This window comes from Lathamus discolor, chromosome 6, assembly GCF_037157495.1.
Source record: "Lathamus discolor isolate bLatDis1 chromosome 6, bLatDis1.hap1, whole genome shotgun sequence".
NCBI lineage: Eukaryota > Metazoa > Chordata > Aves > Psittaciformes > Psittacidae > Lathamus > Lathamus discolor.
The window spans coordinates 82118905-82190993 of record NC_088889.1 but is presented as its reverse complement, the minus strand read 5'-3'; positions in this window follow the sequence as shown (position 1 = coordinate 82190993).

The following is a 72089-nucleotide window of genomic DNA, read 5'->3' as shown; positions in this document are numbered from 1 at the left end:
TGAGCTATCATTACTGAACACATTTCTAACACAATAGCAGTACCTCTGTAACACAACATTTCAGGATTCCAAATAAGAGTAGAATAACTTTTTTTCAGTGCCTCTCGCAAACATACAAACTGGAAAAGGTGATATTTCCTCTATGGAGGGAGCAAAGTTCCTGCTGCCAATGGGTTTCTAAACCCTCCTACCCTGGGGTGAAGCATTCAGGTGAGAGAAAAGTTAATTTTAACCTGACAGGTAGGTAAACAACTATTTTTCAATGTGGGAATGTATGACATTGTTTTTATTTTGATGCCAACACTTTCTCTATGATTATGTCTGCATAAGGGATATAGGACGTAGGAGACAGAGCTGCTGTTAAGTGGGGATTAAAAGCAGTCTGTGGTTAAGGAACTCAAGTCAAGAAGTATAATGAAAAAGATAAACTCTGACTCAGGTCTGATTTTCAGTTGATCACGTAGGTACAAGGTAACGGTGAAGGGTCCCCTTAAACACACAGTCATCAGAAGTTAGTGAGTCATAATGAACGGAACTTGTTGAGGAAAATTAGGTTCCCAAAATAGAAAGAGTTCATTAAAAAAACCCAACACATTTCACGCCCAGTGACACTAAAGTAAAGGTAACTCATTCTGCACATTCGGCAGTATCGTTTCAACAGGCTGGGAGGGAGGGAGTATTTTAACAAACTAATAAAGAGATACAGACGATACAATTAGGTCAATAAAACCAGAAAGATGGAGTTTCATTATCTTATCCAATACTGCGTGCTGTGCAACCAAGTGTGTTAAATGAAAACTTTCAGCTTTCATGGTTTCAGGATGTTAAAAACAACATAATAACAACATGAACTTGGATGCTAATCATGGCACTGTAAACAGACATAAATTTTAGCAATCAAGGGCACTAGAGCACAGTTGTCATTAAATGCATAATAAAAAAAATCCAACTCAACAGAGAGGGAGTAAAAAGCAAATCAGAACTGCCTGGCTTCTTGTGCTGACACCTTGCAGAGCATTAGCACATAAAATTAGGTGCAGACTTGTAGCACTCTCAGTGCATTTTCAGCTCTGTAAAAGTTTGTCAGTGCCTTTTGGAGATGACATAGATTCACATTTCATGTTCAGGCTGATCACCGAAAACATTCGTTTTTACCAACATAGAAGCATTAATCTGAGGACCACGAAGGGACTGAGAAGGGATACATTTAGAAAGTGTATTACTTTGCTGTGTGAGACAACGTCAACTAGTGCCATAACTAGTGATAGCCCAAGAAGTCTCAATAGCAGCATCAAAGTTCTCAGTGCTAAAAATACATGTTTACATTCTGCTTTCTGCTAATGTTCTACAATATTTGCATTATCTGTAGCACAGCACAACATACTAACTACACACTCATTATTAGCAAGAAACCCATCACCTGCACAGATGAAAGGCAGGACACCTGTGATAAAAGCAGCTGTTCATAATGACAACTCCATTCCCTCTTCCAGTTGGTCACATTTTTTCATAAGCAAAGCTAATTTTCCTTGACATTAAATAGTGGACATACTTCCAATAAGAATAGAGATATCTTTTGGTAGGTCCTTCAGGTTGACTACTTGACAAGTACCACAAATTGCTGTGTCAGAGACAAGATAGGAGATCAGGTCAGCATCTGTCTGAAGAGGTTTTGCAGCGTATTGGAGAAACCTGCTGCTTGTGTAGAAGAGAAACACAAACTCATTGCTCAGAGTATTCCAGTCTCGTATGGTTGGAGCAGGAGAAGGGACTTGATGGTGACTGAAGGCCCTTTGCTTCTCTATTTTCTGAGTCAGTTCTCCAAAACAGTAAATGATGGCACATGGGTCCTGTGATGACTCCCTGCACACAGCTGAATTCCACCTCCATTCCATTGAACTCAATGAGGTGAACACTTTCAGGGTGACATTTATATATCTTAACTGATAGTATCCTCACTATTTAAGCTATTTAAAATGATAAATAATTCTGATGTTTTTAATAATGTTCAATTTTTCCCCAAGACGACTTAGATTTTGACGCATGACATGAGCCTGCACCACTCTGCCACATTACACAGCATGATGAAACACAGACAGAGAAATCGCAGCACAACTAATGAGCCATAGAAACCAACATCAGAACAAAAGCAAGCTCAGAGAAAGATCACTCTGTTTGGCTTTGACAACTCTCTAAATCTCCCCCCCCGCCTTCAAAACAAAGGAGAACTCTGCAGGTACTCACTGGCTGGAAATAATGCTGTAATGATGAAGCAGAGTTGCACCACGCAACTTCGGTGAGTCTTTCAGCAGACCCACTATGGGTGCACAGTAGCCATGTGCAAGTGCAATAAGGTATGAGCACACATTAAGGTCATCCACACATCTAGCATCCCTGGGCAGAAGCGGGCAGGGGGCTGTGACCTCCCATGGGGTCCCTCAAGCCAAAGTCCCTGGTATCTGGGGATTTGCTGATGCTGGAGCTGAAGAGTAGGCCAAGGAATCTGTCCTTCTGCATCATCAGGAACTAGCTGGGTTCAGCAGTGTGCAACCTCCCTCTCCTAAGCCTGGCACTGCCAAGGATGCCCATTCCTGCAGGTGATCAGCACCCATTATGTTCATTTGGGTTAAGAACCTGACTTAAAGCCTCAGAACCTGGCTATCTCTGAAGCAGGTAGGAGATGTCACACAAGAGCAAGAGAAAGTAAAGCTGCTGCAATGAGGAAATGAACACCAGCTTCTGTCCATCTCTTTTCCCAGAGATGGGAAAAGGCAGGTAAAAGCAATTTACCTCTCTCTATGGCACCAGTTAGGCAGCTGCAGAGAACTACCCAAAGGACTGGGTTTTTGCCCTCCTCACTCACTAGGAGAAACTACCAATCAGGAAATGTCTTCCTACCATTTTTTTTTTTTTTTGCTTCATATTACCAAGTACAGCAAAAATAAACAAGGATAGAATTATTCAAAACACTCGGCAGATTAGTCTCTTTTCAACATGCTTTGATGAGGCAAGTCACCATCAAGACGTTTCAAAACTAATTTGTATGTTAAGTACAAATCAACTAATATCATCCTAAAAGCCACAGAGAAGTCCTTGCTTATGAAGAAACTGCTGCTGTGGCTGTTACAACTCTGTGAGTGCAAATCCTCGTGTCCAGAAGTTTAAAATGAAATTCCCATGGGACTAAAAGTAAACCTCACCCCTTATAACACTGCCTAAACCAGGATTAGCAAAAGGTTCAGACTGAGCAGAAAACTGACAAAATTATAATGATCTTTTGCACTCACTGTGGATGTCATATTTCTCAATGCCTTTCAAAACTGAAGGCTATTCACTGCAGAATGTATCTGAATCTGATTCTACGAGAGTTTGACCAAATTATGCAAACTGCTAATCACCATAAATCCCTTTCATTATACTCTCTGCCACACATTGCCCAGGGAGGTTGTGAGTGCTCCATCCCTGGCAGTGTTCAAGGCCAGGTTGGATGAAACCTTGTGTGGGATGGTTTAGTGTGAGGTGTCCCTGTCCATGGCAGGGGGGTTGGAACTAGATGATCTTGAGGTCCTTTCCAACCCTAACTATTCTATGATTCTATGATTTTTAGATGAGGTAAAAGGAAGCACCACTGCCAAAATATCATTAAAACCTGATCTGAGAGGAATTAAACAACGCTGTATACAAAATACCAGAAATCACTGTGGTCTGTGTTTCTAGTTTCTGTAGCACAGAAGTCATTTCTATTACTTCTTTCCATCCTAAACTTAGTCTTTGCAGTCCATCTCAAATGTTGACATTTTAAAAACGGTGATAAATCATCTTTTTCTCTACTAAATACACTCTGAAGCACCAGGAACCATTCACAGTCACTGCAAATTCTAAAGATCCATTTATCAAAGGTAAGATCTTTTCTCATAATGCAAATCTCAAAGAATATGTGTTAGACATGAATGGAAGACCAGTTTTATCATATAAAATATTAACTGGCTCATCACATAGTCTTCTTTAAAATACATCTGTCTGATATGAGATCTAGTAAATCTAAATGTTAGATCATACTTGCATAGGACATGGAAATAAAAGCTGACACATATCTTCCTAAATTACAAAGAAACTCAGATATCTTGTCATTCGAAATGAAATTCATTACTTACAGTGTGGTTTCAGCCACACCATGTTAAAACATACTATGATAGGGTCCTCTAACCCAAATGTAATTTCTGATACCAGAAAATTTTCACCACAAGAAAGAAATCTACAGAATTATCATGCTTGGGACTCTGTCCTCCTGTACGCAATTCTGACTAGATTTATAAGGCATCAGGGATGCTACTCAGAATTTAATACAAGAAAGCTTTGCTTCCCTCTGCAGAACACACCACTAATAGAAAAAGAGACTGTGAATACCACAAAGCCTCATAAAGGAAAATAGGGATACTTTGGTTTACTATAATCCTTTGCAAATGGTCTTTTGAATTTGCATCCAGCTATGTCATTTACTTTCTCATTTTATTCAAAGCCTGCCACAAAGTTATAAAGGCAAAGCAACACAACTGGTACGTAGATGGAGAGGCGTGCTGTCTTATACTGGCAGACCGGTAACTCCTGCTCCTAACACAACCACCTAAGTGTGATATCAAGTTAGGTGGTATGAACATCACATCCCTCCTGAGAAGTTAAGACATTTTTTTTTGTTTCTTTTCCCAGAATTACACATTTGTTGGATTCTTCAGAACATTCATTTTATTACCTACTACTACTTAAAGCTGTGCACTGACAGTGACTGGATGGATATGGGCATGATGGACAGTCTGTCAGAAGGCCAATGAAGCTCCCTACCGGGTACCTGTGTAACTTACATTTACCAGAAAGTGTATTCTACAGAGGATACACAGGTCTGGAAACATCAAAGTGTGGTGTTCAAAGTTACACATCATAATCTGAGCGTGTAACACTGGTGAGACCATAAGAAGAGCTAACACCAAAAGCATAAGGACCCCACAGACTGAGAACCTGGGCTGCTGCAGGGTTTGACTCCCATATGGCAAGGGCACTATCCTGTTAGTCATCTTCTCGGGGTAAAGCCTCTTATGGTAAATGTCTTAAGTGAGAGTCAGTGCTTCCAGCCATTCTCCAGACTGGCATTTAACAAGCTGTCAAGATGACTTAAAAATAGTACAAGGACTAAAGGAAAAACAACACTCTGATTTGCTTGTTCTGCTTTCCCTGCTGTGATTTTATCAGGAATTGGCCAGCTTAATTTAGCTTTACAAGTTGCCAGAAAATGGCATAATTCCATTTTAATTTTGTTTCTTGGCTGGATTTGCCAAACTAATCCACCACTGATGGTCCATCAATGACTGGCTCCAGCAGTTCGCACCAGACCCTGGAGCAGGAGTCCTGGGCCCTGCTCTCACTCCTGCTGTTGATGGCAGTGTGGCCACCATGCAATGCATTTGTCTCCTCGTGCTTCCTAGCACTCATTTATAAAAGCAAGTTACAGTTACTGCCCAGGTTGCAGTGAAGGAAAGCTGACACTTTTATAAATGTTTAGAACTAGAAATACTTCATGGCAGTATTATTTTGTGCAGCTGTAAGCTTTCATTTTTGGTTTGAAGGGAGTGTGAAATAGAGGAAAACAAAGCATCTGCAACACTGAAACTGAAGCTGAGATACCTTCAGACCGCCTCTGATCTTTGCACTGCTTTCAAGACTGAGCTCCTTCTCCAGCTGAACCAAGGGCTGTGTTGTCTGTCTGAAACTAATCTAAACAAGATAAAAATGAAGACTTAACTAGCCCAGACAAAATAAGAGTGATCATACAGCTCTCCAAAATGCAATGCCGTATTTTCTTTATTGCAAATGTCTGTCCTTCATTACCTCACTTAAGCTTTAATATTCAGACATAACTACAACATGGTGTTCAACAGGATTTAAGATTACTGGAAACAGAGAGGCCATTTGGAAAATGTCATGGCCTTGGTAAGATGATCCAGGGCTGGCTGAGAATACCCAAGGGCTTATTAAAAGATAAACCTTCCATATTTAGGATTCAGCCAAACAAATACAACTGCCATTTGCCATTAGCAAGCAAAAGGCAACTCTTACACCTTCTCCTGAAATACCAAATGATTGGGGTTTATTTACCTCAGGTTTCACTGAAGTCAGTAATTCATCATTCCCAAGCACTGAAACAGCTCCTGCAGTATTTGACAAAATCAGGCAGTGAAGTTATCAGAAACAACCTTCTCCAGAGGATGGGGTGGACATGCCTGCAGGACTTTGTTTTAGGATACCAACTTTCTTATTGGCTGGAGAACCACCAGAACTTTCAGGGTCACCAACTTTTCAGACTGCCCATATACTTTTCCTTACAAAACTAGCATTCCACACTAACTCCCAACTCACCTCCACAGATTTTGACAATAAAGGATTCTGCTTTGCATTTCAGTTCTCTTCTAATTCAATATCGAATTAAAATCATTCACATGCACCATGAAACAAAAACCAAACGAGAATCAACACCCTGGCCAAATACGCATGGCACCAAAGAGTTATAGGAACCTAAGAAACATGGCTTTCTCACCATCTTGGAGTGTTCAGTAGTGTTCAACAACATCTGGTTTTCCCTAAATTTAAAGGGAGGAGCATATTAATGAAAAATAGGACTTCCAAGACTGTTGATTCTTGCTAATTCACCTTACAGGAAAAGAAATTTCAGAAGATCAATTATTGACATGCAGGATTTTAGGCTGACTAGAAAAGCCAATAAATCAACCTCTCATAGACTGAAAAAATCTATCCTAAGGTATCTTCAGCACCTCTTCCTAGTTTTAGAGCAACAGACAGCACTTCAGTAGTTCAGATGAATACATATATGTATGCCAGCGCAGAGGTTAAGAGACACATGTATTTGGAAGAGAGCAAATCTTCATTCCGGTAAAGCAAAATATTTTGGATTTGACTGGGTCAGGCTGAGTATGTGGCAGTATGTGGTCAGGGAAATGTCAGGCTGATCAAGACAGGTATCTGCACAGAGAGTAAGACAGGAGCTGCACTTTCCCCTTCCCTCTTACCCTTTGAAGACTTCATTGTACTTAGATATATTCTTTCAAGATTTTTATAATTTCCTTGTGTCAAAGGGATATTAAAAAAGAAGGCTTAACATCTTTGTTATCTTTAATATTAGTGTAGGAATACTATTTCTATGAAATCAATACAGAAATGTTTTCCAAAATCATGCTGCCCCCTCCATGACAGCTGAATTGCAAATGAAGTGTAAGCACAGAGCATCCTTTTTCCCTTCCCTGTACCTGCAGTTACTGGACGTTGCTGCAATATAGGCATGGAATAAACCTATAAGAGGCCAATGGTCATCACCTAAGGAAAAAAAAAAAAAAAAGCCTGGAATAGAATACATGCTCACTCCTTAGGCTTAGACTGAAGAGGCAATTGAGGATCCCCTCCTGGCAGTGCCCCCTGAACCTCACTTGAGTTCTCAGGGAGCTGAAAAACCTTCTAGATGGCTAAAGCTATGTGAGAGGAATCCCATTCCAGTCACTGGGTTGGGAGCCTTATATAGATGGGCTCTACAATGTAAAATAGTCTAAAATACTTTTACCTAAACAAAAACCCCTAGTAAACTGATCAAACTTACCACCTTTGTCTGAAACAAGAAGGTAAAGAATGAGAGACCTGCTTCTGTGAGATAAAGTGCATGCATATAGATAAGCAGCATACAGTACAAAGATATATTGGATTTCTGCTTTATAGAGATTCTGTCTCTGGCTTTCAGTTTGCCTTTCTGTATTATACTATTTCAAATCAATATATTCTTCAATGTCTTGAACTTGGCTCCCCCCATAGGATACAGATTAAAATGATCCCCAAAGAATTTACAAAATACTTTTTAGTTAGAAAGTAGAATATAACTCTGCTTTACAATCAGTGTGCAGAAAAACCCTTAACAAAGCTAGCCCCTGGGTAGCTTCTCTCTTCACCTTCCTTTAGGTGCTCTGTGGTTAAAAAAAACATTTTCCAATATTTTCTGAGATCAAATTCTCTTGTTACAATCCTATTTTTACTTTGCTTTTATAAGACTCTGAAGAACATTGCTTGGTCATCATCCAGCACTGTATTTCTTTTCATATATCAAATTCCATCTGTGACTGTTATCCAACTGTGCTAAGACTACTCTTTGGCAAAACAACCTGGAAATACTGCTTTTCCCCCATTTTCCCTTTTCAGTCCTTCCAGTTTGGTAGCTGTCTAAATTTTTCTTGGTAAAACCTAAAACTACCCCTGTCCTGTCTTATTTCTTGTACCATCATACAGGTTAAGTTATTGGAAAGCTCCTTCACAACCAAAACACCAGTTCGTGAACTTGTGATGCCAAGTTGCTCTGTAACAAACAGAGCCTGACCTCACTTCCCAGTAAGCACTTCCTCCACCTCTCATGCTCACACCTGCCTGGCCGCCTATTCAGCTCTTCAGTGCTCCGTGGCTTCCCAGACTCTGACAGCAACTGCCTATATCCCACTTTCAAAGATGGGAACAAAGATATCTACATGAAAACCCCAAAGCTGACCTTGCTGCTCTGCCCGGTTCTTTGAAATATAACCTTGCTGGGATAACAGCAAGATCCATGGATCCTGCTCGTGTATGCTCCAGGTAAACTTCTGCTGTCCCTTCCACTCACAGTACTATACCTCAACAGCAAAATTTCATCCATTTTTGTATATTTGAATAAACCCTCCCCAGAACAATCCCAAAGCACATACCCTTCCTGGATTACTGACAGAACAAATTCATTTACTCATGAGAGAGGATGCTGCTGCTTTTAAAAAGAACCTCTTGTGTATGAGAAATAGGAAATTGGGAGAACAGTTTTCTCTCTTCTTGTTATTCTCATATAACTACCTCAAAACAAAGAATTAGAAACCAAAATTCTCCAAACCCAAAGTATGGACAGGAAATGTGGGCAAGGAAGTATTTTTTTTTTTCCAAGTTATAAGAAACTGAATTTGCATGTCATAAATCTGCACGCAGCTCTGCAAAGCACACTTCCTTCTCTTTTGAAAACAACTGCTCTATGCATTCACAACTCAGACTAATAAATTCCATAGCAACCCCATGAAGTGCACAAATAACAGACATCAGTAAGTCACAATGATAAATTTGAGAGCCGTGGATAGAAAGAGGTCCCAGAGCTGCTTTCAGATACCTGATTTCCCAGGATACTTATCACCCAACTTTCCTACTGCCTCTACAAATGAGCCAAATTCGGTCTGTGTCTCAGTCGCCTACAAACCCCATTCTCCTTTGCATCAATACCACTCACTACTCCACTGGAGTTCACAGTCCCCAAAGGGGAAAGGCTTGAGGTCATTTTTGGTTGTCACAGCATCATTAGAGGCAGCTGTGTGGACTGACAGGACCAACCAAGGGACAGGAAAGCACCCATCAAAAAACAATCCTGAGCATAACCAGAATCTTTCCTCTCAGTCTGTCCTTTAGCCCAGAAGGCCTAGGGGACTTCAGAACAAGTCCTCTGGGCCTTCTGCAGCAACTGATGTGGAAATCCCACTACTTCTACACAGCCAGAACAGTTGATTCTTTCTTGCCAGGATTAGCAGTAGATATATATATTTGTAAAATAAAAAATCAAAAAAATAATCAAACTCTGCTTATTGGCATTAGCAGCATTTAACATTTTCTTTTACATATGATGTATATAATTTATACAGTAACAGAAATTTGTGAATCTTGTCATAGTAACAGATACAAGAAAAGTATATTTTTGGTTTCAACAACGACTGAAGTTTTTAATTAAGGATTCCATTAATACTTATTCTCTCTCATCCTCTTGAAACTCCCCACTTAGCTGCAAGAAGGAAAAATTTACTTATATATGCACACTGCCTCGTCCAGCTAAGTCAAAGAAATAGAACATAAACAAAAAAAAAAAAAAACAACACATTTCAGTGCTAAAATTGTTTCTTTGGACACTAAAATAATGGATTGTTCCTCTAACAGCACTGAGCATTGCCAGGGATAAACCCTGCAGAAGATTGTTGGAGTTTCATGTAGAAAAGGCCAGGACCTACTGCCCACTTGGAAAATTGCAACTGCCCAGGCATGTCCATACATCCTCTTCTCATAATGCTAAGGGGCAGAGTGCAAGGGGCATGGCAAGGTTTAGCAGTGGCTTCCATGTGTCTCTGCTGCTGGAAAGATTAGGAACAAACTCCACTGCGGATGCAGGTGGTGAGCTGGGAAGACAGTGAGAGGGCACAGGCAGCCTGGCAGGTGCCTCAGAGCTGGCTAGGAGGGCAGTGCTGGCCAGGGCATTTGCCGGAGGGGAGAAGCTACAAGCATACAAAGGCTTTAATCTCCAGAGCTGTTTAAATAGAACACAAAATCCTGAACAAGAACAACATAACTCTTCAGACACAAAATACAAATCTTCTGATTTGAAAACAAATCCTGCCTCCCTTCCCACCCACTGTGTCCTTGCAAAATTGTCCTTCCTGCCAGCTTAGCTTTCCAACACACCCACTGTGGCTCCCCAGGCTGACGCATCTCTTTTGATCTCTACAGACCTTGTCTGTCTGGCAGCAATCTGTTTTCCCTTCTCCCATTGCCACATGCACCCCACGCTCACCCTCTGTGCTTCAGGAGGGTGAGCACTGTGGCCATCCATGGAGGTCGCTCCGGCCAGGCCACAGCTCTCGAGCTCAAACAGACTACTGATAAAGCAGCCCTTGACATCCCAAATGATTGTCCTGATCTGAATCAAATGATTCAAAGCAGAGGAACAAGAGCATCACTCATGCTGTACAGATCCAACAGCAACAAGAAGCCCACTGACCCCTTGTGTTTCCCCAGGTGTCAGCATCAGGTCAGGAAACTGAGCCAGAGCATTTAGGAAGCTGCAGTAATTAAACTGCAGTAGCAGTTCACAGGCAGAAAGACCAGCTCCGTGGCAGCACTGTGCATAGAGATCATCATCCCATCACAAAGTATCCCATCTGAAAAAAAAATCAGAGCTCTGTCCCTACAGAAGAAGGCTATCATGTGTCTGCTGGGGAGTTCCCTCTCTTTTCCTGCCGCTGCTCCCACTCCTGCCCTGGAAGAGTCCAGACCCATCACCTTCAAGGCAAATGTGATAGTTCCAATGCTCGAACCATTCCTGGTTTACATGACTTAAGTTTTCTTTTTCTCTGTTTCTCTGAAAACAGACAAGATCCTCCTTCATGTGACCAGCAAATGCTCAGGAATACATACGTCTAATATATGAATTATTTGAAACTGCTGCCTGATCTGCTGGAAACCACACTTCTTATTAGCACTGTTCTGAAAAGCAGTTCAGAATTTCGGCTCTAAACTCACTTTTTCCTACATCTCCTGGCATGACTATTTAAAGTATAGGACTAAGAATGGGAAAACACAAATATGCAAATGAATATACTTTCCAGGGAAAAAAAAAAAAAAAAAAAGAAAAAGCTCTTTGAATTTTTCTCTAGCAGCTAGCAGAAATCCAATCCCATTGTGCTTTTATCTGTCATTTTCACTGGAAGGTTTTATTAGCTCAATTAGCAGAGCTATTTGTACTGAAATGTCTCTGTCATTACTTCACAGCTCTTGAATGTAAAAATCAGTATGCAGAAAGACTGAGATGCAATTTATGGCAAGCTTGAGAAGCTTTCAGTCTTTTACCTTTTTACCATACACTAAGCAGTATATATAGCCTCAACTCCAGTTAATAGGCTGTGGTAACAAACTTCTGCAGGGCTTGACTGTACCAGGGTAGCTGTACTCAGTTCACCCTCAGATACTAAGCCCATGGGGGACAGTTAGGCCAAAGCAAAGTAATCTCATGGAATAAGGCAGTCTTGCAGTGCTTCTATCATTATTATTCTATTAACACACTCCACCTTTTATTCTGCCTGAAATAATATTGACTTATTCCTTTCCTTAAGGGCAGTTTTAAGATGTGAGTGAACTATTATCTCTGCATTATCTGAAATGGAGCAAATGTTTTCTATCAAGTCTTCACCTCTTGGAGAAAGAAGCACTTCCATTTGTGTATAAGCAGTGCTGTGTCTGGGGGGGATCATTGCCCCGGTCACAGCTGGAGACTCAAAGGGAAGCAGACTCCAGAGGCTGCCTGCCTGGATGACGCTCACATTTAGCAACAGCATCAGTCAGGAGCAAGTTCCTGACATCTAAAGCTACGTTTTGCCACTGCAGAAACTGAGCACTGAAGACCTTCCTCACATTATCCTGTAAACCCAACAGCAAAGTGAGAACTGCCACATAAGAAAGGACGTACATTTATACTCAGTCTCCCCTTCCTTCCAAATCCATTCTCTTATAACCTTGTACCCCATGCAGGACAGGACTGAACGACTCCCAGTTTTGATGCACCCCTAAAAACAGAACTCTGCAAGTACTACACCAAGAATGAGCTTCTAGGAGAATCCCAAATGCTGTTAACAGGATTGCTCGACATATTTGAAAGTGCCAAAATATTAATAGAGTCAAAAGAGATCAATCGGATGAGTCAAACTGGCCTTTGCTAAATACATACAATATTTTTGCAGAAAACAATGCAAGAGGGGAAGCATTTAACAGCCCAGTTTCATATCATCAGCAGTTACCAGCATTTTAGGATAGTGGTCACCAGGATCTATGAATCTGCCTATCTTTTAGAATAAAGAGGCAGTTCAAATATTGTTGGTAGACTGTATACGTAAATATTCATTTTCAATAGCAATGCCACAAGAAACAGGTGTTCATTCTGTATCTCTGTTTAAGAAACTGGTGCAAAATACAGTCAAAACCATCTCTATTTATCCAAGATCTAGAAATCTTCTGTTGGTGGACTGAAATCACTGCTGTTTCTGTAAAGTGTGAATCAACTTCCCACACCTTAAATCAGCAAATTACTGTATCATTTCCCTTGTGTTTGTTATTCAGAGCACTTCATCTCTGAGAGGAAAGAAAGCATTTGTTTCATTGACAGTAGCTGATAATTATACTTGTAAAAAAGCACTTTATAAGGGTCAGTAGCCTGTAACAGGGGGATTCTTACACAACTTTTCAGCACAGAGCAAATGGAGAACGTGCTTTTGCTACTACTGAATTATATTCATTTCTGCAAATGACTGCAGTTCCTTTATTTACGATGTAATTGAGACAAAGAGAGAAAAAGATCAGGTCAGTACTCAAGGCACGGATCAACAAAATCAGTATTACAACAATACAAAAACTATTCATATGATACAGCACTAAAAAGCATCATGTTACCATGTACTTCACATTGCCACCTGCTGAGTAACGGTAACGGAGAGAGGTTAACAGCTTCATTTCACTAAACAGTCCACAATGATGAGGCAATTTCTGTTGTATTATTTTAGCCATGTTATGTCTTCTGTAAGTTGGTCATGACTTTATTTGAAAAGCAGGTGTACATCTCTAACATGGTAAGCAGAAATACTAGTCTTCTATGCAGCAATTTCTTTTCTATTACACAACAATTGTTGCACGTCTCTCATTAAACCATAATTGTGCAAATTAGTAATTTTTCTGCCCTGAATCTACAGGTTTTCCTATCAGTGCCTCTACTTTCAGAACTGAATTCCTGCCTCTAAACCACATTTCTGAAGATGGTGAGTTTTGCTGGCAATTTATATCATGTTATCCTTGTTAAAAAATGGGCTTAAAAAGAGAACAGTATCAAAGACTTCTAGTTTTCAAAAGCAGAAGAGCTGAAGAGAACACAAAGAGCCCCATTTCTAACCCAGAAATGCATACTTAAATTGACACAGCGAGTATGTCACCAAAACAAAACAATTCAGAAGAACAGAGATTAGAGAACAAAACAGATAGAACTGATTAATTCTATTGATTCAGAGCAGCACTATGTGCATTTAACACTACTCCAGAAATAAGACTCTTCCTGGTTTAGAAGTCACATGTCTGATGGAAATATCATCACCTTAAGGACCAACATATACTGGGAAACAGAGAGCCATCATCCCCATATCCAAACAGTATGGAAAACTTTCCAACTCGAAGCCTTAGTCAGCTGAGACCAAGTATCTGAGCAGCTTTTTCTGATACAGAAGCGTATTAACCTCAGGTATCAGACCTGCTGAGAATAACAACCTGATTTACAGAGAACAGATCTTTCCATCACACAGTACTACTTTTTCATTTCAGCAAGTGTTAGTGGGAAAGGTGGCAAAATGCTTGCCCCAGAAAGAAATTAGCATTAAACTTGGCTTGCCAAGTTCTGCAAATCAAAATCAATCTGCAGGCACTAAATCCACACCCACAACGACCAGCTGATCTTTAGAGTCTTTTTTTCCCCTTGGCTGTCATCTTCATCCACCCCCTTCACAATGCTCTGAGATAGCCACATCTTCAAGGCAAGTTCCTAACTGCAGGCAGTAATCATTGTCACAGAATCACAGAATCACAGAATCCCAAGGGTTGGAAGGGACCTAAAAAGATCATCTAGTCCAACCCCCCTGCAAGAGCAGGGTAACCTACAGTACATCACACAGGAACTTGTCCAGGCGGGCCTTGAATATCTCCAGTGTAGGAGACTCCACAACCCCCCTGGGCAACCTGTTCCAGTGCTCTGTCACTCTTACAGTAAAGAAGTTCTTCCTGATGTTAACGTGGAACTTCCTATGCTCCAGTTTACACCCATTGCCCCTTGTCCTATCACTGGATATCACTGAAAAAAGCCTAGCTCCATCATCCTGACACCTACCCTTCACATATTTGTAAACATTGATGAGGTCACCCCTCAGTCTCCTCTTTTGCAAGCTAAAGAGACCCAGCTCCCTCAGCCTCTCCTCATAAGGGAGATGTTCCACTCCCTTAATCATCTTTGTGGCTCTGCGCTGGACTCCTTCAAGCAATTCCCTGTCCTTCTTGAACAGAGGGGCCCAGAACTGGACGCAATATTCCAGATGCGGCCTCACCAAGGCTGAGTAGAGGGGGAGGAGAACCTCTCTTGACCTACTAACCACTCCCTTTCTAATGCACCCTAAGATGCCATTTGCCTTCTTGGCCACAAGAGCACATTGCTGGCTCATGGTCATCCTCCTATCCACCAGGACCCCCAGGTCCCTTTCCCCTTCGCTACTTTCCAGCAGGTCAACCCCCAACCTGTACTGATACATGGGGTTGTTCTTCCCCAGATGCAAGACTCTACACTTGCCCTTGTTAAATTTCATCAAGTTTCTCCTCGCCCAACTCTCCAGCCTGTCCAGGTCTCGCTGAATGGCAGCACAGCCTTCTGGTGTGTCAGCCACTCCTCCCAGTTTTGTGTCATCAGCGAACTTGCTGATGGTGCACTCAGTTCCCTCATCCAGGTCATTGATGAAAATATTAAACAGCACCGGTCCCAGTACCGACCCCTGAGGAACTCCACTAGTCACAGACCTCCAGCTAGATTCTGCGCCATTGACCACAACTCTCTGCCTTCTTCCTTTCAACCAGTTCTCGATCCACCTCACTACTTGATCGTCAAGCCCACACTTCCTTAGCTTATCTATGAGGATGCTGTGGGAGACAGTATCAAATGCCTTACTGAAATCAAGAAAAACCACATCTACCGCTCTACCATCATCCCTCCACCTAGTCACTTCCTCATAGAAGGCTATAAGGTTGGTCATACATGACTTCCCCCTCATAAAACCATGTTGGCTGTTCTTAATGACCCCCTCATCCTTGATATGCCTAGTGATGGAGTCAAGAATAAGTTGTTCCATCATCTTTCCAGGGATGGAGGTAAGGCTGACCGGTCTATAATTACCCGGGTCCTCCTTCTTGCCCTTCTTATAGATTGGTGTGACCTTTGCCATCCGCCAATCCTCAGGCACCTCGCCCGTTTCCCACAACTTACCAAAGATGATGGAAAGTGGCCTAGCAATGACCTCCGCCAGCTCCCTCAGCACCCGTGGGTGCATTCCATCCGGACCCATCGATTTACAGATGTCCAGTTTGCATAGCTGATCCCTAACCCAATCCTCATCTACCAAAGCAAACTCCTCCTTTGTCCTGACTCCTTCTGGGGCTATAGAAATCCGGGGCCCTCGGGGAGAGTCTGCAGGAGTAAAGACAGAGGCAAAGAAGGCATTCAGCACCTCTGCCTTCTTTATATCCTCTGTCTCCAGGGTACCCACTTCGTTCAGCAGTGGGCCTATATTGCCTCTTGTTTTAGTTTTATTTGCTATGTATTTGAAGAAGCCCTTTCTATTGTCTTTAACCCGACTAGCAAGATTGAGTTCCAAGGAGGCCTTAGCTGTCCTAATTGCCTCCCTACATCCTCTAACAACTGTCCTATATTCCTCCCAAGCGGCCAGCCCCTCCTTCCATAATCCACAGATTCTCCTTTTCCACTTGAGTTTGCCCAGCAGCTCCTTGTTTAACCACGCCGGTCTCCTAGATCCCTTACTTGACTTCCTACTCATTGTCTATGTAGAAAGAGTGGACATTCAGTGCAGGTAAGGGCAGACGAGCTCAGTGTCTTGTCTGAAGCTGCCACAAAGAAAGGAAAACCAGATTCCATAAGGCTAAATTAATTTTAAGTTACTATCAATCATATTCAGATAACTTTCCTATAGGCCCATTCCTCAGTAACTCCAGTTCATGGCCTAGGATACTTAAACTGTTATTTACGTTCAAGTGTCAAGCTATGAATGGTAGGAGCAAAGCAGGATAACAGATTTGCCTCCAGCATTTCTGCACACAGGCGCTAACCTCCAGCATCAGGACAGAGCAGGCACCCAGGAGCAGCAACAGCTGAGTCACTGCAGCTCCTTGCTTCAGCACCCACATTTCATTGCCATAAGAGAATTTTAACTAGGTCAAAAAACATACCCAGAATCACGACTGGTGTCATGCAAGGGTCTTGTGGCTATAAACACCAAAATTTATGACAATAGATATTTAATGAAGGAGAACTGAAACTGCAGCATCAATTATCAACTAAATCTTTTGCTGTGAATAAAAATCGATGATAATCTTGTCTCTAACTTTTTAGGATGTGTTCAAGAGATATATTACAAAGACTCTGAAAGCTAATGGAGCTTGGAATACGAGCTTCATCCTTAAAATGATATGTAACATAATTATGCATAATGTTCTTCTACTGTGTCACAAATTTACAGGAGAAGTTTGATTTCTGTATAATTGCTTATTTGACATTAGTGTCTCTGTAACTGAAATCATATTGAGCTTTCAGCTTGTCAAATATTTTGTGGTTTTCCACCTGTGAAACATTAGAATTCACCTGACTTTTCACATTAATCTAGCCCAAGTAAAATGTCCCTTCTGATCTTTTTGGCTGCAGGTATTGCCTTCAGCCATTCACAGGGTGTAACAGAGCCTTCACAGTCGTCATGAGAAGTAAATGTCCTTTTCAAGGATATAAGGCATGATCAGTACACCTAATCCAGAACAGAAAGACACATGTTTCCCAGCATTTCCCATGCAGTAAGCTTCATTGCACATGAGCAGTATTTCAAGGTAAAATAAAGGGTAAGAAAGAAACCCAAGTCCCACCTCTAGGATATAACTTCATCACTTGCACATATGCGATCAGTATTGCATCACCCATGTACTGGATTTCCTCTCTTACATATTCTATTTTCATCACATTGGTGATCATTTGTATCCAGTCAGCACAAAGACCCCACAACAGAGTGGTGCTAGGTAGATGCCTGAAGCAAGCTAAAAGAGCATTTTCAGCCAGCCATTAGGTCTTTCTCCCCAAGGGATCTCTTTATAAATGCACTGCCCCCAAATAATCAAGCTGAAGATCAGACAGACTGGTATTTTTACCTGCAGTCAAAGATGAACACATTCTCAGCACCCACTGAAATTTTACAGGGCTTTTTTTCCCTGTCAGTAACAAATACTTCAGAGCCAAGAGGCTTTGAGCACTGGTATATGAGCACGTTATACCATCAAAACAATCAGGCTGTCAGTATTCTGAATTCTTACTTGAATGCACTCCTACATTGGTAAGAGATTTCTATTTTAAATTAAAACCAAGGACAATATGAATAAAGATGATTTTGAATTCATAAAGATGAACTCAGTTGGATTAGGGGAACAAGCATGCAAACATCTGACACAGCTAAGTTTCAGCTATCTTGCAGCAAAAACAAAGCCAGCACTACAAAATCACTAGAAAATAGGTTAAAAAAGACAGTGTGAAAAGAAGATTGAAAAAGATGAAAACCAATAGCAATGAAGGTTAAAACCCAGTCCACATACTCTGCCTTTTCATGCACATAACTCACTGCGCAGAAAAAAATATTATCTCCCACCACTGGAATGGCTCAGTGCCTCAAGGAAATGCAAAACAATTACTGATACAGAATAAAAAAGACCACAGGATATGAGGAGGAGTACTCCTCCCCAAATGAAAAATTAAAATTAAAAAGGAAAACAAACGGGAAAAGCCTTACTGCATACAAATGAAAACACAGCAAAAGGACATCACATCAATAGGGAGAAAGGCATAAACGTAGCCAAGCAGACCCTGGGTGAAGCAGGTAATACAAAGACTTACAGATCCAAGTTCTCCCAAGAACAAAGAAAGTATTCTACCGAGCTAAAATCTTGCCTGCTCAAGTGATCATCCCCTGCACAAAGCCAAGGAACATCTCATTAAGTTGTACCTGTGCCTCACACAAAAGAAATTAGTTTTATAATGCATGGCAACAAAGGAAAGGCTGATCCTGATTTTTCACTGTTATTATAAATTAGGAATTACTTCGCAGCAGCCACTGAAATCACTGTACAGAGACAAAAACTCTGCAGATGTAAAATGAAGTTCAGGCTCAAGAGGAAACACAGACTCTCTATTTTTAATCCTCCTGCAGCAGGCGGCCTTTTGTTATTGACATAAGGGAGGAAAATACAAACAGCAAATCAATTTTGCCAGTTTTTCAGGTTATGATCAACATAAAGCAATTTCCACATCTGGGTTTTTTTTTTTATTTCCATCACTATCTTGGTGCTTATATCACTTCCTCCACTGATCTAACATAATCAGATGAATATTTTAAGGAAGAAGCAATACTTGAGTGGCAGCACAAAGTTTGTTTCTCAGACAGGCAAGCTGCCATCCCTCAGAAGGCAGCTGAATCACACAGTGTATAAATAACTCTGTCAAGAGAATCACTTAGTCTCACTGTGAAATCCCTCAGAGGGGCAGAAAGGTGGGGTACAGAGCAGTCCTTACCAGTCCACCAGCAGTTCCTCGCCCCCGCCCATATCATCTATAACACCACTGTCTCTTTCAAGCAGCAAAGCTATGCAGATGAGAATGTCCTGTTCCCACCTGCAGACATCAGGTTTGTGGGAATTCATTAACTATCGCAATTCTCAAACCCTAGCAGTGCAGAAAGTTCACTCTGGTGTCCACCTGCCAATAAGAAACAGCCCTACCAAAAGGGATGGAGCCACATACAAATTGGTGAGGAGAAGTGGTTAGTCACATCCCACCCACCAGGGTTTCGCAGCCCCCCAGCCTTTACCTATCCCATCCTGAGTAGCCAGAAAGCACCAAATCGAAAGTCAAGGTCATTCACAAGGGTGGCAGCAGAGAGTCACAGCTTTTATGGAACATATTAATGGAAGCACATAGAAATGCTTGCCTGCACCAAATCCTGCTTTGAGGAACAGGATTCTTTTAAAGTAATAAAGCTTATGCATGAGTATTGGTGGCATTAAACTACTTATAACTTAACTCATGACCTCAGCATCTCAAAATTAAGACATACATACACACACTCTTCAGCTCTTTCTTGTACCGTGACTCTACTTCTTCACATCCAGAAGTAACAAAAAACATTTAGGCCTGTCCCTAGCACTGCATTTGGCCAAACCCACTAGTACAAAGAAAGGGAAATCCACTTCACTTAGACAGACATACCACTGCTTTCATGATTACACTGTCATCTCAAATCTTGGCACGCTCAGGGCCCCAGGTACAAAAGGCAGCTGTCATTCTCTCCCAAGTGCTCTCCTTTACATCCCATCGTATGCTGTGCAGAAATGACACCAGGACAGTATCAGAAAACATGTCCTAATGAAGCCTACTCTGTTTTCACTGTTCTGTCATTGGCTTTTTGATGACTTTAGCAAAGTTTCTAGTACTAGTTAATATAATCTAGACTAAAATCAGAGCCTTCCACAGGCAATTTCTAACTGTCTTTCACTGAATAGTTTAATTTAACTTTCAACAACTGCGGGAGTTCTGCAGCCACATCTCTCTTCAGCAGACTATTTGCATGCAAAAGAGAAGACCACAATACTCTATACAACCTCATAAAAATATGCAGCATAAGACACTAAGCATCACTTTGCAAACTGTTTGCTCTTCTGCTCCTTGTTATGTTTCTATCCTGGCTATTTGCCTCTCAAGAACTCCAGTCCTCCAAAGAAATCTTGAAAAGAGCACACAACCTAATTGCAAAGTTATGTCATGAACTTGTCAGGTGAAAAATGAGGACGCTTTTGAGTCCCATCCTGAAGGCTCTGTGCAGTCAGCTTTTCCACTAACTTCAGGAAGAAGCAGCTCAGAAAGCTGAGCTTTACTGTAAAAAGACATGTAAAGATCCAAAATAAAGATGCAATTCCAGATGTATTTTTGCTCTGTGAGGATGACTTGTACAGGCTTTGATGGTAACTGGAATTTCCAGGTATACCAAGTTCCTTTAATTAGGGGTAAATGTGGAGATTAACATAATTCATGGCCAAGTATTATTATATATCTTACACTGAGCCAGACAATACAGAAAGGCAAGTGTAAGTAACAAATGTCTCACATTCCTGAACAACCACCTTCTCTCAAATTTTCTTAATCTTTTTTATCCTCTGCTTACGGAGCATGTAGTTTTCAGCTCACTGCAAAGAATGTTTCAGAAAATGCCCCCTTTTGCAGAAGAAAAGGCAAAATGCTCAAAAAAACCAAAAGGCCAGACTAAAAAATAATCCACATTTCCCTGTGGGAGCTGTCAGAAGAGTTTTCTCTCCTCCTTATGAGTGTGGTAGCTATATTCATTTATTGTAAACATTTTCATTTTCTTCTGCCTTTTCATTCTCTTTTGACAGAGGCGATAGCTAAGGTCAAGTCATCCATTGCCTAATGAAACTATTGTGTTTTAAAAACAAAACCAACCAACCTTTCTCTGTGTAGAATTGGTTATTATTCTTTCATCTCCTTTGTCTTCCTCTATCCTCTCCATCTACACAGCAGGTATTTTCTCTATTTCATACTTTATTTTACACTTATTTTCCATCCATGTAATTCACAGACTCAGGTAAGTAACAGAAAAAGGATACTAAACATCCCCCACATTGATGATATTTTCTTTCTGCTCGATTTTTATAGACAAAGAAATGGGCTATTACCTACTGTCATCACATCATGCAGGTTAGGAAGTACTTGTGACATGTCAGCAATCCAAACACGGTAAATAGTAGGTGCTCTGCCAAGGCTGCTCCTCACCAATGACCTGGAAGGCTCCTCACAGCAAGGATGCCAGCAAGCATGCCTCATCTCACTGCTGCATCCTGGCTGGAGAGCAGGACGGCTGTAGCACAATACTGGCTCTCACATTTATCACCCTTTCACAGATGTCTGATGTCTGTGAACACAAATGAAGGGTTACAATGGAAGCAAGTCTGTTTGGCATCGAAAGTCAACTGTGAATGACTAACAATCAATGAATAACCTAGTGGGTGTTTGATTACATGGTCTCCATGTTAGGTTTCTAAAGGCTAACTTCTCAAAGCATCTTTCCATCCCCTTGGCTCCCTACAAGAGGATAGACATTTCAAAGTAGCCACTGTCTTTCTTAGTAGTTGTTTGTGCAGTGCCCTACCACAAGGGGGCTCTGTTCTCCAAGCAGCTCTTAATGTGAAGTTCAGCACCCATTTCCTTTTATAATCACACAATAAACAGTTTGTGTTTAATCTTCTATTTTCCTGGTAGGAAAAAGCCTTATTGACCAGATCCCCTGTTAACTGTTCACCTCGGCAAGAATCCTCTTGCTAGATAAGAGAGGAGGAAAATTGTTTTCCCCAGCAGCCGCACTCTTGCTTCCACAAGTAATTTCAGCTAAAGACTACTTATTTTTAACCTCCAAAAGAGATGTTTCTAAAAATTCAGTTTGAGAGATGGAGTTGAAGGCAATTCTTAAAGAGCACTTCAGCTGTGAATACCAGTCTCTGCCTTGTACCTTTGAACACACATCTTCCTGAGCTACCAGTGATCCAGATTCTAAACTGTTGAACACTTACTGTTGAAATGAGATAGCATTTTGAAGAGTGAGCACATCTCTGCAGTGTCAATTTGAATGGAGCATTCTCAGGCAGGTTGGTTGGTTCTCAGAAGTACCTACACTAGCTAGTGCATTTTGTCTCCTTGGTCTCATAAAGGTTTATTTTAACACAGTAAAAGTAACTTAAGTCCTGACTGAGCTTCTGCTTTTCATTACTTTTGAGTAACCTCCAGTAGCAGAGCCCTCCACTGCAGCTCCATTGCACCAGGTACATCCACCAGCAAACCCCCAGACAGCTGAGCTCCAGCAGCCTCACCTCCGTCCCGGAGAGGAACTGTCCCAGATCTGTCAGTGTGAGTTAGGACATCAGCACAGACTAATGATTGGTGGTGAAGCTACCATGAGAGAGGACAGAAACAGTCCCCAGATAAAGGCAGTGTTCACTTCTCATATGCCTTAGACTCATTGTCTAGCTGAGACAGCTTACAGAAGTATCAATTTACAGTCACCTATAAGGGTAGTTTTCATATAATGGGCACCTGCTCTATTCCCAGTGAGGCTGAGCCCACCAATTTATTTCATGAAGCTATCAAACATTAACGGGTTTCTGGTTTTACCTGTCCAGACCTGAGATTGTGACTGAAAGAGATAAAGTTGCATCTCATCATGCGGCTTCAGAGCCAGTCAGGAGCTTTCATCCTGCAGTCAGCTTTTTTGGTTTTTAGCTTTTTTAGTTTTGGGTTTGGTTGTTTGGGGTTTTGTTTTGTTTTGTTTTTGTAAAAAGAAAGTTGGAATCTATAAAAACTTTAAATACTGCGCATTTTCCAAACAGGAACTTCCCTGTCAATCTATCACAGATTTCAGCCTCTTGATCTTTTCTATATGTCTCATGATAAGACTCAACACCAAACAAGATTTCTCTTAAAGATCTATCCCATAAAAATAAGCAAAGGGATTTTATTTTATAACTTCAAATTAGAAATGCATTATTGATGGGGTCATTAATTATATATTTTGGATTTATAACCAAGGTTTGAAGGAAAGCACAATATTTGAACATACATAATTGGTACTGCAGCATACAATCTCCCTTTTCTTATTAAACACAGACCCCATTTCCTCCTTGTATGAATATTTTATTCTGGATACGTGGCAATATCTTCTACTCCATTTCAGTCCTTGTTTTGAAAGAAGGCAACTAAAATGTGAAGATTTCCCATTGATATAATCTAGTTCTAAATCAAAATAAATTTGAAGTGCAATGTCTTTAAAAATCCACAACTCCCAACTCCTTCCTCCCTCAAGGGCTTAAACCCACAGCCTGGGGGAACTGCAGGCACTTTAGTCCTGAACAGCATCTTCCTAGCCCTCTCCAAGTCACAGGGAAGGGCCTCCCTTTCCTGCCTGTCCATGGCTTCCTCAGATTATACACATTACTGAAAGTTTTTGCATAACGATCAATTCATTTGTAGCCCTTCAGAGGGCTCTGTGTGTGTGCATGCACACATACATGTGCATCCCTTTTAGACCGGGAGCAGAAAAGGAAGTGCTATCAAATTTTCAGCCACCCTAAAGAAACTACATTGTTTTCTATGTATATGCTTGACCTGAGACTCCAGAGGGATTTACTGGGTTATAAACCAGGGTGGCCAACGCCAAGGTACATGGAGGAAGATTAAAAACCTTTGTGGACATACATCCTAATGTTTTTCCCTTGTGTGCTACCACATGCCTCAGGAGCTGTTGCAGTAGTGCAGGAGAGGCTGGGCTGGTGAGCCTGAGCACAAGAGAGGCAGCAGGTCTTCATCATGGGTCAAGGCAGCCCTGATTTCCTTCAGCCTCACTGAGTTTCTTGTTCTGTGACAAAAGGCAGCTCTTCCTGCCTTGTACAGTAAGTGTATCGGATGTGAATGACAACGTATGTCAAACTTTCTTTCCATTAAATTATAATCTTGCATTAAAGGATCTTTGGGTTATTTTTTGCTTATATGGAATAAAGAAGCTGGTTGATTCCCACAAACACACACACACAATTTCCAAACTAAGGCAAATACATTAGTGATAAGAGATGACAAGCCACGCTCTAATCTTGTCAATCACTCAGCAGTGACAAATACATATAAATCCTTAATTTTCAGAACCAGACCCCCCAAGAGTCCAAGCTCAGCTAATACAGTATCTCAGAGCAGGCAATAGAATGCTGGCCACATGCTTTAAAGACCATGATTCAGTTCCCCAAGTTACCACTCAGAATTTAAGAGTGGTAACCTCGTCCTTAGTCTTCCTGTGTTTCACTTCCCCATTGGTAAAACAGGGAAGCCATGACATGCTGCACAGTAGCCCTGATCTGCTCAAACCAGGTCATTGGAGCAAAAAGTGACTAAAGAGTACAGTCAGCTGTAGAAATCAGTTAGTTGCAACCAGTTGCTGCACTAAAAGAAACTGAGAGCAAAGAATCTGATATTCTATTATTATTTTGTATTTGATTTCTATAGGTTTAACTACATTATTTAACATAAAAACTTTAAAGCTGCTGAAACTGAGAAAACAGTCTTTGGTGTCTTTTATGCTTACTTCACAGCGTAGATACTAAAACTCCTGCTTTAGAGACTAAAGACTCTGCTTCATTATTAAACATATGTGCATCATGGCCCTTACAAATCTCTATTAAACTGAGGATTAGGCAAGGGCTGGAACAGATAAGACAGTATATTTTCATTCAATCTCCTTTAAAATAATGATGCATGCAACTTCATGTCATTACTCTTTAACGGTCTTAAGTCTATTTAATAGCACGGTAATATTCCAAAAAGGAAAAGCGAATTATTTCCACATTTAATTTTCATCACAAAAGTGAATGTGGTTCTTTCCATGGCAGATAAGCAGCTAAAGCTGCTTGGTACCTTAACTGGGATATGACTGCATTAGCCCTGCTACATTACAGCTGAGCTAACGAAACAAAGCAAAATGATTAGCTTCAGACTCCTTAGAGTATCAGAAAGTAACGTTTGTCTTGCTCCTAGGGACCCCCATAGAGGCAACAGAATTGGCAGATGCCACTCCTGAATGAGCATCAACTTTGGCCTGTGTGACCAAGCTGGTTACCTATCCCATCCTCCGATAGCACAGGTCCCGTACTGTGGGCACCGCAGGGAGCAGTGTGAATTAATATGTATCCCATAATTGGGCTCTTGTCCTCAGCTTCTCTCATCTGCTGTGACAAGGAGGAAGGAATGGCTAAAAGCTGAGGACAGATCTGCCCTAGCACATGGTCAACTGTGCTAGTCCCTGAAAAAGCAGCATGTCCAAGGGCTGATCCCACTCCCTCACCTGAAAACAACACAGGTTTCTTCTTCATCCTGCAGCAGTGCAGGGACAGCTTCAAAGAGGCAGGGGACACAATCCAGCCCTGCGCCAGCCCAAGCTGGGAGACTCCAGCATGAACTCTGTCCGCATCCTGGCTCTACAGCTCGTTCGAAACAAACACAGGAGGAACTGTCTTTTACACCAATAAGAAGTGCAGTTTTTAAGGCAGGGACAAGCCAACATAACCACATATTGCTCTCAGTCTCACTCCTTTGTGCTCACAGCCATGTGCATGCACTGGCAACAAGTTTCCAGTCATCTACTTGCCATCAACCTGCCTGACCATTACCTGAACACTGTGGCCAGGATGGGGGTGCAGCAGAAGCTCATGGCTGGAGAGGGATGTGACTATCCCTTTTGCTCCCGGAAGCAGTTTAAAGTGGCCACAGCACAAAACTCCACCCTGAGCTCCTTCCTCCAGCAATACCTGTCACATCTTTGCCTGCATCTATCATTCACTGCCCTAAATCCCCCCACCCCAGCAGTCATCACATTTGCTCCTTTCTTGGTGGAAAGTGTTAGACTTGCCTCTTGAATGCCTGGAAGTAGTTCAAAATTAATACAGGTTTTAGCAATTACTGTTACAGCATCCCACCTAAAAATTCTCTACCTTTCCCCATAGGTTCTGCAGCCTTGCAGTTTGAGCAGCAAGCATACTAAGGATAAAGCACCAGTTTTTGCATGGTCAGAGGCTAACGGATGTTAAATTAAGCCTAGATTTATGAATGAAGAAGAGATGCTGATGCTCATATATACACAAAGGTAACTACAGGAAAAAATGACTGGGTGTTGCACATTTTTTCTCTGTTAGACCTATGCTTAGAGCTGATGCCCATCACTTAAATTTCTTCTCCTGTTAATCCCAAATGAGATTATTGTGATATCATCAGTCCCAGTGTCCATACCTGGTCTAATAAAAAAGCAGGGATATTAAGAGACCTGGAGAAGATGCTCATTTATTTGACAGTCTTTTGAGGCTTTGGGGGACACATATTCCAACACTTTAAACTGAGGCAGGATGTTTTAGGAAGTGAACAAAAGTAAGTTAGCACTGCTTTTATTTTACACTTTGTCCATTTGTATCACTTTGTCCATTTCTTAAAGTTCATCTGTCTCAGGGACAACACTTGCACTGAACAGGATTTTGATCACCTTAATTCACCTGTTTCCCAAGTACACTGTTCTCAGTTTTATAGGCTTTCTGCTCATTTTAGGCAAAGCCGAAGATTAGGTGGACAAGGAATCCTGAAGTGCATCTTACTGATCTTCAGTCTCACATAACCTGTTTCTAGTGGTGGATGTAGATGCAGAACTGAACCCAGTCTAAATCTTCAGCATTTGGAAAATTCAGTACCACTCACACCACACTTTAACTGAGGTTCTCCTGCCAACTTCTCCAGCTCAGAGTAAGACACGGCAGTTGCAGAGAGGTGACACAGGGGACTGCAGGCAATGGAAAACTGATTCACCACGAATTGCAAAGATCTTTTATCTCCCTCCTTTTTTCGACAAAAAAAGCACAGGAAAGACTCTCAGACCCACTATATCCAGGCTGCAACCTGAATGGCTTCACAGGCTCATGCTTAGACATGAATGTAAATGTATGTATCTTTCAAATGATGCTGGACATTGAGCTGAGAACATGCTCAAATGCTTTATAGAGCTGAGACTTGACTGCTCAGTGATTTGAGGAAGGGAACATGAAGTCATGCCACCTCTCATGCAGTGAAAGCCACATATTGCCAAGGGAATATTTATCCCACAAAAACCTTGTTCTTCCTGTATTTCACTGATGTAACTGTAAATGTAGATCCATTCCTGCTATACATCTGTGGAAATGAGCTGACACTGGGGCTTTTAACTCAGAGAAAATCAGATTCAGAATAAAAGGGTATCTGAGTTCAGGTTCAGAAACTTTTTCTTTCTATGTAATAATGTGACTGATTCCGCCCCCCCCCCCCCCCCCAGCAGAGGGTGTTACTATATTCATATTTCATCTTTAATTAGCTTCTCCAGGATTGTTAGTTCTTCCGCAAGATTCTTTCCTCTAAGTTCTAATTATAGATACTGGATAGATTAGCCAGTGCTTGATGACCTTTTATAGCCAAATTGACTTCAGCTTCATGTGCACAAAAACCCTAGCTGGGGAAGGAAGAGAAGTTATATCAGATGACTAAAACCAAGTGAAGCACAGCAGCCCTGACCCTGTCCTCTCATGTTGGTATGTCACATCATATGAGCTCCACTAGAGAGAAAACTCACATCACCCATGCAGCAGAAAAGAGACCACTTATATAAGCAGAAACCAAGAGCTATTAAATAGATATTTAATATAAAGTTCAACTCTTTGTCTGTGCTCAAAAAAGAAAAGATAGATTGAGCAAAAATTTAGGGCTATTGGTACTGTAATCTGGAATATTTAAAAATGTGCCTTGCCAGGCCACACTAGACCTCAAAAACTAAGGAAATATCACTAACCAGCACAGAACTGTTCTATAAACACTGCCTCAATCTAGTTTTAGGGATGTTCCTGAAGAGAACAGGGCTCCAGCTGCCACAGGTGTTATTGGAGGGGGAAAAAAATTGTGTGTGTGTGGCTACAGAACTTCTACCTTGGAAAAATACTTTGTCATCCCACAATTTATAGTCTGAGCCTCTCAACCATTCCTGAATAAGCAGCTCCTACTCCTTCCTGGATCTCCAGGGAACCTGTGGACACAGAGATCTTGCACAACCAAAGCATCTGCTGGGAGGAGCCTTCAGCAGCATCACGCTTTCTGCCCATGGAGAAGGTATGCTACAAACCTCTTAGTCTCTCTCCTATACACACTTCTTTTCTAGGGATTTGTGGTATGTGAAGGACAGTTCCAAAGTTCCTCTCCTCACCTACCACAACTAAAAAGTACTAGAACCATGGAGTGACTGATATTACTACTGCAGACAAGATTTTCCCCAAGGATCAAAGAACACAGATTGCACTCATTTTTAAAAGGATATGTGATTTTAAACAACCCTTGAAGATATTATTAAAAAGACTGCACGTGTGTACAGAAACACATAAAACTAGTTGGGGAATTTTGTTAGGTTATCAGTTATGTATTAATAGTACATAACTTTGCTCCTCAGGAATAAAAATCTGGTAGGTTTTTACTACTTAACCAGTAATAAATAAGATTGCAGCAGTACAAATGATTGACAGTGACATGCTCTGACAGGTTATACATAGCAAGTAATGCCATGTCAGACACTTCAGTATTTATATCGAGATGAATGGCACATAATGTGATGCACATGCTAACAATGAGCATAAATATTTAGTACTCCCAGCAAAGCCTACTGGTATGATCAATTTGGCCTTAACTTTCTATCCCTCTGCAGTCTTGCCTATCAGCTATTTATTTAAAGACTCCCAGAGAACCCTTATCAAGTGTATTTATACATCCTCCCTGCAAGAGCAGCTTTTGGCAAGTACTTTTTCTTCTTGGAGCAAGATCCTGGAGTCCATAAAGGTCAGTTTGGCTTGCAGCAGCTTGGTAAGAGCCCAAGAACCCAGCACTGTCACTGTCACACTGTAAGGGCTCCCCTACATACCTCTGCTATCTCCTGCAGGTAGAGATGGGCCCTTTCTCCATTCATATCTATTCCCTTGTGGTAAAAGAGGAGGAGGATAGTGCTGCACCACCCCTCTCAGCAACTGTGGAGAGTTACAAGGGAAAGAAAAAAGGCTTCCTCCCAGCTGCCCACCCCCTGCTCAAACCACTTTATATATCTGTGACCTTCAGAATATGGTTGAGAAATAATTATAGCAGCTCTCTTACCTGTTCTTCCCTTGTATCAGTCACAGTGCTGGTTATTTTTTGTCGGCAGCTATCAATGCAGCAATAACCGTGCTGTGACTAGCCTGTGTAGTGTTTAAGTTGTAGAGAGGGAGGGAAAGATTTTCTATCCGTTCTTTCTACCAGAAGAGAGTCTTTGCTCACCAGCTAATAGCTGTGATAATTCGCTCCATTTTCTATATTAACATCATTTATTGAACCAAAGGACAGGCTCTCCAGGTATTACTCTATGCAAAATAAGAGTACATCTTAGTTTTGGAATGCTTTCAAGTGTTACCTTTGAGATTTTGCATCCGCACTACTTTTTAATACATAACACTCAACTCCAAATATTTAAGTTCCTACAACAAACAACTGAACAACTGATCATTTCCAGTGTGGTAACAGGGAAACCACAGACACAGTACCTGCCCTCTATTCCCTCAAAAACCTGGAAGGCAGGAGAGATTTGATTAAGTCTTACTATCCAGGGTGTCACTCTGCCCACAAGAAGAGGAAGAAGTACAAGTTCATTCATTCCTGTGCTTGCCTTTTACCTGTAAGTGTGGTCTCACTGGATCTTCAGGCACACACTATTTCATAGCATTCCTACTTGTCGAAGGAGCACAAAAACAAACTTGAGGTGTGACCTATTATCAAAAATACATATTATATACTCCAAGTATGATTTTATTTCAAACCCCAAACTAAACACAAATTAAGCAAGACATTTTCCTTGTTTAAACAAGAGCATAGTGGGGTAACCACAACTAGGTATCTACTTGAGTAGGGTAGCAATAAGCAAGCAGAGGATAAACCTCTATTGCCAGAGGCCTTTTCTCATTTTGAACAGCCTCTTTACAATCCAGTCACACCTATATGAGCAGCTTATCCCTGTATTTATCCACCACTAATCCGTAATTCTTTATGAACTGAACTCACTCTCTCTTTAAAATTTTGTCATTCCTGTTGTCATATGGATAAAAGAAAGACTCATCCCATGCATGTGCATAAATAAAGTTAATGTTCATTTACTCACCTCATGTACTGAACTATTTTATGTTTGTCAGGTCTCAGAAAAGTTGTCAACCTGCCATTCAAGTGAATGTTATAGTGTATCCTACTCTTTCAAAGATTATTTGCAAGGCAAGGTATTTGCATGAATGCAAATCATGAGATGTTTGGCCTACATTTATCTAACACAGACATATTAAACTCTTCCCCTCTCTCCTGGCACTGACATTTTTCAGTGTAAGATTTCCTACTGGCACAACTAACAGCCATTGCACATGGTGCTGCATTACACTGGAAGATTAAGGAGCATCACAAGGAAAATCAGAAGGTTGAAGGGCTATGGCGCACCTCTGCAGGGAGAAAATATCAACAGCTGTTCAGTGCAGAGATGAGCACATGGTACACTCAAACAACTGGTGCAAGCACACTGGGATGCCCAAACAATTGATAACAAAAGCCAGACAGATTCAAGTGAGAATTAAGCTAAAATTCATGAACCTGAAGTTCACAGCATTTAGAGGTTCACTGCTGCTAGTGCTCCAACAGTAGGACTCTATTTAGGTTGTAGGAGGTTCCTCGTTGTAGGAGGTTCCTCCCTCCCCAAAAACTACTTTATACGTGAGCAAAATGCCCACCATCTTCCAGACTGTTTACACCTCATCAGGAAGAGCAAATTCAGGTCAAATTAGCTCTCTACTCATACCAAAGTACTCCACTATTTTCTGCAAATTAACACAGCTATCACCAATGCTTATTGGACACCTCAACACATGTGTAAGGGCAGAACCCATGTACCTTGCTTTCACCTGCACAAGCTCTACCACCCACACATAAGGTCTAAAGTCAGCAGCACTTAAACATACTCAAGAACAGTATGTTTAGCCATGTTGAGAAATCTGATTTTTTTGTTACTAAAAATTAGCACACACAACAACCAGCAAGGCTGCTGGACAGACAGACACCTCTTATATTTATAGACCTTCCTCTCCTAACAGCCCCCTCTATGGCAGTTGGGGTTGGACTATGTGGTAAAAGTCCCTTTCCAACTCAGACCATGCTGTGATTTCCCTCAGGAAAGGCAATAAAGGGATAGTAAATGTATTTCTGATAAAGCGGTAAGGAAGGTACCTTAATGCCTACTACTATTATGCAAACCAAACATGAAACATAGTCAACAGCTGTGTCCCTCTCCATGTTCTTCCCACCGCCTTGCGCTGTTGTTTCATATCCCCCAAGTCCCTTTCATCCTGTGATGATGCTCCTATTCTTAGTGACTGGGCTTAAAAACCTTACTGCTTTCTATGGTCTGAATTGACTCTGTAAAAAATTCTTTGAAAACCACTATTAGGATGATCTATGGCCTAATTCTGGTTGCTGCAGCATTTAGAGTCAGACTTATGACTGGGGAAACAATCTCCCACTCGCTTGAAATGCAGGGAAAGGTTTCAGTACTGCAGGAGAATGCTCTCTGGCTGAAAAGTCATATTTTAAAGTTTACAGCTCCTGCTTCTGGTTCGGCGTTGCTACGGCAGTGAGGAGGGAGCCTGGCAGGGTTCTGCAGATGCTGCCAAGCTCTGGATGTGGCCACTCCAGAACACTGTTTTAGCTGCTCTAGGGGAGGAATCTAGCAGCAGGTTATTACTGTAAGTACCGAGCTGCCAATCCACCCTTTCTATGGTTTTAAAAGCAGCACGGTTTTATTAAGATAGAAATGACCATGAGAAATCAAGTGCATTTTAGCTTAGGCAGTGAGATATAAGGCAAGAACACTGTGTAGGCCTTTATGGCTGGCAATAGACACCATTGCTATCAACTTTCTCTGTTGTCTTCTATCATGTTTAATGTGCATAATCATGGCAGCAGCACCTCATCTCATCTCACCCTGGCCTTGGGGCCACAAACAAATAAATCAAGCTAAAGTTGACTCCCAGAGCAGACAGGAGAACCCCTTTTCTCTCTTTATTCTACATATATCTGTTCACATGACAGAACCGCTCAAAGCACTACTGTAAATATGCATTGTACTCTGTATGAAATCCAATACTGATTTTACAAATGAAGACAGGATGGCTGAATCTGCCACCAGTTCTGAATACTTCAGTTTATATGTCTATATAGAGGTTTATATATATATTTCAGCAGGATTTTAAAAATGTTAAGCATCAGTTTCAGAAATGGCTTATACTTGGACCTAGATTCAGCAATGTTCAAACACACTGTTAGAAGCCATGAACCAGGTTCTCCAGAATTAGGAAGTGGCTTTAAAACTTGATTTTCAAGGCAGGCAAAATGTCCTGTTGTCAATAATATACCTTAGAAAAATCCAATCAAGGAAATCAAAATAAGCTAACCATTGTTTAGATATGTGTCGAATTACTTTACATACAACCACAACTTTTCAGCATGCAGTGAGAATGCACATGCAAGTGTTATTTAGTTTAGCTTCACCTCCTTTCAAGGTACCTTTTTCAGCTAAGGAACAGAATTGGTTTTTAAGCACATACCTATTTCTGACAGATACAAAACTAACACATTTAGCACTGCTTCTGCAGATTTTTAACCACCCTCAAGCATGTGGTGACTGTGGCTTACACAATGTGTATGGTTGATGAATTTTAAACTAATCTCTGGTACTGTTCTTACTCCAAGCAATTTTAGAGGTGCCCACTCCCACTACTACACTGAAAAGTCACTTCCTGACTGCAAAGCAGATGCTTGGATATCATGCAAAGAATAGAAATATCCTATTCAGTGCACTACCAGGGCTGCTAATGAACTTTCAATTTCCTACCACAGAGACTGTATCTTGCCACAAAACCTTACATGGTGAAACTCTTGAGTTCATACATACAACACATCCTGCTTCCTAAGAGAATGATGCACTTGTTTAGTTGATACTAGATCCTTCGTCCAACCAACCACAGCACATACGTGATCTCAAAATGTCACATTTCATAACTCTTTACCGTTCTCACCCTCTCTCCCTCCCCTCTCAACGCCAGCCAGCTTCCTGCTGTGAGCAAGCCATCACTTCCACAAGCATTTTAGAGGCAGCTGGTGCAACCACACAGTGCTCCCAGCTCCAGCAGTGTGGGCAACACAACACCCCAGGTGACAAACAGTGCATTTAAAACCCCTGAACTCTGGTGCTAATCCACATTTGTACTAAACACCCAAACATACAATACAGAATATGTTTCTTCTCATACACTGAGAAGATCCACAAAGATAAAATCATTTCCTTGTAGAAGTAGCACAAGTTGGGTTGGTAACTTGATGAGTTTCAGTGCAGCCTGCACATGTTCCCTTCAGAAAAGCTCCATAGCAATCCACACCACATTATCTAGAAAGTTGGGACTGACTGGATTGTTAAAAGACTTCAGCCTTAGAGAGCTTTTTATTTACTGTTTTGTTCCTTTCTTGTTTTACTTCAAAAGTTTTCCCAGCAGCTCTAATCTGTGACAGAATATTAAGCTGCAAAACACCTCCTGTAGCTTTGTTGGTCACAGTTACTGATAAGATCTGATTCCTACTGTTCTTAAAAGACAAGCGACAGGCTTCACCGGGGCATACATGACCTTTCCAAAGCTGCAGCCCGGTAGGAATTGCGTCGATTGCTCTAACCTGTCAATGAACAAGAGCTGCAGAGCTAGCAGGAGAACAAGTTCTGATGCCTGTAGTTAAATAACAGCACCTCAGGAGAGCACATTTATGAAATATCCGAAGGGCTGAAAGGTCACTCACAATGAATCTCCCTTTTCTCAGGAGCAAGAACTGCGTTCTCTCAGATGCTGCTCTGGCTGGGGCAGGTTATACTGCAGCAGCCTGGGTCTAAAGGGGTCCAGTGCTTTGGAAGAGGTCTTTTTATAGATCAGGGGTTTTTCCTTAATTATACTTCAGGCAACACTAAGCATCTGGCAGAAATTAATACATCCATGGGGTTTGAACTTCTTTAAACCAGTAGTGCATGAGACCCACTCGCCTTCTCACACAGCTTCATGGAGGTCTCACACACTATTTTTGAGGACCAAGAGTCCCCAGACACCACCCACAGTGATCAAAGCTTTTGTCCCCTCAAAGATCCCACAATTAGAATTTGCAAGCCTCCCAAACCTTACCACACCAAGCTAGGAATCAAAACATTCTTCCCACAGGTTCAACCAAGATGGTTGTGTACAATCATAGAGCTGTCTTCACGCCACACAGCACTGGCCTAAACTTTGACAGCCCTGAGCTCCCATCAAACTCACTTTGTTGGATGCTTTACTGCTAACTCCTGCAAACCCTTAGTAGCTCCAGGATAGATCCATGGGTTGTATGTGAGTCAACACCTTATTGAGCAAAACCTGACTATCAGAAGAATCTAAGAGAGCAGAAGTCCCCAGCTGGAGTCATGTGTGGTGCCCTGAGCCTGCACAGCAGATAGGAGAGCACAGGCATAAAAAAAGCTGTTGCATATTTAAGCCTTCTAAGACACCATGCTGAACATCACAAGAGTCAAACGCACACTGGAGCCCTTGTCCTTGAGCAGAGTTTTATCTTACCTTCCCTGCACGCTGGTGCAGCAGCCCGCTCTCCACATGACTCAAGGGCCATAGCGCAAGTCCTCCAGCCTGTCTTGTTCTTTGTGTTTTCTCCTGTTTTCATGCTGCTGACCTGCTGCTTCAAGGTTCTTCCCTACCTGTCCAAATGACAGATGAAAATCAAATGGACACCAGGTCTCTGTTTACACACATTCTGTCTTTAGATACTTCAACAGATCTTAAGAAAAGGCACATTTAGCTGGGATGGACATCAGTATCAGTATGTCTGGTGTGATGCTTCCTGAACTGTACCCATCCCTCAGCATAACAATAGGAACATCCAAAAGCTAAACAGTCATTTCTCTGTACCACAAGCTGTTTTACTGCCAGCTTAAAGTGCAAGTGTCTCAAAAGCAGATCTTTTACTACAAGCAATATGAGCTTGAAGTAACTCAAATCAAATGTTTGTCCTTTTTTTTTTTATTTCCATTTTCTCAAATCTACCATCTCTTGACAACTTCCCTCCCTTGTTTAAAAGCTTTTCTAATGCAGAATAGCATAGGAAACACAGTGCTGTGACGTGCAGACATTGAAGTCTAGCTGGGTGATTTGGCAATAGTCTTACAATAACTGGTTTTTCAAACCCGTAAGTACACTTTTCTGATGCTCCAGTTAGTATATGAAAAATAAAGCTTAAACTGTTTAACTTTTATAAAACCGTAGAGCAGGTGATGCACTCCTTGGCACAATCACACATTTCAAAAATGGGATTTTTATCACAGTATTTCATTTTCAGTCAATCGAGGTCTGCATTCATAGATCATTTTTCACATACATTACTCAGCCACTGCGCTTTCTATCTCCAGTCTGGTAAATATTTTTGCCTTGTGCAAAGGATGTTAAGGGCAATGCAGCCAAGATGAATTCTTGCATTAGTCTCATAGCTGACAGTGACATACAGCAAGATATTAGAGCACTATAGTATCAGGAATGTACAGTAAGCCCCAGCAAAGGATGTAGCCTAGAGTTTTATAGCTTCAGTCCCAGGAAAACAAAGATAAAAGGTACACTTCCACTGTAACATACAGCCAAGTTTAGTAATTCAGAATAATACACCACATCAATTAAATTTAACCTACCTATTCACCATCTTCCTGGAGCCAGGCCAGGTGCCTTTGATGACAGCTTGGCCTATTTCACGCAGTGCAACACAGATCAATAAGGAGGTGGTACAGCGTAGTAGATGGTGCCCATGTGTCTACCTAAAAAAAAACCAAAATATAGCTTAGAGTTATTAAACTCTTCTACTGCATTCAAACAGACATCAGTATTATATAATGTAATCCAGGTGACGTAGGAGAGGAGTTTGGCTATTGGAAGTGTTGTGATTATTTTGCTGCTGAAAGACTGCTGTGTTTTTCTAACAGGCAGCAGGATATAGCTTCCAGCAGGCTCCCAGATACAGGGAGCATGCTGGTGTCAGTTTTATGGCCAGACTAGATACAGCTTAAGAGCAGTGCATAACCAGTCTCTTATGAGCAAAGAACATTCTGGTTTTGTATACTGATGGTAAATCCTCATTTCTCTTTACAGATATTAATCCAAACTCTATGAAATCAGACACATTTAGAAGACAGAGAACAGGTTAAACCATTCTTTCTTCCTCCCATTATTTATGCCTATGAGCTTATTTATCAGCATTCAAAGCCACATCAGTTTATCTAACAATACCAAAAAATTTAAACAGCTAATGAATTCTGTGCATGGCCAGAACTACTTTATTTCAAATTTGCCTTATATTGAGTTCCCTCAGCTCAGCAAAGAAGGCAGCTTACAATTAAGGCTCGCTACACAAGTTGATCTACCTGCTACATAAGATGTTAGTATTATAGCAAAAATCATAAAAGAGAAGAAATCATGCAATGAAGGTGATGGAGAAGCAGAAAGTTTATGCAAAATAGACTGCATCGAAGTCTCAGAGTCACCTTCTTTAGGACTGTGAAAACGCCAAACAGCATATGGAACATCACGTTTGTCAGGTCACTAAATGAGAGAGAAGAACTACTTCAAGACATAGAGCTTTAGCAGAGTGACTACTGAAATCCCTTCATAAGAGACCTGTACTCTTCTGTTCTTATTTGTACATTTATAATAGGTGCCATAAATGTATATATAAATAACAAAGAAATAGTCTTGCAATGGTAAGTAATCTATACAAATTCTATCACAGAAATAAACTCTCTCAGAATTTTATCCTCAGGGCTCCAGATAACCTCATCCAGTGAGGAATTCAATAACTCCATCAGTCAGGAACCACAAAGGGGGGTGTTAACTGAGTTTGGAAGTAACACTAATGAAACTCTACAGATGCAGCTTCTGAAATGGAATTAATTTGACGAGAATGGAACTCTGAGAATCATTTCAGCCTAATTTTTTTGACATCGTTCAGAGTTAAAATACTTCCAAACTGACATGCTGGAAACCCTAGTGACTGCCTTGATTTTCTAATCTAGTATCTTTGTGGATACAATCCTGGAAGACAAAAAATTACTGGCACGTGGTAGTATTATTTAATATAACTTGGTCTGCAGGCTCAAAACACTTCATCTAAATGCTTAGGGAATTAACCATACTTAGTATTCCTATGACTGAATTTTAATAACCTGATATTAAAGCTGGAAGAGTTGGAGAAGGGAGACATGTAAACTGAGCTACTCATTTTCTCTTTCAAAGATCTGCAAGTTACTCTGAGTTTTTAACACAGTAAGGACCTCCGGGCATGGCAGACACCAGTTTGGTGGGTATTCTACAAATAGGATAAAGTAAAAGTGAAGATGTTCCTTTCTTCCAAATAGCTTCCGATTACTGCATGGAAAAAACAAAACCAAAACCAACACCTCCCCCCACAAAAAAAACCAACCAACCAAACAAAAAAAAAACAACCAAAACCAATAAAGCAAAACACAGAAACAAACAGTTTGAGGCACCAAGAAAGAACACAGTACTTTGCAATGAATACAATACTTTTCCAAATGCAGCCTGTTCTGTAAGTGACAAAGACAGCATCTTTCCACATGGCAGTGAAAGACCTCTGAAGGCTGGTGAGATGGTGAGCCCTGAGCTACCAGGACCATAACAGCTTTACCAGCAGATTACTTCTCTAACAGCAACAGAAAATAGTTTGGCAAAGGCAAGCCAGGCCTCAAAGCAGGATTAATAAACTCTGAGCAGGTTTTCCAGGGTATGTTGCCATGCTAAAAAGCAAACCAAACCAAAACATCGTCTTTGTAGAAAACCATATAACTTTAGGGATTTATCTTTGATATGAACATCCTATGGGAAGCAAGTCTCACTTATCTATACAGAAAACACAGGCTTCTAAACTGAGCTGGTCTGAATCTTACCGTCACCTAATGCCATCAAACAAAACCAGAATAGAAAGTACCAACCTATTCGGATTTCTTATTGATTGGTCTTCTGCTGTGAATGGACTTATTTTCTTCCTTGACCTCAGTACAGGGAGTTATTTAGAAACTTCAAAATCTACCTTTCTATTATTCAGAGACAGATTTGAATTTATTGAACAAGAACTGGTTTTTACAAATGCTTTTTTTTCTGGGTATTTTTCCTTGCATCTTGCTTTGCTGTTCTTTCCCTCCCCTCCCAAGGTGGATGTGAACCTCAGGCTGCCTGAGCAGGTTACTAATGTTAAACAAAACACATCAGCTTGCCACGTCTGTCTCAGCAGAAAGTCAATATCCACTCCAGGAGCAATCAAGCACCCAAGCATGGAGGCTATAAGCAAAAGCCTGCAAAAAATGTAGTAACAAAGCCTGAAACTGGTGTGAGTAAGGGTTTTCTTGTAAACCTGTGGTTGAAACCAACTTTATCTAAGACATTACAAAGGCTTTGATCACCCTGAACTGAAATCCGGAATAAAGAGCCCAGTGCATGGCTAAGTGAAATTTTGAACCATGCAATGCACAAGTATTTTCTACTAAGTTTACTGAAACTCTAGCAATAAAGTACTTCTGTAACTTTTGCAGCTCCGAATCTTCGATGCACTCAGAACTTTAGCTGAACCATATCTTAGTATCTTTTCTGCTTCTATAAATGCAAACAGTGAGAAAAACATTTGTTCTCTAGCAGCACAGCTTTGAAAAGCTTTACCCAAAATATAAACTCATTTCACATGGGTCACTGAACATACACTGGATGACAAATGCTTTTTATCACTACCAATCTCATGAAGTGTCTCAATGAAGAAACATCTACGTGCAGAACAACACTATATGCACTATAAATGGCCCCCAGATAGACTGAAAAATAACGTAGCCAGCCCAGCAAAGATTGAACCTTCACCCTATGAAGGCAAAAATGCTTTCCTCCTTGTGAAAAATCTACAAAGATACTAAAAATGCCATAGACTTAGAAAACAATTCGTACAATAATAAATATTCTGGATAAGCACTACATAATTTCACCCTTAAATAAGTAAACTTGAGAAACATTTCCAAATCTGGGAACCAGGTGGTGACTGTCAGTGCTACATGCTGAGAATCAGAATGGACAGGAAATTGTTTCTGTACTTACTCACATATATACAATTCTTACCATTGAAGGATACAAGCACCTCTGCTCTCAGGTACATGCTGAGGTACAAGAAATTGATTTAATTTCTATTTAATAGTGCTTTGTTTCTTCAAAGGGAATGGCCAAACTAATTCTGATGTAATTTATCTAACAATCCAGGCTCCTCAAAAGACTTTCCATTCTCAGTCATGCAGTGCTCCCAGCAAAACAGTGGGGAAAGAAAAAAAAAGAAAAGGAAGCACAGAATAAATATCATTATGAAGAATTTGACAAGGAAATTCATCTCAAGGAAACACCAATTCCTCATGCTCTCAGAATATGTATTTTACACTAAGAAAATCATTAAATTGTTTGTAAATGCAATAGGTATTTATACTCTCCCTGCTTAGGTAATTGAGGAGCACACATGCCAAGAGAAAGGCCTGTTCAAAAATAATTTCAAGAAATTATCAAGCACAGCAGTTATGGTAGAAATAACATTATATGACAGCAGTTATAATGGAAACACCTATCAGCCGAAAATGAAACCATCACAAAACAACTGCAGCACCTTACTTAGATCAGGGCTTACAAGCACAGACTCCAAATTAGCTCCAAATTATAATTACTAATCCCAGAATTAGACAGCCATCTTGCACACATGCATGATCATTCTTGAACTCCTGATTTTTTAAAGCCAAATTTCTGTCTCAACAGCAGAATTTAATCTCTCTTATTTATGGCTCCCTCAATTCCCCAAACAATTAGTTCGCAACTGAAGGAGAGAGGCATCTACAGAGGATGATGCATCTTCCCACACAAAAGAGTGTTGGGCACCCCTCCTTCCTGGCACACTGGTGTCATGGCATTGCCAGGTCATGTTGATTTGTAGCACAGAGGACTGCAGAAGCCTCAGGTAGTTGAGAAGCCTTGGCTTCCAACTAGAAGCTTGCTGAATTATTTCCAAATTTACTACTATAGTAAATAGCTGCCAAATGGTCTCACTGCCCACAGCCCAGAAAAGCAGAGAACAATGAATTACGTTTAGAAGAGATGCAAAGTTTCTGTCTTGCTAGGTGAGACATTATCATTGCATTTGCAGGTTTATTTACTTTCTACTGACAAAGGTGCCACCCTTGCACCACTCAGATCACTCTGGAGGACATGAGAAAGACAGCAATTTTCCAAGAACAGGCTTATTACAAATCTATATAGCAAGTGACAGAATACAAGAATACTGATAATAGAGATCAAGATTCTCTTTAAGACTTATTTTGAAGAAAAGAAAGGGTATTTCTGAAGCTTTAGAGTCAGCAATTGTTAAAAGGATGCAAAAGGCAAATCCTGAGTTACATTACTTAAGACACTGAGGGGCTATGTAATGGATTGCTTACAGGATACACACCTGGAACCACAAATACCCATTGTTAGCTCACTCCTCTACTAACCTCTGCCTTTGCTTACTCATCCGTAAAACGAAACTGCAATTTCTTACAATCTTAGCTGACACGTGTTGAGAATTGTGATACTTGAGAGATACCACACAGTTTTGGTGTAAGTCATGATTGTGACTGTACCGAAATGTAGTTTGCAAGGACAAGGGGTGAATGGCTCATCAATGTGTAAGTAATGGAAGCCAAAATGACTTGCTGTCCTTACCAACTCATTTTATTGCTAATGTAAGAGGATGTTAGACATGTGCTTCACAGTGCAGGCAGGGAGCATGGGCCCACCTGGAGGCCTTTGGAGAAAGCACCCTAGGGACACTCCAGGATTTCAGAGTTGGGGGTACTGGGGGTCTGAGACCCATGATACCCCCACAACATGCTCCTTTCTCTTGTTATATGATGCCATTGCACCAAACTTACCATTCTTTTTTAAATAATTAGCTGCCAAACTTTTACAAAGTAATTTATTTTTATTTATATATACATATATATTATATATATTATATATATTATATTTTTATTTACATATATAAAGTATTTTATTTATGTTAGATATTTTTGATGGGCTATGAACAACAAACCCCCCAAATTTAACTTGAGTAAGAATATAACTAACCTGGAAATGAGCAAACAATAGAAAGCCTGCTAAAAGCAATGTGTAACTCTTAAAAAATCTTCATACTAGCATCCAAAAAAACACAGAATGAAAACCATGTCATTTGGTGCTCCTTAAAATTGTGCACGTCTACTAAAAATTACTCTGAATGTTCATATTTTTCTCACATTTAAAAATTATACTAATAAAAGACCAGTTTTTATATATTTATACAGAGCTTAAATCACTAACGCGTCTATTAAAAAAGAAAGTGCTACTTAGTTGGGTTGTTTGCGTTTTTTTAGAAAAGACTTTTTTGCCTTTGGCAAGCTGAATTAGCAGTCTTACAGAGACTGCAAGAGAGTGAATTTAATGTGTGAAAGAAATTAACACAGGTCATATTTGCAAATAAAAACCTGAAATGGATCAAACAGTAAATACTCCCCAATTCAAAGTCATGAGACAGAATTGAGAAATAACCCAAATTATCCAGGTAACCTCTCTCATCAGCTCTCAGTATTGTGACAATTATCTGAAATCTGCAGCTCTTCTCAGTAAAGTAAAACGGAGAAAGGAGCAGGTCAGGCCTTTGAAGTGGCCTTAAAACTAAATTTAAAGGTTTTATTCTCCCATGGATTGTGACCAATGTTACCACCGCACCAATGCTTCACTGTGCTACCAGCGGGTGCAGCCTCTCCAGCTCCTGCTTGCTCCTCAAACTGCAACTGCTTTATTTCCTCTTGCCATTTCCTTTTGCAATAACCTTTTCTACTGTGAGATGGGCCTAATGAAAACAGCACAAATTCCAGCCCCTTAGGCAAACCAAAGTCCATCCCAGCTAACTCTTTTACAAACATTTCATATTTACCAAATTCAGCGATGCTTATTTATTACTGTTTATTACTGTACTGCAGTAATAAAAGCTTCATCTTTTGCACCTTGCTTCCAGCATGCCTATTATGTTACTCTTTCATATATCATATTCTTCTCACCTACGACGTATTAAAAGTCTCTCTTACTAGTGCTGCATTTTTTTCCTCTTAAATGAGGTGTATGAAACAAACGACATCAGCAGCAGTTATCTGGTATTTTTGCTTTCTCAGTTATAAAGGAAGTTTTCCAATATAACTCAAATCTCTGCTCTCAGTAAGCCCAGATCCACAAGTTATGAATACCAGACTTGTCTGTTCTTCATTTTGCCTACAGATTATCCACAGCTGCCTCGAAACAGCTCTTTCTCACCTGCAGTACCCCTTTCTCCATTCGCTCTAGTAGTGTTTACTTCTTCCCTCTTCCTGCTACTTATTTAGAGAAATTGATTAATTTTTGACTCCGTGTAATTTCAAACACTTCTTCTTTTATTATGCTCTGCCCACAACACATTTAGTTTCTTGCTGCAAACAGTGGGGAGCTGTACAGCTACTTAAAACACATGGGTTTTACAGACTTGGCTGTTTTCTCCTTAATCTAAGGCAAAACTACACAAAGCCTTTGCTTGCTTCACCATGGCCAGCCTGGGTTGCTCACTCCCACTACAGAAACCAGCCCTGGGAGCCTTTTGCCGTTTTCACTGGCTACTCATATCTCTGCCTCGTTCTTCTAAAAGATACTCCCACCAGGACGCTTACCTATGTCTCTCGCCTGCCTCTTCAAAGTGTTTTTTCCTCAGTTCCCTTCCCTGCTTGAGCCAGGTCTCTACAGAGCAACATGCTGCACTGGGGATGCCAAAAGCCCATTCCCATGATGGAGCCAGAGCCTCATCTGGAAACTTCCAAGCATGACCAAGAAGCACAGCAAGGACGGCACACACACGATCCTGTCTTTGTTTTGGCAGCACTGCCTGACCTTAGTGACACCAAGAAATAAGACAGAGCACTCAGTAACTGCATGCAATACTGAGTAAGCATACTGCAAACAGAGTCGGGACAAAAGAACATCGTGTAAATGAGCTTTAAATGGCATGAGCTTTCCTGACAGCTTTTTGTAGCATGCACTGATCTCTAAAGAGGTCTGTAAAAATAAGAAAGGAAAACCCCCTTTTTTCCACAATTTATTCAAATTAGGTAAGTAAATTCTTTAAATCTGACTGGCCATATGACTTTATCAGGCAAAATAATTTGAGAGAGTTCTTCAGAGATTTATGAACAAAAGAATTGGAATTTTTTGCAGGTTCTAAGGCTGCGAATTGATGGCTTTGGACCATCTGCTTTTCTCCAGAAAGCTTTCCTGCTTTCAGAAGGAAGCACATTTAAATAGAACAAGAGACTTAAGGTCAAATCCAGCAAAGGAAGGTATCCATAATGATATAATCAATTCAAAAGAGGAGACTGCCAAAAGTCTGTGCACGACAGAACAGTTCCAGTTCAAATGACAACATATCAAAACAGGTGTTGAGATCCTAAATATGCCAGAGAGATTTATCTTTAAAAACACTGAGCAAAGAAAGAGAGTAGGCCCCTATGATGGAATGTGCAGGAACAAAGTGGTCTTAGGGTACAGGTATTAGCTACTCACAGGGAGGAGGAAGCTGGATTTGTATCCAGGGATGACATACTCAGTTTAACAACTACAACAGAGCCATAGTGACAGGCAAGAAGCTGGATATGATAAAGATAATGAATGGAAAACTTCCAAGGTCTAGTGATCATGGTAATACTAGCTTTAAAATTCTGAGGCTATTATTTCCGAAAAAGCAATTCAAATGCATTAGGGCTTTAAAAAAAAATCAGCACTTGAATATGAATGACAGAAAACTGATTGTAATCAATTATTTTCTACAACAGTTGGGAATGGAGCAACAAAAAAGCATTTAGGTCACAGTTAAAGACTGAGAACTACAATCAGCCCACAAACATTACCCAAGTAATTTTACATGAGTTAAATCATGCAAACCTTAGTCACAATTCACACTGAAAGTTCTGGGATTTGAGTTTTGTAGCTGTCTCAGTGAACACCTAAAGCTTCATAAAACCTGTGAAAACCAGTAGTGAATAAATGAACATACGCATAAATATCTGTCATAAAGGAGAAAAGTTCTTTACTAGTATTTAGCCCTTGGATGGATGAGGCCAATGTCAGACAAAATAAGAATATGCAGAAGAAAAGCGGAATTAAATTTTAAATTGCAGACCACTTATAGGCAGTACTCCCTCTTTTCCTCTAAGAGGGCTTGTAAAGCAGAAGCCTGTTCCCATTCTGATTCTCTGTGCCTGGTTCTCAACAACACCAACCTCTTTTCTAGTGATCTGGTAGATTTAAAGACCTCAGCAGAAAACAGATGTATTACAGACCTCTCCTCAGCACAAAATACCCAGCTACGTTCTCAGATTTGAGTCATAATATTTAATACCTCATCCATACATAATATCTGTGAAAAAAGATTAAAATAAACATAATAGAAATGGAAAGTCTTATTTCTATGGCAGCACTGATGATAATAGAAGCCTCACAATTAATTGTAACATCGTTCTCCTCTGCAAGCCCACTCACTGGTTTTTGTGCTGCTATCAAGGACAAACAAATAAGAGAAACCAGGAGGAATCCAGTTCCTAAGCAACACTGTATTTCTGTACCCCACTCAGGCTCTGGCAGAGGTTTATCTTGCTCCAAGCTCTGAAATAGGATACAAAAGGTCTGTGGCACTGTCTGGGAAGCACAGTCCAGCTTCTGATGGCACCTTCTTAAATCACACTCGTCTCAGCCTGCTATTACCTTCCTGTATGAGGAAAATCATTGCTCGCACTTTTTTTCAAACCTTTGTGTTTCTCATCTATCTGCCCAACAGAGCCATCAGGGCAGCAATCAAACCCTTCTGCTGCTGTACAATGCCAGGCAAAAGGAAGCCCTGATTCAGAGGGAGGGTCTCTGATCCTACTGTAGTACAAAATGTTAACAGCAACAAACAGCTGGGACACACACCCAAATGATTCTCCTCCTGCCAGCACCTACATTTGGTGCTTGTTTCTCTGAACACTCTTAACCTGCAGCAAACAGAATTTCTCCTGCAACCAGAGCTGGGCTGAACTGCAGCACTGCTGCAGATCAAGAGCATACATGGGGCCATGATGTGAAGAATCACCCTATGCGCAGGAGAATCACCCAATACATCCAAATTTATCAACTGCATGACGAGCTGATGCACCTCTTACATGATACTTACATGGACCTATAGAAACAAGAAATCTGCCATCTGCCTAGGAAGGTATGGCATACCTGAAAACATCCAGATGACCCAAACCACTTAAAAATCACATTTTCATAGTTGTCACTACAGTATTTCTCACACCAGACACCAAAGCAGTGGTACCTACCACCACACAACACTGTTAAAGGACAATGAACCAAACAAAAAGTTGGGTTTTGCTAATAAATACACACACACAAAACACACCCTTTAACTGCATAAAGCTCCATGAGCAATTTTGCAGAAGGATTTTTTAGTCATCGTGCGTTCTCCAGTGGTAATATTTTTCCATCTGTTATAGAGCGTATGTCCATATCCAAAGGCACAATACACATCGCCACATGCCAGAAGGGATGTAGGATTCTTGCTTTGTACAAATCAGCCCATTGATCTTAATGGGATATGGCAAAATGCCAATAGTTCATGTACTGAGACATTTCAAAGATTCTCAGCTGAATAGCTTTTTAAATGGTAAAAACCCCTACTTCAAGTCATATTTAGAGTTGAGTATCACCAGAGTAACAACTTTTTCAGCTATACAATGTTATTTATAAGCCATATGCAATGCAAATTTATGACAGCTGAAGTATAAAACCATACCTATACAAATAATAACCACATATAAAAGTCTACCCTTTGACCTCCGTACACTTATTTCACTCAGAGAAGTACTTTTCTTTATGAAGAGTGTATTTGTTCTGGCCTCGCTTCTAATGACGGTCTACTATAAGCACAAATGGATATGGGGTTGATTTGAACGATTTCTTTTGCTCCTAAAATGTGGGATATACTTCTAAGCATCAGTGCACAGAGTCTAAGTTGTTCCACTACATGACTTTTTACCACAAGTAGAAAATTCTCTCCAACCAAAATTTCACCTCTATCGTTTACGTTTTTATAGCAAAACCTCCCATTACTAAATGGAAATTATCACCTTACTATTAACCTAACCATTCACCAATTGCAGCAACTGTATAGACATCATCAGTGAGCCTGGATTCTCTCTGGCACACACTCCCTGACACCCACAGAGATGAAATTCCAGTTCTCACCTTGGTTTTCAGGAACACTTTGCACTCCTGCCTTTCCAAACTATATCAACAACACTGCAGCATTCCGCTACAAAGGATGAGCACCAACATTTAGGTAGATGTTTTCAGCACAGGCAAAGCTCAGAACTTTCAGAGTTCACCAGTAATGTCTTTAACCTAGTCTAGATGAGCCAGTCTTTCCAGTGGCTAATGGTAATTTAGATTAAATGCTAATTTATATCTGGGTACCTCTAGTGAGCAGCTTGTGCCAAACTGAATATGGTGCTCTTGTGATACGGGATTACAGTCAAAAGAATTAAGGTGATACCTAATTAATTTCAGTTAATTTTATTTAAAGACATACAGCTGTATGCAAACTAGCTTCCCAGCAGTAGAGTGTAATAGCATTTCATTCACAAAATTACTGAGTCTCCATAATATGTTCAAATTACAGACACGCTACCAGTGCTACAGATCTGCATCTGTGTATCAAAGCAGCACCCGTGGGTATCTTGTCCCCCATTTCAGCACAGCTTGTGAGAGCATCCTGCTGTATACTCAGAAAACCACTTTAGGTGTCCATTTTAGGATGGGCAAGAAATAACAACTGCAATGGAAATAAAAGGTATTAAAAATGCAGTTTCCAAATTGCTCCATATTATCCTTACAACAGCTCTGAAGATCCACTGAACAGTGCAGATTCTTGACACAGCCTCAGACTGCTTTGCTGTCCCAAGGCACAACCTTCATGGCTGTCACTGGACTTCATGTACATTCAATGTGGAGCTAAATAAACCTCTGCTATAAATAGCAGTGGTGCTTGCACACATACTCACTGAAGGGAAGTTTTTGTATGTTAAAACATCTTTACGCTGCTGCTGCATGTGTTATCTGAACTGTTTGATTTCTCATGGGAATTTTGCTATAACAAACTTCTCCCTCCTTTTGCACAGAAGACCTACGTTTAATGCAGTGGTGCTACTCAGGGACTGTGAGACACCAGGGATGTGCTCATTTGGTGGATTAGCTTTGCTAGCAGGTGGTCTGGAGACAGGGTTATACAGTACTGGAATCTGCCACAAAATAAAAAGCATCTATTTTAAGTATGCTCACCCTGGCTTCATTTCTGACCCATCAGTGAAGAAAATGGTGGGCTGGATGCTGAGTGCTTTCAAAATAGTGATCTGGGTCAAACGTCAAGGCCAGCAACCCAGCCTAAATTCTCCTCGGGTCTTTCCCTGACCTCCCCATTTGCAAGCCCTAAAAGTACCGATTTCTTTCCTGCACAGGAAATTAAATGTACATAAAAATGATTACTCATGCCAAAAGTTACACTTATTTTTTAATGCACATTAAAGATGTTATAAAAATGTGCAATACTGAAATAGGAAGAAGGGTCCCCACTGAAAATTGATACCAAGAGCTTGCTGCATTCTTTTATTTCAACATGGTGCTACCAGTTCTCTTTTTATATAAAAATACCATCACAGAAAGTCAGTTCCTCCCTATCCTCACAGAGGTTACAAAATGTAACTGTTCAGAGATGTCTGGCTCCTTGTTTTAAATGTCACCAAACCACAGCATTAAAGTTTAGTTATACCCTTGTTCTGTACATGCCAAAACATTTGCTCTCACATCAACAGCTCTTGTTTATTCTGCTCTTAGTTTACTCAGTTCTGAAATCACAGATGGTTGCAGTAAGTTTAGTTTACCGAGTAAGCATTGCAGAAGAAAAAATACAGTAATGAACAAAGTCTTTAGTAAGTCACGCTTCAAGGAGATCGATAACATCTAATTTTTGTGAAGAATGCAGTAAATTCCTCTTACCTGTCACATCCGTGCACTCACAGGTATTCATGGTAATCTCAGTTCATTTGGGTAAATTGAAAACATAAACTTGATAATTTAAATTGCTGGTTTAAAATATGCAATTTTTTGCCAATAATTTCTTCTGTAGAGTACAATAAACAAGCAGCAGGTTTCACAAGCCAGTGTAAGTTAAATTTAAGCTAGTACAGTAAGACTACTATAACTGCAATGTAAATCCTTACAATGTTTGTACAAAAGTACATTATTTCAACAAAGTATAAATACCTTAATAAGAGGCTAACAAAACAACACGAAGCCACATTTCCACTTATCTAGATTATTAATTCAGCTCTTTCCCGAGTATAATTAGATTGGTTTAGAAAATAAGTAAAGGTTAAAAATTCAGGTCATACTATATCAATTTTCTCATGCAAAATGATACAAGAAATGAGACCACCGAATTAAAACTACGCTTAAAAATGGGCACATACATATCATAGAATCACAGAATGGTTTAGGTTGGATGGGACCTTAAAGCTAATCCAGTTCCAACCCCCTGCTATAGGCAGGAACACCTTCCACAGCTTCTCTGGGCAGTGTCTGTTCTGTCTCTGGAACCATACATCTGCGTCGCACAGGACAGATATATTGTCATAAAGAAATAATCATTGGGAGCTTGCCTTAGAAATACCTTGAAGTAAACCATTTTCCAACCATAAAACAATCATTAAATTTATCTACAGCTTATACCACAGAGCATATGCTACAGGGTTAAAAAAAACCTTGCCAAGGAAGAAAAACAGCATGGAAATTTCCTGGAATATTGATGTTTCCTGCCTTTTTCCAGGCTTAGAAATTTTCTACTTTCATTAAATTTTAGTTAACCAGGCAGTATAAGTGACGTAGTTGTCCTACCACAACAGTAGTATACTATAAATTACAACAGTAGCATTAGGATGCTAAATAGAGGTCAGTATTACACTTCCCTGCAGACAAGAAGATGTCTTCATTTAAGGAAGGACTGATTAAAGAAGGAGCAGAGAATCTGACCTCTCGGAGGAGAAATAAAATTTATCTATACATTGCCTAATGTCAGGGTGAGGAGCAACAGGGAAGAACCATGAACAACCAAAATACATGTTCTTATTTGATACCTATCCATTAAAAATAGAGTATCAATAAAAATGGCAATGATGGTCTCTAAAGCAAGCTGTGATAGCAGGTCACAGATCTGCTTGGGTGTCAAATTTTATCATGGCTATCAAATACGAGGCTCAATACCTTTTAGTTTCACAGGAAGGAGCAGTTTTTCCCCCTTGTTTTCAGTAAATTCAAGGGTAATATTTGTAACAGTTGATTGCCCATACTGTATCCCAGGGGCATGAAAATATCCTCTTGAGAGTGGTGATCAGGTTATAGCTCTGCATTTCTGCTCTTCTCCTTTAATTAAGATTTTTAATGTCACCAAAATATGTTAACTTAAATCAAGGATTTGTTACTGAGCTGCATTTGGTATTTATAAACTTCAGACAGAACAGGCAGTAAGGCTCATGGTTTATTGTTGTTTTAAGCTTATTTTAATCTACAAAATATGATCAGTTATCGTGGCAGCTTTAAGCGTTTAAAGCAAAATCCATTTTTCTTTGTCAAACACTTTCTGTGATACAAGGAGATGTTAGACACACAGACTGAGTCATCCTCTCATTAACTCAGCCAAGCATATACATCTTTCCCCATCCTCTCCTTGAATTTATGTTATGAAAAGATACATATTTTGAAGCAAATAATTTTCTCTGCATGTTAAAAACAAAAAGAAGTTGGAGACTGAGAAGGGGAGAAAGGGAACAGCTGAAAGTAATCTGAATCCCAGAATATATTTAAAGGGAAGAACAATGTATTTTTCATTTGGGAGATAAGTCATATTGGGCTTATCAAAAAACAGTCCTTGGATGCCACAGTTTGCATGTGGGCTTGAAGATAAAGAAACAATGCTGCTTCTGCTCTCTAATCCTCCAAATGAGCAGCTTTAAAATACTTGTATGGATTTATGATCAGAAATAAGGTACATTTGGTTATTTTAGTTAATTACATTCAGAGTATTTAAGAAACCAGTATATTCCAGTGCTTCCTGAAAATAAGAAGGTGAAGTTCTAGTACTAGTTCTGCAGCCATGCTCAGTGGGCTTGTACCCGATGCAGCTTTGCAAAGCTTCATACATGGAGTTTTGCTGCATTTGATTTATTTGACGTGGAATACAGTTTTAAATTAATAAACTGGAAGAAACTGAGAGGACTGAGGGATTAAATCAGGAATGAAATTTGTAACATTCGTAGACAGAGAAAACAGGGCTGTCTCAAAAAATAATCCCCCTGACTGAAATTCCCCTAGACAGATTACCAGCCTCTGACACCCAAGTAAATCCTAAATACAGGACTCGTCCCACTGAAGCCACAAGACAAGTGTTTGCTTGATTAGGACCATACACTTTTAGACAAATTGATTTATGTGAACAGAGTTCACTCCTTCAACCACAGAAAGCTTGGGATGAGCCTGTGAGGTAGGAATTTTTCCATTGATTCAGTCAACAGGAAGGCTTCCACTCAGAAAAATGCTGCACAGGTCTCATGTTCAAATTTCTGTACCCTCAGGAATACACCCATGAGTCCTGCACAGGCACTGCTCTACCTGGAGAAACTGAAGTGCAAATCCAATCCTTCCTGTCCAAACTGAAACAAGACAGTTTGGCTGTGTCTTCACCAAGCTCGAAGTAAAACAGAGCAATGCAACCCACTGCATGGACAGGTTTTTTTTGCTTTTGCAAACAGGTACAACTTCCTTGCACTGTATTTCATCTTTGTTGTTACAGAAAATATATCCCCATACAAAAATATTCAATTCACATGTACTTCAAATTGTGGTTTAGGGGAACAATAGCTCGTTATTTTTGAACATGTCAGAAGCAATACAGGGATTTTAAAGCACAAAGTATATAAGCAACAAACACTAATGCCTGCTCTGTAATATTTTATCTGGAGATCTGCCAAATTCTTTGTCTGAAATGCAGCTAAAGTTGATGATCACAAGCAGAATGGCTATTTTTATACCCAGCATAAAAAGGAATAAAAAGAGAAATTGCCAAATGAATGGCACCGTTGTTCCAAAGGTGGCATTTAAACAAATTAAGAACTCGGAAGCAAATAGAAAGCAAATTCCACATTGCTGCAAAAGGCAGCTTTACAAAGCTCCATTTTTCAATTATTTCACACAATGTGCCATGCTCTGTGGGTTTGGATCTCCAGTGCCAGCTGTGATGCATCCTCCACAGAGTCCTCGAGAAAGGACTTTGGGCTATTTTGAAGAACACATTTTTCAAAGTAATCAAAGCCATAAGGGCAGTTTTCATGCATAGACACAGCTTCCTGGCTGCTCAGCACTTCAGCTTTATCATTTCTAATGCATACTGGAAAGGGGCTCCCCAAGAGGAGGCATTTCTAAAAGGATTATTGCTGTGGAAAGACAAACCAGTTCATGAAAACATGGACTTCATCCACGTCATTCCACAAAATTAAAACAATTACGACCTCATGTTCTATCCCAACTACTTCTCCAAGATGCAATAGCACATTCTCTCCTACTTTTACAAGATGCTGCCAATACACATAGCCTCCTATCCCATACAATTCCTCAGGTACCCTATATTTCCTTTTCTATACTGCAGTTAGCCCAGTATCTCATCTCTCAAATTATATTTTTAGATACTGTCTCCAGGTGCCCTACGCCCCTCATCCTGGAGTGCTGAATGGCTTCCTTGTCATTGCTCCCCTCTCCAGGTGGTAGTGAAGTATAATCTTCTCACAAACCAGATTTTTTCATTAGGATAAACTTCCTTCTTCTTGTTCTAACAAGACAGGAAATCAAGTGATCCGAGAACTCAGCGATGATGACCCCCAGAATTATTAACTCTTCTAAAGCCCTTTAAAACAAATCAAAAGAGTCCCATTTTTTATTAAATAGTTTATTTGGCAGCTTTAAAATGTATCTTTTACTTTTGCCTACAGATGTCTGCTATCTGGGCTGCCAAATACTGAGAAGTCTCACCTTTTACCTATGGATATTTTCCCCTTTTGGACTAGAGTGTTGGAAGGGAGGAAAAGGCAATGACTGAATTTGCAGAAAGATGGTCAAGGAACAATAACAGAAACCATCCTGTTCTCTCCCTTTGGAATGTTAATCAGACTGATAAACATTTTACTAATTAAACAAAGTTTTGCTGGCTAAACCAGTGCCACCACCTTCCCACAGCCCCCCTCAGCTCTGTGCTCTACAGGCACAATGGCATCTGGGTTCAGAAGAAATCTTGCAAATCACAGCTCTCAAGAGCATGTGGAAAGACTCACTCCAGAGGTATGAAAAGCAAAGAGCTCTCTTCAGCAGCAGCTGTTCTAAGAGCACAGTCTCACCAAGTGACTGACAACAGCCTTAAGACATCTTTAACTTACCCACCAAGATTTATATTTTCCCTATGGCTAACTTTTTTGAAAGAAGGTATAAGTTGATCATATTTTGTCTTCATCTGCTCATGTTTCAACCTTCTACCTTTTAAAACTTAACCCACTCATGTCTTAACATGTACAGGCTCTTTCATCTGCCACAGACTGCACAGACATATGCTGTATTACATGTCCAATGTGGGCAATTTATGCAAAAAACCCTAACACCGATGGTCAGGGGTTATTCTGGTTTGCATCCTGCTGCCTTCAGGCATCTTACAGTCTGTGTTCTGCACCCTAATGGTTTGCAAACTGGATGTGAACTGGAGACAATAATCACAAGCATGTTCCTGTCAGAAGCACTGTGAGATGGAAGTGCACTGCTGAATACTTACTGACTCCAGTGACCTCATCTGCCTGTACATTCCCTGGGAGACTTTCCCCTCCTCCAGCGGGTGCACCATTCTCTCTTGCCTGGAGCAATGCCACTAAGCTGTTGCATTTTCTAGTGACTCTTTTCTTTATGTTACAAAGACACCAACTAGTTTAACAAACAGTATTAACTAGACCTGTGGTTCCAGACAGGTAAGCTTCTAGCAGTATAAATACATGCATTTACATTATGGTAAGCTATTATGTAAGGTACTTGCAGCAAAGAAATTAAATTGACAGATACTAAAATCAGTATTGATAGCAACAGCTTGAAAGAGAAATAAAAAGATGAAGAACAAGAAAAGGGAATCACCAGGAGATTTAGCTTCAAATGTTCTAAAATCCTTAGATGATGGATATGACTAAGAACAATTGTCAGGGAAGCAAGCGTTCAGGGAAAAGCATTTAAGTGCCAAAATAAACAGAGCTTCAGCCAAATTTAAAGCTCTCTGGAGGAACAAAGCCAATAACAAGACTGCACATCACCAACTACATCCCCAGGTAAAGCAGTAATATCAATCACTATAGATACTATCACACAATTACAATGCTGTTTAGTAAATTATCATCACAAACAACTCCTACTAACCTCACTCTATCCATTTTATTAAACAGGAGAATCCTAAGAAAGACAGTATTATGTTAACAAGTCATTAAAATGTTGAAGTATGATCATATTACGAGAAGTGAAATAGAACATTTCCCTTCTTACCCATATCTATCTGTATCTATATTGCAATATTGAAGTGGAAACAGCAAAAAAAACTTCCTTACAGCAAAGAGAACTTTCCTTTCAGAATTAAAGCAAAAATAGTGTAAGCTTATGTTGGTCACCCTAAAAGTGGTCATTGAACAGCTCTTGATTTAGCCCATCTCAAAAGGTACCAGCACAAGGATGAGAGGCTGTCCTGGCAGTATCAGTCTAAATGGTTCACCAGCTCTGGACAGGTTGGTCCCACCACTTCTCTTCTTGCCCTGCACGTCTCCTCTTCCTCCTAACCCCACTACCCCAGCTCTGGCACTGGTCAGACTCCCTACAGAGCTGATTCAATACATAGAATCAGCAGAATCTGGCCACAAAACTCCATGTTTTCTGCCAGGTTAGCCAGCTGAATCAGCTCAGGAAAGGATACTGCTGTCAGATCCAACCCAAGGGAGGAGGCTGGACAGCAGTGGGATGGTAGATCAGCTCATGCTTAATGGGTAACCTTGGCATTAAGATGGGAAAAGCATCCCCACAAGTTCATGGTTTGATGCTCCACCTAGGACAATAAGACAAAGGAAAATCAAGCTGTGGCCACACAAATATGAGTGTCCAAGTCTATTGTTTCCCCATGCTGAGAAGAAATCTTATATCTCTTTACAAAAACACTGTGACACAGGATTGTCTCTTCAGTGTGACTGCACGCTTATTTTATGCATATGAATGGCTTTTGCAACAAGATGGCTTTAACCAGAACTGCAATGCATATTTAAACATACAGTCAAAGGGGAAAAAAACGCTGTGTTTGTAATTCCCTCTAATATGTTGTGACTCCTCATCAACTGAGCCAGGGTGAACTTAGGGGCAAATATTTACTTCTGCTAATCTCCAGATCCAGTATTTCTCATCTTTTTTTGGGAGGGTAAAGAAACAGCTCCTTTGTCCTTCCTCCACTGATATCTTTCCAGGGATTAAACCCCACACCTCTACCCCTGCCTAAGCAGAGCTGTTTGACTCAGTGTATCTCCCCCCTTTAAAAATGGCCAGGTAAGTGACCAGAGGTTCACAGGCTGTTGATGATTTCTTAAATACTAATTTAAATTTTGTTGACATTTGTATTTGAGAGGAATTACAGTAACACCTGCAGCTTTAACAGGTTTTATCATAGATATGCAAGCTCACTCGTATTCAATAATAGGCTTGCTCCTGTCTTTTTCAGTTTATATCTTCCATCACAATGAAAAGCCACCCAGTTCCTTCTGCTCTTCTGGGTTTTAATCTCAGCATCTTGAAAGACAGATACCTTCAGACACCTGGGTATTTATGATACTGATACTTCAAATATATGATATCTCAAATTTGCTTGAGGAAACACGTATTAGGTGCTAAGCCCTTTGCTGCTGCCTTGGCCTTTTGTTTATTGAATGTGTCTTTTCCTGCTGTTCCCATGACTCCTTCTTCTGTCTGGGTCAGGTCAAGTTCCTTCCTGCCACCAATGTTTTTTGAACTCTCTTATTATTAATACCATAAATCAATCTGTCCAGTAGTTCACTCACAAGGATATATCTAGATGACTGCCTGAAAAGGCCTAAAATATTCTAGGAATCTGTTGAGGGGGTCCTGCTCCATCCCCACCTGCGGACAGGCCCTGGCAACTTTTCTCACTCTCTGGTAGCGGTAGGGGTTCAGCCCTGCACACTGGGCTGCAGGAAAAATTAGGGAGGGTGAAGGAGAGGGAAAGGAGTGAGGTCATTTTCTGGCAGCTCAGCTCACTGAAACAGGTCACCACAAAGCAGAGGTAACCCAAGGGAGAAGGCAGGAAACCAAGCGAGACCTTTCAGCTCTGCTATGGAGGAACATTCCACCTGTCTTCCAGCCTGCAAGGGACCATGCCACCCTCAAGGCAGGCATTGTCCAGGATACACAGAGTTTAGATCTTTGCAAGTGATCTGAACTCCCACCCTCCTCATTTTTGAAGTTAAGAACTGACTGGGAACAGGTTATATTGTCACAATCAGAAGAACAGCACCTTTCTGTTCTGTACAGTAGTACTCCTTCTAACTTTCCCTTTTCTGCACTATATATCCGTTTTCTTTTATCTTGTCACTATGTCTTTTGGACTATGGCTATGTAATGGAGCCACTCAATACAAAATTTGCAGACAAAACCAGCTTCAGCAAATGGGGTCTCCTGCATGCTCCAGCCCATCACCCTGTAGTTAACCCACTTCAAACCACTGTGTAACACTTTACCACAGGTCCTATACTTAGAGCCCTTCCATGTATAGCTGTAAGTGTCCTACGAATATTCCTTAAACATGAATATTCATTACAAATGAGCACTATATAGAGTACTGACAGAGCAGCATCTCACAGGAAACCCAAGCTTACTCCAGGCACTGCATACTGCTGCCATCCACTAACCTGACTGCTCCTTGCCTTCATAAGCAGTCCTCAACCCTCAGCACCAAAGGGACAAGTTCACTGTAAATATTTAGTTATTTATCCAGCCTGATAAAATGCTCACATGCCACCTCCCTTGCTCAGTCACACAAAGTAGCATGGTTTGCTGGTTAAGTATATTTTCTTTCTCTGATGATGATGATGATGGTTGCTGTGAGTGGTGATAACCTCCCAGGACACTATCGTTCTTCAAAGCCTGCTATGGCAAAGGCATTCATTTAACCATCCAAGGGGCATTTAGGAAAATACATTTGTTATATGCATAAACCCAAACAAAAGAGCAGCTACACTGTGAGTATCCTTATAACACTTAAGTATCATTACTGAGGTAACTGAAACATTCTCCCACATTTTTTTTTTCAAATTATAAATAAGAGAAAAAAATGTGAATTTTCTTTAAATCTTCTTTTCCCTCCATTACTTAGGCGATACAATTTCATTCTCCTGTATCTCAAGTATCCATCCTCATTATTATTATTAGAAGACCCATTTTAGCACTTTGGGAAGTCTTCAGCTGCACAGCAATTATTACACGTTGTAGAGCATTAAGTGAGAAGACAATGTGCTAGACACCTGTGAGAATTTCTATCAACTCTTTGGAAATCAAACAACGTAATTTCTTCTTGAATATTAATTTTGAAAACAGTGAATTAGGCCAAATAACTTCAAGGGGCTTATCTTCCTTCCCAGGTATGAGGCTGCAGATGAATCAGACCATAAAAAAAAAATCATTCTAAGTATATAAAAGTAAAAATACCTCAAGATCTGACTTTATTTAAAATAATACCTTATTATAGCTATAAGGTATATTAAGTAGGATTAGTTCAGATAGATATTTAAATGTTTATTTTAAAAACAGATCTAACTTCCGTGGGACAAAGAAAAAAAGCACAGACCACAGCCTCTCCTGCTTGAATACAGCAAAATTCATCAATGTGGGTGAGGATTCTCAGTGGTAAAGACTTTTTAACCAGATCAGGTTTTCACCTTAGAAAACAAGCAACTCTTGTTTCTACTGCCACTCTTATACTGCATGAGAGTTTTGCTGAATACTTATTTCATCAGCCAATGCTTCGATTTACTCTTGTACATATATTGAAGAAAGAGCACCTTAAAATGTAATCAGTGGAACTGCATGACAGCTGATAGTTTAGGAGGTTCAAGCCTTCTGCTTACTATCCTCTATTACAAAAAGGGCTTTGTCAACAGTGTTTAAAAAGGTACAAAAAAGGACTATGATATTTAACTCTGTAAGTTAACAACATGTACTCTTGGCTTTTTTAAGTATGCTGAAGAAAAACAGAAAAGGAAATGAATGTGAGCCAAAGAATGATGTCCAGAAATCTCATGCTCAAAAAAATACACGGATGAAAGTATAAAGATTACACTGGGTTCTGCTCTACACATAGAGATCTTGTCCTTCCAATGTCCTTGCAGCAGGAAACCGAGCCACCTCCACTGAAAGCAGCCAGTTATTTAGTTAATATTGTGATTAGCTACAACTTCCATTTTTAAGCTAAAGTTTTTGCTGTTGAATCCTCACTTCAAAATTGAAATCCCAAAACAGCCTTTTTGCTGTTTGTCAACATGGACTTGCTCTGGGGGTGCTAAGTCTCCGGGAAAACACGTATTGCATTGCAGTAAATTTCACCACATCTACTTGAACTGTACTTGACCCCACTTAGTCCCAGCTCTTCTCCTACTGCTTACAATTTGGCCTCAATTTTATCTGTATCTGTATGCATAGATATCTACATGCTTATGTACATATCACAAACCTAGCTTATTGTTTCTGATTTTAATTATTTAGTTCAAATTCTTATAGAAGCTTTAAAGGAATTCTTTTTCTGTAGAAAAGAAACCCTGAAGGAATCCTGATCCTGCAGGCACAGAATATTGCATTTGACTGCTCAGCATATTCAGCAAGGCTTGAGTGACTCATGCAAGGACATGGCTGCAAAAGAAATGTTTCTATTAATTATTTACTCATCTTCAGTGTTTCAGTGCCACATAGAGTTAGCATAACTTTCTGAATGAATTATTCAGATCTTCACAGTTCAACCCAAGCACAGTACAGCTCAAAAGAGATGACAAACCTGCGGCACATAACACCTACCCATTAAACCCTTTCCCCTCATTGCAGCTCTTGATATTTTAATCATGCTTCTACCCAGGGATGCACACCTAGCATCAGGCAATGCAAATCAGCAGAGTTACAAATACTATAGAAATGCAGTGATTATTACAGCCTCCTCCCAGAACAGGGGAACAACAGACTGAAGGTGACACTGGAACAAGGAAGTCACAGCATCAGATACTCTAACAGAAATACCACTGGCTAGCCAGGATTAGCCTCACACTAACCTGCTCCAGCTGTTTCAAAGGGGCTGGGCAGGGCAGGCAGCTACAGGCAGTCACATTTTCCCACCATATGAAAGTCCTCCCTCATGAATCACAGTGCACTGTGGTCTCGTGCCCTGAGGCTGTGGCATTCTTATCATTTGCCAAACGCATGTTTTCTGCACCTGATATGGCAGCTCTGAAGAGTCCTAGCATACGTATAAAAAGCCAGTTTAAAATCCTGCCAAGTTTATGGCTTAAGTGCTGTTGTGTAACTATGACCTCCAGAAGTTAACTGCATATGATGATGCTTAAAAAGAAAAGAAAAAACCGTAACATGGGTCTAGCGGAAGGTGTCCCTGCCCGTGGCAGGGGAGGCTGGAACTAGATGATCTTTCAGGTCCCTCCCAACCCAAACCATTCCATGATTCTAAGAAAATGGCAATGCCTAAGAAAACAATGATCCATAATGCAAACTAGATGAGAAGATTTTTGAGCATTTCCTTCTGCAGTTATCTTCACTGAAGCAACCTCTCTGGCCAAGGGCATGGGGAGGGCACAGCACACCCCAGTCACCCCTGTGGCTCTGAGGGTCTGACTGCTCGAGCTGGCCCTCCCAGAGCAGCCCTGTACAACACACTCGTGCTGTGAGAGAAATCACCGCACTGCACCGTGTGCTGCCGAATGAGGCCGCTTGATCTAGCTCCTGCAGGAATCAGTCACTGAATTTACGTAGGCATAATCCCTAAGCAGAGCTCATAATACAAATTAGTCCCCCACAAAGCATTATCAACATCCTACTTGAAGTAAATATTAGACGACACATTACTGGGAAAAGCCGCTGTCTTGGCCTCCTGAGATCTAAGATACTTCAGAAGGTGCCTTTAGGCTGGGATTTCTGGTGTGCCCAAGGAAACTCATGCTTTAGGCACTTACTTCAGTTCCTCTTCTGTGCCTCAAGCTACATGAGGCACCAGGAAATGCAACCACCCAACCCAACCTCTAGCCAATCTCCACAGGCAAAGCAGAAAACACAGATAATGGAAGGAAGAGGCAACCAAAAGAAAATTCCTAATGGATTATGAATTACACAAAGAACAGTCTTTGCTATGTAATTAATGTAAATTTACCATTTTTAAGCTTCCACAGGGAAATTTTCCATGTCAAATCAATTTGTAGGTAGGACCCAAGAGACAGAACAACTGCTTCAGTATGCTTCTTCATTAGACTGTTTCCGGGGGTTTAATTTTCAAGCACGTTCTTTGGTGACTTACTTTGATCTTTGATGACAGTGTTAACTCTATCTGGTCCTCAGTTCTGCACTGATTTTAAACAGCCTTTTGAGATACCTTCACTAATTATTTCAGTGGAAGTTTAATTAAATCTTGTCACACAGGAATAAGCTGCTTCTTGGAATGGCTGCTAAACATTATAGAGCATGTAATTGGAAAAAAAGGAGGATGGATAATTATAGCTGGACAGACAAGCCCATGAAGAAAAAGCAGAAAGCTATTTCTAAATAGGAATTTAAGTGCAAGTGTCTGTGAACCTTCCCAGCTTCCTTTGTGCACAGAAGCAGCAGGCTTCTTGCATTTTTCTGTTATTTCTATGTCTAGATATTTCTATGTCATGCATTTCCATTCTCAAATCTCACCCTAATTTCTGTATGTGTATTAACTTCGTAATTTACATGTTTCTCAGAATTCCTGCAAGATTGGAAAGGAATTAATATTTAGTCAAGTATACATTGTAAGTGGTTATCTTCCTTCATAAAACTGCTCTGCTTATCATACAAAACAGCAGAGGAAAAGTTGCAAGCATTTCTTTTTAATGGAATTCCCATGACCATAATTCCTCCCTGCTGATCTGTAACTACCTTTTATTTTCCAAATAGAGTCCCATAAATGAAGGATATTAGATTATAGCAGAGGTTGAATTTATTCAACCAGATACACATGCTCAAAAATGAGACCTGTCTGGTTTTTTTTAGAGATTTCACTCTTTCCACTTCCCTTCTGATTCTTAGATTCCCTAGAGCTAATGAATAAGTCTTTTACCACAAGTAATTCACCCAGCTCTAACGTCACTCCTATATGTTTCATACTGAGCCTGCAGCTAGTTAGTATATTCTGCTTAGAAAGCTGAACAAAAAAGGAAATAAAGCTATATCCCTTAGGTTAAGCACATACTTTTTGCCGGCCAATGTATTTTCATATTATGGTATAAATATGGCATTCATAAGTAAATACCATACTTTAAAGACGATGTCAGTATTTCTTTTTGGAAAAAAAATAAGGATGGTATGACTTTAAATTGGCTTAAAAAGCAGAAGAAATTGCTCGGAAGGGTATATAATAGAATCATAGAATGGGTTCAGTTGGAAAGCACCTTAAGATCATATAGTTCCAACCCCCCTGCTATGGGCAGAGACGCCTCACACCAGACCGTGTCGTCCAAGACTCTACCCAACCTGGCCTTGAACACTGAGCCAGGGATGGAGCATTTACTACTTCTTCGGGCAACTTGTTCCAGTGCCTCAGTACCCTCATAGTAAAGAACTTTATATTTTACCTGAAGTTCCCGTTTTAAGTTTAAACCCCTTAACCTTGTCCTGTTGCTACAGTCCCTGATGAAGAGTTCTTCTCCAGTATCCTCGTAAGCCCCCTTCAGAGGGGGTCACCAGACAGCTTCTCTTCTTCAGGCTGAACAGCCCCAACTTTCTCAGCCTCTCTTCATACGGGAGGTGCTCCAGGCCCCTGATCATCCTCATGGCCCTCCTCTGGACTTGTTCCAAGAGCTACATGTCCTTCCTATGTTGAGGACACCAGAACTGCACAGAGTCCAAGTGGGGTCTCACGAGAGCAGAGTAGAGGGGCAGGATCACCTCTTTCGACCTGCTGGTCACACTCCTTTTGATGCAGCCCAGGATACGGTTGGCTTTCTGGGCTGTGAGCACACACTGAAGCGGCTCATGTTGATTTTCTCATTGACCAAGACCCTCCCCACCCCCTCCAAATCCTTCTCCGCAGGGCTGCTGAATCACTTCTCCGCACAACCGTATCAACCATAACAAGACAGCAGAAAGTAAAATTAAAGCTTAATGATAGGTGAAATAAAATAGCAAAATATATTTATTTCCTAATCTGAATTTTAATACGTGACCTGCATTAGACCTTGCAGGATGGGATTTAAAGTTCCTTACAAACTGAATAAAAGCCTCAAGAGTTTTGTATGATGAACCAGAATGGTCAAACGACTCAACTGAAGGAAAACCAAACCAGCTGTTTTGAGGGGGACAGTAACAGCAGCAGCAGTGGCAGAGACTGATGATGAGAAGACCTGAACAGGAAAGCCAGACCTCGGTCTACATTCTAAAAAATCTGTTAGGGGAAAAATGAAAGACCCAAACAGGGTACTGTTTCTCATTGATATATCTATAATATGGCTGGAACATTCAAGAAAGAGAATTTGTTTTCCAGCCCTTGAACAAATGACCACGGCCATCTGGAAAGATTGCTCTTCATCCAAACGGGCTGGAAAGTCTCTGAGAGCAAACAGTTCTGCTTGGAAATTAAGAATAAAACCTCTGTTATTTACACTTCTTTGACGCTGTCCTCCGGCCTAGCAGAAGCACCCAAGGGCAGAAATTTCTTACTTGTTTTAGAAGAAGAAAATAGCACTTCCTCATGTTAATTTTGAAGCATTTAAATAAATGTGACAGGACTTGCATCCCCTGCAAAACATGTTTGGTAATGTGAAGGCTCTTTAAATTTCCCCACAGAGAGGGTTTAATTATCCAGTTCCACAGACATGTATTATTCTCTTTCCAATTAAGCTGCACAGTATTTTTTCCATCTGTATATTAACTTTTTTTTTACTCCTGTTAGTTACTTTCTTGTGTTCTTACACTAGGCCTCTCTCACCCCTAAAATAAACTTAACAAATCCTCTAGAACTCTTCACCTCTAAGGCAGTATCCACGCTTTTCTGTCACAATCATATCTGACAGAGATTCCAACAGGGTGTCTCCTATGGCTAAACACACTAACAAAACCTTCAAGCCAGCTGAACATGTGTCCGATCACTCCTACTGGATTTCCATAGCAGAATAACCAATTTCAGTTGGTTTATTTCAAAGCAAAGATTCAGACCACACAATTCTCATCTTACAGGCTTTTTCGTACTTCAAGACAGTGAGAAGCTCATCCTGCAGACCCCAGATCCCAGCCCAGTTCCAACACCTACATGAGAAGTCCCACTGGCTGTCACTGTAATGTAACATGGATGGTTTTGTACACTTATTATTGGAGTAATGGATGCCAAGGGATGACAGATGAATCAGCTGCTCTGCTGTCACTGGGGATCAACACTGAATTTACTGAATACACTGATTAGGTCAGCACAAGAAATGCATGGTTTCAGGCTGAGGAATCTACCTCATCCCTTTTATTTTGTACTGTCTTGGAGCTTCTCACAGATTAATCTCTTCAGGCTGGGCTGAAACATCCTCCAAACACATGCTGTAGTTATACTCACAGGAGTTTATTTGCATTGTTTTTCCTTAGTTCCACTTGCCTTGAAAATAATATCCTGACTTGTACCAACAGATCAGTGCGTGCATTTAGGCATTAATGAATTGTTGGATGCTGTAAACTGCCACTCTTCTAAACTGAAATCTGTCATGCCGACAGTGAATCTTCAAGCAAGTCATTTAACATGTCTCTGCCTGATCCCCATCTTACAGAAAGTGCCATCACTGTCTTTATTTTATTTACACTCTCAACTCTTGAGGGCTGGAGTCTCTTACTACTTGTTCCTGGTATAACACACCCATACTTCCAGTTGTGGGTACTGGAATAAAAAGATACAGGTAACTATGTAGGGGAAATAGTTAAAATATCTGCAAAGAAGGACAGAACAAAGAGAGAGAAAACTCTTATTCTCTTAATGATGTTCAAAAAAACCCACAATATTTGCAGACAGCATTATCTTCAAATTCTCTCTCTCTCGTTGCAAAAAGCTTAGCTAAATTCTAGATTATGCTTCAAGGTTTCGCATGATCTTAATGGAGAATCTCTGGAATACTGTCATAAATATTTAGTAGCTGGAAGCCAGCAAATATATTACAAGGCAAAAACCTACAGTCCATCTACCATACAAAAAATAAAAAAGAAAAAAAATCACCACTGCAGTCATGCATACAATTAACTTCTGTGAAGCTAAAAAAACAGCTCATATGGTAATTTAAGATTGTCACTTTGAATCAACACAACTTTGTACTTTCATCTTTACTTCCTGTACATAAAGCCCTTCCCAGTGACAATCTAGTCATCAGTTCTCAGCATCTGTCCACAGCTGCAGAGTATATGTGATATGCAGATAGATTTATACATAAAACCTAGCAAATAGGACACACAATCCTTATTTTTCAAGTATCTTCATTACAGATATCACATTTTTGATTCCAAATTGCTTGTCCACTCATCCTCCACAAGCAATTTTGCTACGAAAGACCAGCACAAATTCAAAGAAGGCTCAAAAAAGAAAACAAGAGGAAAACAAACAAGAATAAAACCCTTAGGAAAATTGGACATTTTCCTGACTACTTCTGAATTACTGCAGCATGTCAGGGACCTGGACTAGCTTCTAGCTTATATACCCAGAATCATTTTTCATAACTAAATTAAAAAGCAACTTGTCATAATGATACGATTTAATGAAAAACTGGTGTTTACGAAGCACTGGCCCCATAGAGCAAATAAGTTCACCCCACCTGCTGCCTCCTGCTGTTCCAACTGTATTTGGTGGGGGATGATGGCAACACAACAACAAAGGGTAAGACTTTTTCAGCACTTCAAATATTGATGTGCTGCTATTTCCTAAGACCCAGGTACTGGAATACACAGTGCATTCCCTTTCCCAACTAACAGGTACACTCCTACATCTTCAAGAGCTGAGGCCAGCATCAGTGAGAGCCAGCCCACAGCACTACAAGGCTACCTGAAGACCCTGCCTAGCAAGACTGAAGCAATAAAGGCTTTACAGAGAACACCTACTTCTTTGCCTCGTCGTCCCACTAACACAACATCCAATGTAGGAGTGCTGCTGGACAGGAGAGAGACCTCCCTGTTTGCAGCCAGTGTCCCCTCTTTCTCACCTCTGCTCCCCACCTTCTGGCAGGGCAAGAAGGTGGCAAGTGAGGCAGCGTTGGCCTTGCTCAGTATTTCTGCATGACAACACTATTTCTGAAAGTGTTTCTTTTTCTCTCCTAACAGCATTAAAAGCTTTGTAGCTAGTACAATAATGAGCATTTACCCGTCAACACAGCGCCATGGCACTGCTATTTGTACCTACCAACCACATTTCTCCACAGAGCTGAAAGTCACTTTGAAGCTGCTCCAGGTCTGGGTCAACAGAGAGAAATTCAGGACTGTGAGCATAGAAGCTAATGGATCCAATCATTCCAAGTGCAAAAATAGGTGCAGAAGAGAAGTACCTAATTTATGTGCAAAACTATGCAATCAGGTATTGTTCCTGGTCTGACTTTAAAATATACTATCATTTATTTGTTTCTTACTTCTCAAAGACTGGCATTTCTTCACTTAAAAAAGAAAACAGTAATGGGAAGATAAAATAAAAATAAACCACAGTAAACAGTTCAACAAAATCAGATATGAAAGGGAAAAAAGTCTGCAGACCTCTATCATGGAGCTTGATTATTAGCAAACATATAAACACTTAGAAAAGTCTTTCATTGGGATCCAAGTAGGAAACAACACAGACCTCTGCAGAAACAACACCAGAAGGGATTTCTCTCCAAGCTTCGGAGAGAATATTTGGCACTGACCCTTCACAAACTATTTGAGTTCACATGTGGTGAAAAACAAAAGTCCTAGCAACATAATTTCCAACTTCTCTGCTACACAGTTTGAGACATCCAGAAGGACACTCAGCAATTTGTTCAGCTGAGCAGTAAGCAACCCCTGCACACAGCAGGAACATGTGCAGAGCAAACTACACCTGCATGTTTCTCTCCAATTTGCCAGAGGCTGTTAGAACAACTGCATCTCATTTGGGGGAGGAAGAAACAAAAAAAGCACAGGAATATTGCATCATTTCCAGAACAAGTTGTTAAAGCTCCGCATAAAGAGAACGTACCATCTGATGTACTATCAATAATTAAAACTAAACTGACATTTAACATGACATTCTTCTTGTGTTAAAGGAAGCAGACAGGCCTCAGTTTGTTCTTTGCAAACATTTTTAAAGTTTAAGCTTATTCACGTATTGGAGACTCCGCTCCTGGCTATGTTACTCCTCCTGGAGGCTGAACACTTGCTCTGTCTGCTTCTGGTTCGTGGCTCGAACTGGAGACCTACATGTTTTTGATCCCCCATAGCTGCAGCATCAAACCACCTGCTCTTGGAGCCATGGCACCTTTGAACAAGGAGAGGTAGAGCTTGCAGCAGGGCAGGAGAGCATGTGTGGGGTAGCAGCTCCCCACTGCTCTGCAGCCTCCGCACAGGGATTCCAGAGGTCCTCATCTCACCAAAGTGAAAGGCAGGACCAGGGCAGCTCCCAGCAGCCAGGGGAAGAGCAAGTTCAGGTGGTGCCACCTTGTCCCTCTCATCACTGCTAAAATGGTAACAAAAGGCTGGCAGAAGCCAGCTCCTGACCAGGGAATCCCACAGCATGGCACATGGCATTCTGCCCTCCCACACTGCTCCTAACTGCCCAGGATGATTACTAGAGCAATACACTGCAGTATCCTTACCTGTGCTGATCCACAACTAAAGCAATGCCAAAAATAAAACACTGGCTGAGTGCATTAAAGTCTCAATCAGCCCTCGGGATAAGCCCTACCACTTCCAGCCCCCACCATGGACACAGCCACACAGCCTTCTTGAACCTTGCCTGCTCCCCTCAGCTCCACAGCACACCCAGACCCTGCTCAGCTCACTGTCCACAAAGCACCAGCCCAGCTTATGGGTCACCACCAGGCTGTTCTCCCACAGAAAGAGATGCACAGATGCAGAGATGCAGGAGGAGCTGCATCCCCTCTGCCACCAGTCCCCAGAGTGTCCCTGGCTTCCTACAGTTGACCCACAGCCCTGCCAGCAATGGCCACAACCTCTGCAGAGTCACTGTGGGGCTTTTAACAGGGCAACAAGCTCACTGCAGATTCACAAGGAAATATTTTCTCTGATATCTGTCTCTGGGAAGGAAAATATGACCCAAAAAAATAATCTTGTTATGTGGTATTGACTTCCACTCAGTGCAATACAGGGAAACAATATAGAAAACTATAGAACAAAAATGAAAAACAAAACCCCAGCGACCCTTGGTAGACGACGCTGGAATTGCTTCAGTAAGGAAAACCACAGATGCCAAAGGCATAACAATTCAAACTACGTTTTTCAAGTTACTCAGAATAACTGCTGCATTTCTAGAAGATATTTATCATAAACGTGGGCCCCTGCACAAGACTGGGCCAACCTAGCTTCGGCACTCTCTAATGAGAGACCCCTTGGACAAGCTTCACCATCTACTGTAAGGACAGAGCCAGAAGCTGCAGCTGAGAACTGCAGAAATTCTCAGGCATGACACCACCCTCATCCCTAACCACCCCTGCGCAGATGCCACATCCTGGGTGCCCACCAGAGGACACTCAGTTGGCTACCAGGCACTGTGGGTTGTACTTCCCTCAAGCAAAATGCTCTCTCTTTAGTTCCTGTTTTGGGAACAGCTAAACATGTGTGCTTGGCAGGGAAACTCGGCACGCCCTCCAGAAGTGATGCAGGGGAAAAAGCTGAAATGCAACATCAGGAAATAGCCAACTAACGAGAGGTTTATGAGTTCAATACTTTTGAATCGAGTGATTTCTGTGTCTTCTACCAGCTATTTTCAGTCCCAACCTCTCTCCATGCAATTCCTTTGATCTAATACTGTAACTGTAGGATTATCTTTGTCTTCTGTCTAAAGATTTAAGAGTATCTGGTGGTTTCTTGGTTGTCACCCGTCCCTAACACAGTGACTGCTAAACCATGTCCCTAAGTATCACATCTACATCCTCTCCAGGGATGTCAACTCAACCACTTCCCTGGGCAGCCTGTTCCAACGCTCAACAACCCTTCCTAATATCCAATCTAAACCTCCCCTCGGGCAACTTGAGGCCATTTCTTCTCGTCCTATTGCTTGTTACCTGGGAGAAGAGACTGACCCCCACCTTGCTACAATCTCCTTTCAACTAGTTGTAGAGAGCAATAAGTTCTGCCCTGAACCTCCTTTTCTGCAGGCTAAACAACCCCAGTTCCCTCAGCGACTCCTCGTAAAACTTGTACTTCCATTAAAAAGTATCTTATTGCCATTCTTCCTATACATGTTTCTTGAACAGTGAATGCACAGCATGATACCACTCAGGCAAAATCAAGAACTGCAAATCTTTGTTATTGAGATATTATGTGGGAAGCCAAAGACACTTTGAAAGAAAACTACCTAAGGAGAATTACCTGCCAGAATTCTTCCCAGGACAATTCCCCTCCTGGGCCATTGTAGCACAGTTGCATCTAGACTCAGTTGTGATTAATGAATTAGAAATGCTTTAAACACATTATTTACTGCGGGTGAGTGAGGTGAGGTCTTGGTATTCGGTTGGGTTGTTTCCCAGACACTGTTTAGCCATAACTTCCATAATAACTGAAATACCAATTTGATGTGAAAAAGTTCCAGCAGCACCTCACAGCAGGTTTCACAGGACACTCAAGATAGCTGTTTGGCCAAACAGAATTAAGAAAGAAAATACATCTAGTTTAGAGAAACAGCAAACGTTAAAAAAACTGGTTTATAGCCATATTCCTTGTGTCTCAATTTTAACTGCAGGTTATGTTGAACTGAAGGACACTTTATGTGAAATCAATGCCTGTTGTGTACACAGAGGCTTTTTCAAGTATTACTGTGCAGATCGGTATGTGTTTTCATGGAAATACCATTTACTGTAAGCAGGCAGTTCTAATACCATTGAAAGATGTGATTATATTTTCACTAATACTGTTATGATGCTGCAGGTATCTTGATGTGCTTGTAAACCTAAAGCTGTAATGGCTTAAGAGAACTAGCCTCATACAAGTTGAATTATTAGGGACTGATACTCAGTCAATACCCTTCCACAAATTAGGAACAAGAGACTTGACACCTCTACTCTGCTGCAACCCTTGGAGTATAAATCCTCTGCACATAGAGGCTGTTGTATTGCAGGAACACCAGATACTACACAGGTAATTAATGAGCTCCCTATATCATATTTGTTATTACTTACCTGTATTCAGTAAATTGTTGGCCAGACCGGAACAACCTAAAGCCACCAAAGACAGCTTTTGTGATAGGGCTTTAGAAGAAGGTAGCTGTCACCAGGCAAAACACCAATCACCAAAACTGCTAAAAACCTGTTTAAACTCAACCTACGCTCACAACTCCACAACCTTGTGCCACATGCAAGCTGCCTATGAAAGGAAACCCTCACCAATGGAAACCAGAACTGGGTGACCAATGGCCCTCAGGAAGGGCTTAGTAATCTGCAAGATAAACTAATTAAACCCAATTAAGTATTGAAGTGCAACTAAATCAGAAAAAAGTTGAATGAGGTTAAGCACAAATGAAAAGGTCAGTGATGAAGTATGTGCTTACAGAGCTGCATGTTCCAATAGGAACATTAAGAAATTCAACTTTTTTATTTGCTTGTGCAACAGTGCAAGCAAACCAGATACTGTCTCAGATGACATGAAAAGGATGCTGCTGTTAAAGAGAAATCAGCAGTACACTTGGAAAAAAACTATCCTGCAAATCCTGAATTGCCCACAATACTCCTTTTAATTTGAACAAACCTCCACACATTTCTGTGTTAAATAACACAGAGTATCAGTGCAGAACACAAAGATATGCTCATGCTGCTACTTCTCTGTCTCACATTTGGGGCCTGCTTAGTCATAATTAAACTATATTGATGTGATATTTAAACACTTCCTGTATGGATTTGCCCACAGGGCTGCCAGGAAATTTTCTCTTCCTATTTGAATGAACAAAACAATTGGAGAATTTTCATCAGACACACACATTTTAACTCCCTTTTAATGACAGAATAATGAATATTTTATAGTTGCAGTTTCTGTTTTAAATGAGATATTTTTACTGATGCTGGGATTGTCCTGTAATGGTTGCAATTTGAAGCTGACGGGATTGTAATTAGGTGTTTTTCTAAATATTTGGTACTTTTCCTGATCATTCTGATAGGTACAATTTTCTCATGGTTTAATAGCCTCTGAATATTCTGAAGCTGAATATGCCAATCATTAAAATGACTCAGTGGCAAAGAAAATACATCTGTCTAATCAAAAATACAGTGTAACAACCTGTAAATCTTTTAAAAACTGCTTATCAAATGTGGATTTGCAACTTTGAACATACTTTAAAAAACCATGTTACAATAGAATTGGCAAACTTACGCTTTGAATAACATGCGCAATTTTCGTTAGCTATACTCATGAAAATTTAGGTTAATGCCACAAAGAAATATAAGAGAATGTTATAATTTGGATGCACAGAAAACATTTTTGTCTTGAACAACAGCAGAGCTAACCATCTGGAAAGAAACATACGTTCTCCGTAAAGCTATTTAATTTGGGAAATGGGTGCGTTCTAAACACTGATTTTTTTTTTTTTTTCTCTTAAGAATATCATGTTCTAACAAATTTTCAAGAAGTACAAGTAGACATATGTTTGTCAGGAATTAACAAGAAAATTGCTGAATACTGCGGCACTGAAACTACTGGACAACTCTCCAGTTTTACTGAAAATCCATAGATACCACATTGCATACAACAGAATTTCTACTTAGAGTCTTAAGGTTTTATGAAAGCATGTGATAGTCCATAAATTTCTGAGCTATGGTATGTTTATTCAGGTAGAGGTTCCATTGCCGTAATTGTCTGTACGGAAGAAGTTACACTGCATGTCCCCTTTCCACTTCTCTCAATTGTCCTACTTTATGTGTGATATCACACTACATCCCATTTCCCATCAAGACTCTTTCAAAATGGAACCCTCTTCCCCCCAAAATAATTCAGTATTATTTAGAGGCTTAAAAAGGCAACAGAGTTTCCTGAATGAGGGGTTTATTACAGTGAAAGTCAACAGAAAAAAAATGTGTAGCATACGAATCCTCAAAAAACAAGCTATTTCTTGGCCCTAATATTCAGCATGTTTGGATTCATTAGTCTGGGTACCTTTATCCCAGGGAACATCTTGGGGCCATATGTTTATCTTCTCTGAACAACAAATAACACAGGCCACCAGTGAGACTTTCAAAATGCCTGGCCACATACCATATAGAGGTGCTCCAGAACTGACCTGATGTGCAAATAGTGACTTGGGAATTTGAGTGTTCATCTTAAATACTCTTCATACAAGCAGCTTGAACTGATTAAGTGGCCCAAACTGCAAACACCCAACACTCAGCATCTAAATTACCTTGAGGAAAAGAAAAAACACCTGCAGCCTAAGGTCTTAGATTTAAAAGAGCTATTTGCTATTTTATCTGTGTCTATCCAGGACAGTAATCACAGAATTCCACGTAACAGTCATGCTTCCTCGGTGACTGCTTAAACAGAGCACTGAATGGAGGCACCTTTGCAGAGCTCGCCAAATCCTCAACCCCCAGTCTTTCCTACAGCACTACAACAGCATGTGTTGCACTACTGCTCACAACAGCCTCAGTGCCCATTATCCTCCATGCCACACTTTGCATCCTGAAATTAAAACAATAGTTTTTAATTGGAACGGGAGTGCACAACAGACTTCACAAAATGCAGTTCCCTACTCTGTAAAGAGCACCAATGTAAAAGCTTTACAATCCCTGGCTTTGATCAAACATACAGTAATTACAGGCAAACAGGATGAAGACCAGTTAAGCCTCTGTACAAATATAATGTGC